Source organism: Clarias gariepinus, chromosome 12 (assembly GCF_024256425.1).
Source record: "Clarias gariepinus isolate MV-2021 ecotype Netherlands chromosome 12, CGAR_prim_01v2, whole genome shotgun sequence".
NCBI lineage: Eukaryota > Metazoa > Chordata > Actinopteri > Siluriformes > Clariidae > Clarias > Clarias gariepinus.
The window spans coordinates 27,205,514-27,277,602 of record NC_071111.1 but is presented as its reverse complement, the minus strand read 5'-3'; the positions used below and the strand labels follow the sequence as shown (position 1 = coordinate 27,277,602).

At 40.3% G+C, this 72,089-nt stretch overlaps 1 protein-coding gene and 1 long non-coding RNA gene across 2 annotated transcripts; both read right to left on the bottom strand.

Moving 5' to 3' along the window:
* Window positions 1-13,393: 13,393 nt before the first annotated feature.
* On the bottom strand, window positions 13,394-46,442 carry LOC128534123 (NLR family CARD domain-containing protein 3-like). The gene is made up of 5 exons (XM_053508423.1): window positions 46,348-46,442; window positions 40,155-41,930; window positions 39,028-39,222; window positions 26,911-27,080; window positions 13,394-13,422 (listed from the first exon to the last, which is right to left on the bottom strand). Exons 1-5 carry the CDS (start codon window positions 46,440-46,442, stop codon window positions 13,394-13,396), a joined length of 2,265 nt encoding a protein of 754 aa, XP_053364398.1.
* Window positions 46,443-58,902: 12,460 nt separating this feature from the next.
* On the bottom strand, window positions 58,903-62,844 carry LOC128533867 (uncharacterized). Its single transcript, XR_008361418.1, has 3 exons — window positions 62,759-62,844; window positions 60,000-60,095; window positions 58,903-58,965 (listed from the first exon to the last, which is right to left on the bottom strand). It is a non-coding gene; the product is annotated as an uncharacterized LOC128533867 (long non-coding RNA).
* Between the last annotated feature and the right edge of the window lie 9,245 nt (window positions 62,845-72,089).

Below are 72,089 nucleotides of genomic sequence, written 5' to 3'. Positions count from 1 at the left end.
AGTGCTCCCAGCAGTCTCCAGGTGAGAGAGGGAACGATGCAGTAAGTGAATTATGGCATCCTCTACTCCAGTGCTAGGCTGGTAAGCAAACTAAAGTGGGTCCAGTGATGAGCTCACCAGGGGCCCAAGCTGAGCCAGGGCCAGTCGTTTTAGTGTCTTCATCAAGTGGGATGTCAGAGCCACCGGCCTGTAGCTGTTTAGGTCCTTGGGATGTGGAGTCTTTGGCACTGCTACCACACAAGAGGTTTTCCAGAGCTTTGGAACTCTTCCCAGATTTAGGCTTATGTTAAAAATGAGCTCAATCACCCCACAAAGTTGATCTGTGCAGGACCTGACAACTCTTGAGCTGATGCCGTCTGGACCTGCAGCCTTCTTGGCTTTGATCCTCCTAAGTTCCCTCCTGACCTGAATGGTTAAGAGAGACAGACTGGAGCTGTGTGTTGGATGTGTACTGGATGCTGTGGTTGGGGGTGGGGAAAAGTGAGCAGGATGTGTAGAGGAGGTGTAAAGTGATCCTTGGGTCAAAGGTGGAATAGCAGCAGTGGGGGTGGGAGTGTCTGCAGCCAATGTTAAAGACCTCCTAGAAAAATCAAGCCTGTTAAAGAGTTGATTCAATTCACTTGCCCACCCCACATCCCCCATGGGCAGAGAGTTTTGTGGCCTGAGATGGTTCTGAGGCCTCTCCAGACTTCGCCAATATTGTTCCTCTAAAGCTGGTTTTCCATCTTCTGCCTATAGCTGTCTTTTCCATCCCTGATCAGTCCTTTCAGCTCTCTCTGCACCCTTTTCAGCTCCTCCTTGTCTCCAGATTTGAAGGCCCTCTTCTTATGCTTAAAGACAGCTTTTATTTCTGGTGTAATCCATGGTTTGTTGTTTAAGAAGCACCGCACAGTCCTGGTGGGTACGGTGTTATCCACACAGGAGTTAATGTAGTCCGTCACGCAGGTGACAAGGTTATCCATGTCCTCCCCATGGTCATCACAAAGCACCTCCCACACAGTAGACTCAAAACAGTCCTTTAGAGCCTTCTCACTCTGCTCCGACCATCTTTGCACTGTGCAAGTGACTGGTGGCTCCCGGCGTACTAGGGGTTCGTACAAAGGAGCAAGGTGCACCAGGTTGTGATCAGATCTTCCCAGGATTCCTTTGTATTAGCATACAGTAAGTCCAATGTTTTACTGTCTCTGGTGGTGCATGTCACATGCTAGGTGAAGGTGGGCAGTGTAGAGTCCAGTGATACATATTTAAAGTCCCCAGATATTAAAAAAAGGGCTCCTGGCGATTGCGTTTGCAGTCTGCTGGCTACAGAGTGGAGAAAGTCACAGGCTGCCTCTGCGTTGGCCGAGGGTGGAACATTCGCTGTTATAGCAAGTACATGCGAGAATTCCCGTAGAAGATAGTAAGGACGCATGCTAATGGCTAATAGCTCAATGTCTCTGCTGCAGTGTTGTTCTTTCACAGTGATGTGCCCCGGGATCTGTCGTTCACAAACACTGCCAGCCCCCCTCCTTTCCTCTTACCGCTCTCCCTTGTCCTGTCCGTTCACAGCAGCTGAAAACCGGGCAGCGCCACGTTCATGTCCAGTGTTAGTGGTGTTAGCCAGGACTCCACTGGCATCATGATGCTACACTGCCAGTACTCCCTCTGAAATCAGGTAAGCGCTGTTAGCTCATTCATCTCATTTCCGAGAGACCTCACATTTCCCATGATAACAGAAGGGATAGATGGTCTATGACGCTCCTCCCCGTCTTTTCCTCGTATGTGATATCGGGTCACATACATTTGACAAATAAAATTTAAATTTGAATTGTATATTCGCTGGCAGCACCGTTGCTGGGCGCAGAGCTAAAAGCTGTTCCCGAGTGTAAACAAAGGAAACACGCGCTGGATCTCCAAACACAGGTGGAAAAAGTAGTAAAGACCACAGAAAAATGCCCAGAACATTCAAACATTGTTATGAGGAGGTACCACTGAATATGTTGTTAAGAGTGGAAGCCCCAACACAGGAATTAGAGGGGATCTTTATTCTTTTCTCCCTATCTTCTTTTGTATCAATAATGATTCTTCTGTGCTTTCTCCATTCATTATCATTATAATTATTATTATTATTAGTAGTAGTAGTGCTTATTATAGTGTGTTTAGTCTCCCCGTATGTATAGCATATTTAATTTTTATTTAAATTTTATTTTCATTTTAATTTAGTCTTCTTGTTTATATTGTATCCGAGTATGCTTAGTTTCATGGTTTGTTCAGTCCCCTGTCTGTTTGGATATTATTTTGTAAGTTTTGTGTGTAATATGCTTCAAGGTAAAGCCAACGTCCTTTGTTCATGTTTTTGTTTAGTTTTGTTATCATTAAAAATACTTTCACCTGCTCTCGCTACCCTCTGCAATTATGCCTCACCTTTAAGCCCACAGTCCAATACCAACAAATCACGACAGCTCCCAGTGTTTTTTTTTTCTGTGGGAAACAGGTTCAAATGGCTTTTTGAGTGTTTAAGGTTGCCGTCCCCTGGGTTAGATTGATTTAAAAAAGGAACAAATGTGCAGTAGTATTTATGCCCTGTGTCATTTACAATTTACCAGGTTAAAATCTAAACTTGAGCTGTACACCTGATTTTTTATATATGTAACACATAACCTCTAATTATGATGTGAACCTCCTTGCTTAACTGAACACTACTTTGGACAGGCTATTGTTTGAAAATGTCATTATAGGTCTGGCTGTATGATATAAACAGTGTTTACCGCCTCCTATGTTACACGTCATCCATCACTTGCTAATCTTTATTTTTTTGCTTCTGTTCTTCTGATGGTTTTCAGCTCTTTACTTCTGCACATTGTATTGTATGGTGTATCATGTAAGGTTTTAGCTCTTTGTCAGGGGTCAGTCAACGCTTTAACGATTTGGGTTGACTTGATCAACTGATTTACAATCTATAGCATAGACTTTATCTTTTATCCATCCACTGTATAGCACACTTTAGTGTATCTTAACAATTATGTTTATCTAGTGACAAACGATGATAATATAAAATCTTGGATTTATATTTGGTTGGCGCAGTTCCAGGCACAGCAGACTTCCTTTCCCATGCATGGTTATGTTTCTCACTCCGTCGTTTCACTGATGCTGCTTTGTGTTTACAGATGAGAAGGCTATTAAGATGGCGCCACTTGGGCTAGGAAAGGAGTTTTGGAAGGTTGATAGCTCACTTTGGGGTACGCTATTTATCCCTACAATAGCGATATGACGCAGCACCAAAAATGCTTTCAAAGCACTCCAAGGCAGCCTCCATTCTTCACAGACAATGGATAAAAAGGCGCACAGGAAACAAAATCCTTAAAAAATTCATACACAACTCCTCCAAATACTGGCCAAATCACAGACGTACTAATTTGCACAAAACTAATATTATCACAGAACCTCTATTTTTGGCAATTTATATCAAGTAATTTGCAGACATGGCCGATTCCCACAGCATTAAGATCATAGACAACATCCTCAATTAATACAAAATCACACAAGGTCCCGAGATAATACTAGTCCCGTGCAAATAAGATGTACAGTAAGTAAAGTTATTCTAAGTAAATTAAACATTCGTGCGTGTGGATGCGCGTGCACGTGTGTGTGTTTGTGTGTGTGTGTGTGAAAGTCATCCTACACACGAACTCTCCCCACCTTTCCTGCCTCTGAACACCTCTGAAACAAAATGGCGTCCAGGATTCGCCTCGTCAGGATTTAAAATTAAATTCTGTGAAATTAATTTCCTTAGACGTGGTTGTGTTTTGGCCACATGATGGCAGTGTTGGGAAAGAGAACAGATTTAGTCAAGTAGATTGGTATGCTTTATAGTGTATATTTGTGTCAAAAGTGTGTAACGCTCGTAAATCGGATTTGTTCGTAAGTCGGAAACCAGGTGAGTCTCGTACCTTGTTTCCGACTTACGAACAAATCCGACTTACGAGCGTGCTCCTGGAATGGAACGCATTTGTAAGTAGGGGATTACCTGTAGTAATACAATGTTTTGTGTATGACTAAACTCAATGCAGATGTTATAATATTCTCTGTTCTCCTAGAATATACAGAAGCTGAGCCATGAAGGGTGAGGTGTATGTTGTATGCACACAGGGAGTGTCAAAAAACATTGCCCTTATTTACAAAATCTCACTTCAAGCTTTTCTAAAAAGTTAAACTACACTTAGTAATCATATTTTATAAGTTATTAAACCACATATATTTTACATTAAAACATTTATGCATTAACATTTCCGCGGTGTTATTCTAACAACTAATTTGCAAATTATAAAAATACTAATGAGCAAATTGGACTCAGTGAAATGGGGGCCTAAAACTTAATTCAGACACTCTTAATTTAAACCCAACAATGTGCTTTCTTTAGTCTATGTATCTGTGGGACTCCATATGACTCACCACCTAATGACTTTTGTTCTTTCAAGATATGGGATGTAGGACATGGCACCTGGCCAAAATTTTAAATATACAGTTGACCTTTGACACATGAACTCCCTAGCTAGAAAATTTGATTTATGAAGCGAAACTTTGGCTGGATTTTGCTTCGGCATTCTAAGCAGTTAGTTAGAACTTTAGAATTGTTGAGTAGCTCCATTTTAGTAAACGACGTTGCTATGTCAGGATAAAACTGCGGCATCAGACATAGCCATTGTCACGGAAACACCAGGCTCCACCCCCCAACCTTCGTTCCCGATCACCTGAGTTCTGAGCACACACCTGACCCTCATTAGCACCACACTTTATATACACCTTACTTCCCCTCACTCAGCGTCTGACTTCCCATGAGGCTACAGACTCCGTCACACACCTGGTCATCCTTCCGTGCCGTGTCGTCCATTTCTCCTTGTCTCCTGGTTCCTGTTCCTGCCTCCCTTTCCATGCTCCAGATTCACTCGTCACTCCATCAGTTCGCCGACTCACGTCCACCAGCTCCACTCTCAATACAGCTAAGACTTTCCGGTTCATTCATTCTGTGTTTACTATACTTCACCCACTTTATATAAAACGCCCGGTTGGGTTCACTATTAAGATCGTTGTCTGTTGAGTCTGTGTTCCCGTAACAGAAAGTCAGACCGCAACAAAGAACCCAACGGCCCCGGACACGTTACGCGAGCTGGTGGAGCTACTCCGTCAAGCCGTCGTCTCCACAGCACCACTTTCGGCAAAAACCACTTCTTCGCCAACACCAACCGCGCACCCCAGTCCCATGGCCGCACCAGCGCCCTTCGGCAGCGAGGCGGAGAACTGCAACGGATTTCTTCTCCAATGCTCTCCCACATTAGAAATGCAGCCTCACAGGTTCCCAACTGATAGAGCAAAAATTGCATATATAATCTCCCTTCTTACCAATAAAGCTCTTCAGTGGGCTGAGGCTATCTGGCAGCAGGATGGCAGTGTAGTGCACGATTATGATTATTTTACAACATATTTCCGTGAAGTGTTCACTCAATCAGCCGACTCAACCACCACTGGCGAAAAAGCTGTTCCACCTCCAACAAGGTAACAGTTCCATAAATGACTATGTGTTAACTTTCAGGACATTAGCTGCCGCCAGTGGGTGGAATGAAGCTGCTCTCCTAACAAAGTTTCGGCAAGGGCTGGACCCTCACCTGAGACTGCAACTCGATGCGCAAGACAACTCGATGGGATTGGAGAAGTTCACCCGAACCACCATCCAAGTGGCAAACAGGCTCCAGGAATGCACCACCGAAGCCACCACGCCTTGCGAACCTGCTGCAGTTCTCCGCCCAGCAGGAGTGCAATCTGTTCCAGAACCAATGCAAGTGGACCCACAGTCAATCTCCAGGCTCACACCCGCCGAGAGACAGCGCCGGCTGACCCAAGGTCTCTGCCTTTACTGTGCAGAAAAGGGACATGTCCGCCTGACATGTCCCCGACGACCCCCACGTCCCTTGGTAAGCAAAATATCCTATCTAAGCAAACATATGGCTCCATTAACCACTGATGTAGTCCTTGATACTGCCTCTCGTTCTGTTACAGTAAAGGCACTCCTAGATTCGAGGTCAGCTGGCAACTTCATTTCTGCCGCTCTGTGTCACCAACTCCAGATCCCCATGATCCTCCATCCAACCCAGTTTAAAATCTGCTGCGTTACCGGCACTCCCCCTAGGGAAGGATGGGTTCGTTACACCATTTCTCCGATTGACATGAAAGTAGGCTGGCTCCATCGGGAGCACATTGAATTTCTGGTTCTGGAACGATCCACTTCTGACGTCATCCTAGGACGGCCATGGCTCACCGAGCACCAACCTATCATCTCCTGGGAAAATGGAGAGATACTGAAATGGGGGTCGGAATGCAGCAAGCGATGTTTACAGGCTGCACCAATCCTCCTCGTCCATACGACATCAGTGGAAAGTCCCAACGATCAGCTATGTCTGACTCTCCCCGAGTGCTACTCCAACTTTAGGGACGTGTTCTGCCCTCGGCGAGCTATGCAGCTGCCACCCCATCGGCCATGGGACTGCGCCATTGACCTCCGTCCAGGTGAACCAGTGCCCAAGAACAAAATCTACTCTCTCTCCGTCCCAGAGCAAAAAGCCATGGAGAGCTACATTGAGGAAGCCCTCCAAGAAGGGTACATCCGGCCATCCACATCCCCTGCTGCTTCAAGCTTTTTCTTCGTGGCTAAAAAGGACAGAGGCCTTCGTCCATGTATTGATTACTGCGCCCTCAACCAGATCACGGTAAAGTTCAGCTACCCGCTCCCTCTCATCCCGGCGGCTTTGAAACAACTCCGAGGGGCGCGTATCTTTACCCCTACTGGCCATTATGAGTACCTGGTCATGCCCTATGGTCTAGTCAATGCCCCCTCCGTCTTCCAGGGCTACATGAATAAGGTGTTTCGATCGTTGTTGAACCGGTTTGTCATAGTTTACATTGATGACATACTAATTTACTCCAGGGATGAATTGGACACCGCATTCATGTAGCCGAGGTCCTCCGGAGACTCAGACAACATCATCTGTTCCTAAAAGCCGAAAAGTGTGTATTCCATCAATATTCTGTGCAGTTTCTGGGCTACCATATTAGCCAGCACGGTATCAAAATGGACGAAGGTAAAGTGGAAGCCATTTGCAACTGGCCGACTCCCACTAACATCAAACAGCTCCAACGCTTTTTAGGTTTCGCTAACTTCTACCGGAGATTCATCCGGGATTACAGTTCCCTAGTTTCCCCCCTTACCGATCTCCTAAAGGGCAAGCCTAAAGCCCTCATCTGGAATATGGGAGCTACCACGGCCATGACAACTCTCCAGAAGGCATTTACTTCAGCACCTGTCCTTGTTCTCCCGGATCCTGAGAAGTCCTGGTAGAAGTCGACGCATCCCGGTCAGGAGTTGGAGCAATTCTTTCTCAGCAGCAGGGGAATCCTCCTCAGTATCATCCCTGTGCCTTTTTCTCCCGCAAACTGTCGTCCACCGAACGAAATTATGACATAGGGAATCGAGAGCTACTTGCGATCAAACTGGCTTTAGAAGAGTGGAGACACTGGTTGGAGGGGGCGGTCCACCCTTTCCTGGTCTTAACCAACCACCGGAATCTAGAATCACCATCACCATCACCATCAGTTTCACCATCAGCTACCGACCTGGAACAAAAAATGGCAAGGCTGACGCTCTCTCTCGCTACTATGACTCGGAAGAAACTCCAGACGCCCCAGAAAACATTCTTCCCTCCACCCTGTTTGTTTCTCCGATTCAGTGGGAGATCGAAGAAGAAATTCGTTAGTCTACAATTAATGAACCCTCTCCACCAGACTGTCCAACGGACCGCCTTTATGTCCCAACCACTCTGAGGGATATCCTCCTCCATCAGGCACACGCTTCAATGGGCACTGGTCACCCTGGAATGCATCAAACCCTCTCACTACTAAAAAAAACATTTTTGGTGGCCCCACATGGCAGAACAAGTCAGAAGGTACATAAGGGGGTGTCGGGACTGTGCTACCACCAAGTCGTCCAGACACCTGCCAGCGGGGAAATTGTTACCTCTTCCCGTTCCCCGGTGTCCCTGGTCACACCTAGGAGTGGATTTTGTCACAGATCTCCCTTGCTCAGAAGGTAATACATGCATTATAGTAATTATGGATAGATTCTCTAAATCCTGCCGTCTTATCCCAATGCAGAAACTCCCTTCAGCCAAGAAGACGTCCGAAACACTGTTCAATCAGGTCTTCAGAATTTATGGAATCCCTGAGGACCTCGTATCCGACAGAGGACCCCAGTTCATCTCCAGATTCTGGAAGGCATTCTTCAATCTCCTGGGTGTGACCGTAAGCCTGTCTTCTGGATACCATCCTCAGAGTAACGGTCAGACCGAGCGTAAGATCCAGGAGATAGGTAGATACCTCCGTACCTTCTGCCATGACCGCCAACACTACTGGAGCCAGTTCATCGCCGTAGAAGGGATCCGAAAGTCCTGCCGTCGAGGGGGTCGCCTCGAAAAATCTCGTCGACTGGGAGGGCTACGGCCTGGTTTCACCAACAACACCCGCTCATGCCAGCTCCCAGGGGAAGAGGACGTCCGCCCCGACGACGGTTCCTGCGGCCCTCAGGAGCGGTCCGTGGAGGGGGGGGTTCTGTCACGGAAACACCAGGCTCCGCCCTCAACCTTCGTTCCCGATCACCTGAGTGTGAGCACACACCTGACCCTCATTAGCACCACACTTTATATACACCTCACTTCCCCTCACTCAGTGTCTGACTTCCCATGAGGCTACAGACTCCGTCACGCACCTGGTCATCCTTCCGTGCCGTGTCGTCCATTTTTCCTCGTCTTCTGGTTCCTGTTTCTGCCTCCCTTTTTGTGCTCCAGATTCACTCGTCACTCCACCAGTTCGCCGACTCACGTCCACCAGCTCCACTCTCAATACAGCTAAGACTTTCCGGTTCATTCATTCTGTGTTTACTATACTTCACCCACTTTCAATAAAACGCCCAGTTGGGTTCACTACTAAGATCGTTGTCTGTTGAGTCTGTGTTCCCGTAACAGCCATAGTAGATCACATGATCATTTAAACAAACTATTCGTTTAAATACAAACTATTGCATTTCTGTTTGGTTTAATAGCTTATAGCCCAGTTCAAAAGGGTAGTGTCACCTTACCTTACCTTAGCAATTACAGTACGACTGTGCTCTCACATATCGCTGGTTTGTGGATGAGTAGATTTTACACCAAGCCACTGCAGAATTGTTTATAAGCTTCCAGTGACTTTTTTAAACTCTAATAAAGTGTAAGCAATTATTTAAAAAAAAAAAGTACAGGGGTCTTTCAAGAAAGACGTGTCACCTGCCCACTCAACCTGCTACATCTAAAAATAAATTGGCAATGGCACATCTCTGCTTCCTAATAAAGGATCTGTAAAGGTTTGGTCAAATTCCTATGCATGCTTTAGAATGAGTTGTGAATAGAAGAAATATGTAATGATGATGCTGATGTGAGACGATGGATAGTGAACCCTATGTGTCTCCTATGCTTCTCAGGCAGGTCACAGAACCAGGTATTTTAAATGTTAAGGTACAGTACTGTACTGGGGCTGTGTGTCTGGGTCTTTAGGTTTACTCTTCTTCATCTCGAAAGAAAATGAAATGTCACAAATCAAAGAACAATAACAAGCCACTCTCAACTCTGTCACTCTTAACACATGTGCCAGAAATCACTGATCAACATTAAAACCTAAAGGTAGCGGTGTGACTATTTAAGAGCTCAGTGAAAGAACTATTAAGTATGGAGTTATATCCCGGACAATATTCAAAAGGAATTGCAAATTGCATTTGCAATTGTGTTTCCATATGTGGACGCACAAAGTGTGCCATAATTCAAATGCAGTTGCAAACTTTGCATTACCGTTTGCCCTTTCGCCTTCGCGAGCGCACACTGCCAAATTTCAAATGAAAAAGAAAAGTCCATTTGCATTTGTATTTCCCATGTCTTACAAGTCATGAGCCTGTCATATTTAAATAGCAAAATCAATGACCACATTTGCTTTTTCACTTTCTCTGCGTTGTGCGTCAATACGGCCAAAATTCAAACGCAATCGCTAATCCATTTGCAATTGCATTTTCAACGCGTTATAGGGAAACCTGTCAATCAGCCTCAGGGGCGGGTCTATACTTTTGGGAGTGATTGTATGGGGAGTGACGTTACTCGCAGTCGCCGACCTAGAAGGGGTAATTTGAGCAATGGAGGTGAACCGCAGTAAAGTTGTGTTATGCACTAAAATACCCCCTGTCACGGATTGCACCCCCCACAAAATCTCTATCAAATATATTAGGACATCACAATCAAAATTTCATATTATTATTATTATTATTATTATCAAATATATTACTATTATAATCAACCCTAGGCACGTGACAAATTAATAGACGAAAATTAAGACACGTAATACAAATTCTCATATAATGTTTATTTTGTGGCACATTTATTGCAGAGGTTTGTCATGTAATACAAAAATGTTTACACTAAATAAAGTGAAAACTTATACTACGTGGAAACTTACACTTAGGGATTTTTATTATAAATAAGCAATATAAAAATATACATGTATATGAAAAAAATATATAATTTATATTTTTTTTCCCTATACAACATGTCTTTTTTATATTGCTTATTTTATAATCAAATTCGTTTGGTGCAATTTGTAAATAATAAACCTATCAATTTATGTTCTAATATACTATTTGATAAAGGTTTTGAAAGGGGGGGGGGGGGGCATGGCAGGGAGGTATTTTAGCGCATAATTTACTGAATTAATATCAAACTAAATATTGCAAAGGTAAGGGTTGTAGTTATTAGCAAGGATAAAGTGCATTATGGTACAATTGGTTTTACCCTAACAATGTAATATGTTTGATGTCCTGTGAGGTATTTCTCTGTAATCTTGTGTATTCTGTAAACAAATGATTGGATCTTGGTCATGCACTTTTTAGACGGTCCCTTAGTAACTTCATCGCTATAAAGCGCTGGTGTTTCGGGAATTTCAGCATCCCTATGTTTCCCCGGTCGCCGATTTAACGCGACGTCACTTGCTATCTAATGCTGAGAAGGCGAACGAGGATTTTAACAGTTTATGTCTCGTTTTAAAGTGTTTTTACGAGCTTTGTGAATTAAACAGATAACCTATGCAAAATAATTGAGTGTCTTTTCGCTTTTTTGTATATTTGAAGATAATTCAGACCTTTTAAGCTGCTGCAAAAGACTGGGCAAGTACTGACATCGCGACTACTTTTATTTCACAGACATTAGCTGTATGACGATGGATGTGATACTGATTTATTCTAAATATATTTAAGGTTATACTTTGTAATTTATTATAGCATGTAACTTAAGGGTAGAGTGCCTACTCGTAATAACCACAATACTTTTTTTTTTTTTTTTTACCCACTCAAACATCCAGTTTTATTAAACCTCCTGGTTACATGTCAAACACACAGGTACAGGGATTATAGGACACCAAACTCATAGTTATTCATCTAATTCATATCTGTCTATCTGTTCTAGCACCCGCATATGATGATAAAACAGACACACATAATTGGCACAGCACTTATTATAATAGCATTTTTACATTAAATAATGTATCTTAATTGGTTCTTTTTTCTTTAATTTCACAAAATTTTACAAATATGAAAACTTGAAGTTTATTACAAATGTTAACTAGATGAAAAATACAGTGTTTTTAAAAAGCATCATATATCACTGTATTACCTTTGCACACATGTATCTGTGGCAGTTTCAGACATCCCTGATACTTCGAGGAGGGAAACTGATTTTCCTGATGATTAGGAAGATATGTTTCCCATACTTCAATTTAAAAGACAGTGTTTTTTTAAAAAAACATTCTGTGCATTGTGTTACCTTTGCCCCATGTATACATGTCTCTGACGCAATTTCAGACATCCCTGATACTTCCACAGCCAGTGGGAAGAGGGAAACTGATTTTCCTGATGCCGGGGAAATACGTTTCCCATACCTAAATTGAAAGTCAGTGTTTTTTAAACATTTTGTGCATATTGTGTTAGCTGTGCCCCATCAAAGTCAAAGTCAACTTTATTGTTAATTCTGCTACATGTGCAGTGCATACATATAGAGAATCGGAATTATGTTTCTCTCTTCCTCCTTACAATAACACAAAAAAAAAAAAAAAAAAAATGTAGATGTCTCTGAAGCATCCCTGATACGTCCACAGCCAGTACGGAGGGGGAAACGGATTTTCCTGATGCCCAGGAAAATACATTTCCCATACTTTAATTAAAAGACCGCATTTTTTAAAAACATTCTGATCACTATTTTATCTTTGCTACAGGCACACATGTCTTTGAGTCAGTTTCAGACATTCCTAATACTTCCACAGCCAGTAAGGAGGGGGAAACGAATTTTCCTGATGCCCAGGAAAATAAGTTCCCCATACTTCAATTTTAAAGACAGTGGTTTTAAAACATTCTGTGCATTGTTACCTTTGCCCCATGTACACATGTTGTCATCAAAAGGCTTAGGTACAGTGTTACAGTATCTGTTATACAAATGTTATATAGTGGGGCAAAAAAGTATTTAGTCAGCCACCAATTGTGCACATTCTCCCACTTAAAAAGATGAGAGAGGCCTATAATTTTCATCATAGGTATATCTCAACAATGAGACAAAATCTGGAAAAAAATCCATAAAATCAACATTGTAGGATTTTTTTATAATTTATTTGCAAATTATGGTGGAAAATAAGTATTTAGTCAAAAACAAAATTTTATCTCAATACGTTGTTCTATACCCTTTGTTGGCAATGACAGAGGTCAAATATTTTCTGTAAAGGTTTTCATACACTGTTGCTGGTATTTTGGCCCATTCCTCCAGCAGATCTCCTGTAAAGCAGTGATGTTTTGGGGCTATCGCTGGGCAACATGGATTTTTAACTCCCTCCAAAGATTTTCTATGGGGTTGATATCTGGAGACTGGCTAGGCCACTCCAGGACCTAGAAATGCTTCTTACGAAGCCTCACGATACATGGCCCCATTCATTCTTTCCTTTACATGGATTAGTCGTCTCATTCGCTTCGCAGAAAAACAGCCCCAAAGCATGTTTCACAGTAGGTATGGTGTTCTTTGGATGCAACTTAGCATTCTTTTTCCTCCAAATACAACAAGTTGAGTTTTTACTAAAAAGTTCTATTTTAGTTTTTATCTGGTAGCGACACACAGCTCCAATCATATCATCAAGTTTGCTGATGACATGACCGTGGTGGGTCTCATCAGCAAGAACGACGAGTCAGCGTACAGAGAGGAAGTGCAGAGGCTGCACGTCGATAAGACAAAAGAGATGGTTGTTGACTTTAGGAGGACGATCACTCCCCGCTCAGCATTGACGGCTCTTCTGTGGAGATCGTCAAGAGCACAAAATTTCTGGGTGTCCACCTTGAGCAGAACCTCACCTAGTCCCTTAACACCAGCTCTCTGCACAAAAAAGGCCCAGCTTCCACCACCAATCCTCACCACCTTTACAAGAACTATCGAGAGCATCCTGAGCGGCTGCATCACTGTCTGGTTTGGGAATTGTGCCATATCAGCCCGCTATTCCCTACAGCGGATAGTGAGGACAGCTCTTTTGCACAATATTTGTTATTTGCACAAAAAACTGTTTTCTGCTGCTATCTACAGGTAAATGTTTACTATTTCTCATTGCACTACCTCAAATTACTACCACAGAGCATTGTGGTACAAAACATATTACAGTATGTTGTGTCGTTACTTTTGTCTGCACATTTGCATGTGCATTTTGTTGTCTTTGTCTGTATAGGACTTTAGATAGGATAGTTTCTGTGATTTATAAGGTTAATCTGGTTTGTCTCTTCCTAGTTAGTTTAGCCAGTCAGATTTGTTAATTGATGTTGTAACTTTATGTCGTATGTACTGTAGCACCTTGGTCCTGGAGGAATGTTGTTTTGTTTCATCGTGTACTAACTGTCCTCCCCAATCCTCTTCTGGATCGTCCAAATGCTCTCTAGTAAACTCCGTGTGGTTCTGGGATTTTTGCTCACAGTTTGTGTAATTTTTTTGACCCCGCGGGGTGAAATCTTGCGTAGAGGCCCGGACCGAGGGAGATTATCAGTGGTCTTGTGTGTCTTCCATTTTCTAATAATTGCTCCCACAGTTGATTTCGTCACAACAAGCTGCTTACCTATTGCAAATTCAGTCTTCCCAGCCTGATGCAGGTGTACAATTTTGTTTCTGTTGTCCTTTGACAGCTCTTTGGTCTTGGCCATAGTGGAGTTGGAAGTGTGACTGTTTGGGGTTGTGAACAGGTATCTTTTATACTGATAACGAGTTCAAACGAATGGCATTAATACAGGTAACGAGTGGAGGACAGAGGAGCCTCTTAAAGAAGAAGTTACAGGTCGATAGATGGATAGATAGATAGATAGATAGATAGATAGATAGATAGATAGATAGATAGATAGATAGATAGATAGATGTGAATAACATGAATAACGATGAGTATGGTGTCCTATAATTGTTGTACCTGTGTGTTTGACATATAACCAGGTTATTTAATAGAACTGGATGTTTGAGTGGGTAAAAAATAAATAAATAAAAAAAACTATTGTGATTATTTTGAGTAGGCACTCTACCCTTGAGTTACATGCTATAATAAATTGCAAAGTATGACCTGAAATATATTTAGAATAAATCAGTATCACATCCATCATCACACAGCTAATGTACTGTATATGTGAAATAAAAGTAGTCGTGATGTCAGTACTTGCCCAGCAAACTAGCGTTTTTTAGCGGTTTAAAACGTCTGAATTATCTTCAAATATACAAAAAAAAAAGCGAAAAGACACTCAATTATTTTGCATAAGTTATTTGTTTAATTCACAAAGTTCGTTAAAACACTTTAAAACGAGAGAAAAACTGTTAAAATTCTTGTTCATGATTTGAATTGGCGCGCGCACTGTGCGCGACCGGGGAAACATAGGGACACTGAATTTCCCGGAACACCTGTAAGCAGCGTTTATGACAGATTTAGCTCCAGCAGGCTGTAACAGGAGAAGATCTAAAAATATTTTTATTTGTAATAGCTTCTCTGTCCACTCCAGAGTAGGAAAATATGCAATTTGTAACGAGTGAAGGACAAATGAGCCTCTTAAAGAAGAGGTTACAGGTCTGTGAGAGCCAGAAATCTTGCTTGTTTATACTTATTTTACCGAGGAATTTACCAATTAATTAATTAAAAATCCTACAATGTGTTTTTCTGGATTTCTATGGTCTCTCATAGTTGAGGTATACCTAATGTTATGATGAACATTATAGTGGGAGAACTTGCACAATTGGTGGCTGACTAAATACTTTTTTGCCCCACTGTAACTAAGCCTTTTGAACAGATACCCCAACACACAACCATACAATATATACATGTGTGTGTGTGCATATACAGTATACACATATACATACTGTACACACACAGTAAAATAATGTTTCAAAAGCACTGTCTTTTAAATTAAAACCTCAGAGACATGTATACATGGGGCACGGATAACACAATATGCACAAAATGTTTTTTTTAAAAAACACTGTCTTTTAAATTAAAGTATGGGAAACGTATTTTCCTGGGCATCAGCAAAATCGGTTTTCTCTCTTTCTACTGGCTGTGGAAGTATCATGGATGTCTGAAACTGACTCAGAGATATGTGTGCCCATAGCAAGGATAAAATAGTGATCATAATGGTTTAAAAACACTGTCTTTTAAATTAAAGTATGGGAAACGTATTTTCCTGGGCATCAGCAAAATCGGTTTTCTCTCTTCCTACTGGCTGTGGAAGTATTGGGGATGTCTGAAATTGCCTTAGAGACATGTGTATATGGGGCACAGGTAACACAATGCACAAAATGTTTTAAAAAACACTGTCTTTTAAACTATAGTATGGGTAACGTCTCGGGTTACTTGCTGTAACCCTGTTCCCTGAAAAGGCGGGAACGAGATGCTGCGTGAAAACGCTATGGGAACATCTTTTTGTGTTGCCGGTTGTGAAGCATGTGTGTGCCAAACACGCCAAATTTTTGGCATATATAACCTCGGTCAGGTGAGGTCATCTGATGAAGTGCACCTGCAGGTTATAAATAGGAGTGAACCGGAAACATTCCTCAGATCAATTTTGTCTGAAAAGGACGTCCAGTCACGCAGGCAGTGCGGTATTGGAGCGCAGCATCCCGTTCCCGCCTTTTCACGGAACAGGGTTACAGCAAAGTAACCCGAGACGTTCCCTTTCAAAGGCTACACTCAATGCTGCGTGAAAACGCTATGGGAACGAGAATACCAACGCCGCCGCACTGCAAGTGTCTGGACCCCAAGGTTGTGAAGCGTGTGCGCAAAAAGGCCGAGGAGGTCTCAGAACGATCTCTGGGAGGCTGACTCAAGGACCTGTGGGCCCGGAGTAGCATGAACATCCAGACCATAGGATCTCACAAATGTGTGCGGAAAGGAGCAACCTGCCGCATGACACACTTGCTGCAGGGGAAACCCTCTTGCCAGCGCAATAGATGAGGCAATCCCCCTGATTGAATGAGCCCTGATTCCTCGAGGCGAAGTGAGACCACGCGCCTCGTAGGCTAGGGCAATAGCATCTTTCCCTGATGTGATGAAAAAAGGCTGCTCTGACTTACACCATTAGATAGTGCGGTGGACGTAAAATCTGAAGAGTGCATACTGAAGATAGTAGGTGAAACCTATCCTGCTCCGGAGCTGTAAAGGCGGAGGACAGAAGGCTTCGAGGAAACTGGGTGCATTTGTCAAGAATAGAAATAGTTCGGGTGAGGATGCTGAATAGTTCTGACTAGCCCAGGGGCAAAGTCTAGGCAGGAAGGAAAGCCTGCAGATCTCCCAAAGTGATTATAAGAAAAACCATCTTGAGGGTCAGAAGCCAGACAGGCGCTGACTCTAGTGGTTTGGGAGGGGTGTCAGCCAGTCCCCATCCGTCAGAACATAACAAGCCGAAATAGCGGCTACGTACATTCCGAGGGTACTAGGGCATAAGCCTGAGTAACTTCTTGCAGAACTCCAGCACTGAAACAATTCGGCAGTGGACTGGGTCTACATGTTACGCCATGCACCACTTTCCAATACCCTCTCCTTGAGGGCATACGTTCTTCTAGTGCGTTGAAGGTACCAGGGCTCCCAACTCCATATGCCCTGAAGCCCAAACCGCCTTGAGGGCCAGAAACTCATCCTGTGCCCAAGCAGAAACTGGTGCGCTAGCTTATTGAAGCGGCGCAGCACAGTGCGCTTTGGCGATCATGGGCCAAAATGTACATCGCCTTGAGGGCCAGAAACTCATCCTGTGCCCAAAGCAGAACTGGTGCGCTAGCTTATTCAAGCGGCGCGAGCACAGTTTGCCCCGGCGATTATATATGAGACTACCCTAGTGTCGTCCACTCGCACTAGGGCATAATAGCCTCTTAACTGCTGGAGGAGGTGTTTCAGGGCCAAAATAAAGCCATCAGTTCGGGGCAATCGATGTGCCACGCGAGAAGATGGCCTCTCCAGCTCCCTTTGGCTGGACGGCCATCCAGGACCACACCCCAGCCCGTGAGGGAAGCGTCTGACGTTAGCATCTGCGACGACAAAAGGACGCACGTAGAGTGGGACCCAAAGTCAGAAACCGGGGTCTGAACCACATAGAAAGGGTATGAAGCCACCTGGCGCTTAACCCATATTTGCCTCCGGGGATTGGCCCTTGAGTAATCCCCTGGCTTTTAGCTATAATGTACATCGCCCTGCGGGACAGGAACTTGTCCTGTGCCCCAAAGGGGAACCTGGTGCGCTAGCTTATTCAAGCGGCGCGAGCACAGTTTGCCCTGGCGATTATGTACGATACTACCCTAGTGTCGTCCACTCGCACTAGGGCATGATAGCCTCTTAACTGCTGGAGGAGGTGTTTCAGGGCAAAATAAAGCCATCAGTCGGAGCAATTAATGTGCCACGCGAGAAGATGGCCTCTCCAGCTCCCTTCGGGCTGGACGGTCATTCAAGACCGCAACCCAGCCCGTGAGGGAAACATCTGTCGTTAGCATCTGCGACGACAAAAAGACGCACGTAGAGTGGGACCCAAAGTCAAAAACCGGGGTCTGAACCACATAGAAAGGGTACGAAGCCCTTGGCGCGTAACCCTTATTTGCCTCGGGGGTATGGCCCTGAGTATAATCCCCTTGCTTTTAGCCACAACTGAAACAATCTCATGTGCAGAGGCCCAAAGGTTTCACCGTGGACACAGCTGCCATGAGACCTACAAATATCTGAAAGTGATGAACAGTCACTTTCTGGCCTAGCTTGGTTTCCTTCAGGGTGTTGGAATGGATTTGACACGCGCAGGAGACCCCTGTGCCCGCATTGCGATCGCATCCTAGGTGACACCCAAAATGTTGTGTTCTGAGCAGGAAAGAGAACGCTTTTATGGCGTTGAGTCTCAATCCAGGAACAGAGATGAGCTAGAACGACATCCCGATGTCGAAGCGCTAGCTCCTGAGACTGAGCCAGCATAGCTAGTCGTCTAATGTGCGGGTTAGCTAGACCAAATGGAAGGACCACGATACTGGTAAGCTTTGTCCCCGAAAGCGAACCTCAGGAACTTCCTGTGTTGTGGCAATATTTCCGTGTGAAATATATGCGTCCTTCAGATCGATTGTCACAACCAATCCCTTGGTTGGATTAAGAGCAATCACTTTGACAGGCAACATTTTGAACCTGTCTTATTTTGGATAGCGGTTCAGCCCGCAAAGATCCAAAATCGGACGCATTGGGATAGAAGTTCTATGGCCCCTATTCCCAGGAACGTCTTGTAACTCCAGAGTCAGCAGATGCGCCCTTTCCGGTTTGACAGAAGTGGAGACCACGCCGTTGAAACGCGGAAGGTGATGTGAGAACTGGATCCTGTAGTTCTCACTACAATGCTCAGTACCCAAAGAGATATACTTGGCAGTAGCTTTCACGCTGCCAGTTTCTCCGAAAGGGGCAGAGTCTTTGCGGTTAGACGGGGGGGGTTTATTAGCTGTTCGGCATCCTGAACATGGCAAGGAAAAACCGAAAAACTAACATTTCTTGGAGACCGGTGTTGTCCGAAACACCAGTGGTGGGGGAGCAGGAACACCGACCTCCTGGAGGTGCCAGGGAGAACACTTCATCCCTGAGAGGAATTCTACGTGCCCCGCCCCGGGGGGAGCCACCCCCACGGTCCTGGACGACCTCAGTACTTCTTTTTTGTGATGGAGACAGTACGTAGGTCCGACTTCTTCAAAGCTGATTGCAAAGCATGGCGCGCCGCACCCCAGTCTAATGAGGGGGTGCCCGGCTCATAACGCTCTATTCCTGCGTTTAGCACCTCGCGAGAGTCAGACCCGGTCGGGGCTGGGTGGCCGACAGTCCCGACCCTTGAGCATGGCGGGAAAGGACTTTCTCGAAGGCTTGTTCATATGATTTCGCCTCCCGAACCTAGTGGCGACGTTAACAGCGTCGCCAAACCGACCAGAGGGCGAAATGAGGCATCAAGGAGGAATGCACGATCCTTATCCTTGATTCTCCAGTAAGATTTAGCCACAGGTAACTCTGTGGAACACCATAGCAGCCATAAAAACAGCCGATAGGTCGGACTGTCTGCTTTGTTGCACGAAGAGACAGGTCTGTGGCTCAACGTAATTCCAGGAACGATGATTCCAGCCTGATCAGCTGCCTGAAGCTCTTCCCCACCAGGAAAGATGTCAGTCTACACGGCTTGGTGAGGAGTGTATGCTTCTTTTCAGGAAGGATGATGTCCCAGGAGAGATAGCCCCAGCGTCTCTTCTAACTGGGACATCATCCTATAACCACGCCTTCGCATCAACATCATTAGAATAATTTGAAGATGATGGCATGAAAACATGGGATAAATAAGGCTATTCCATGAAAGGGTTAACTCGTCATGAAGGTTGCCAAGAAAGAAGGGAGAGAGAGAGAGCGCCGTTTATCTGAGGCTCTTTCCCCCCGGCCACCCGACAGCAATTTGTCGTTTTTTTTTTTTTTTTTTTTTGAGCGCTTAGGGAAATCCTGCTTCCGCGGCGAAATACGAAACGCGATCGCTTGATCGCATGCGTTACTTACCTGCGGAAGCGAGAGTAAGTCTTTCCTATCCATTCACAAGAAGCGCCGGAGCGCGCTTGAGAAGTGGACGGAAAACTTCCTGATCCGGCGAGGACGCGAGAGAAAGGGGGATTCCCGTCTCGTGCACGTCTGCCAGATTGCACTGTTTAACCCAGGAATGCGCCGAAACAACGGTGTGGAGATCGCGATCCGAAAGAGCGGAGGCATGGATCTCCTAACAAACTTTACCATATCGGTGAGTTAATATTTTTAAATTTGCTTGCACACATCACACGCAAACACAATATTCGGTCCTTTGAAGACAAAAAGATCTGAGGAATGTTTCCGGTTCACTCCTATTTATAACCTGCAGGTGCACTTCATCAGATGACGTCACCTGACCAAGGTTATATATGCCAAAAATTTGGCGTGTTTGGCACACACATGCTTCACAACCGGCAACACAAAAAGATGTCCCCATAGCGTTTTCACGCAGCATCGAGTGTAGCCTTTGAAAGGGAACATATTTTCCTGGGCATCAGGAAAATCGTTTTCCCTCCTCCTACTGGCTGTGGAAGTATCAGGGATGTCTGAAACTGACTCAGAGACATGTGTGCAAAGGTAATACAGTGATATATGATGCTTTTTTAAAACACTATTTTTAACAGGAGACTCCTGGAAATCAATTCATCTAGTTAACATTTGTAATAAACTTCAAGTTTTCATATTTGTGAAACTTTGTGAAATTTAAGAAAAAAGAACCAATTCAGATACACTATTTTATGTAAAAATGCTATTATAATATGTGCTGTGCCAATTATGTATGTCTGTTTTATCATGGATATCGAAAAGGTATATCATGGATTTCAGGATATCATGTTTCCCCATCATATGCGAGTGCTAAGACAGACAGACAGAGATAGATAGATAGATAGATAGATAGATAGATAGATAGATAGATAGATGTGAATAACATGAATAACGATGAGTTTGGTGTTTTATAATTCCTGTATCTGTGTTTGACATGTAACCAGGTGATTTAATTGAACTGGATGTTTGAGTGGGTAAAAAAAAAACTATCGTGATTATCACGAGTAGGCACTCTACCCTTGAGTTACATGCTATAATAAATTACAAAGTATAACCTTAAATATATTTAGAATAAATCAGTATCACATCCATCATCACACAGCTAATGTACTGTATATGTGAAATAAAAGTAGTCGCGATGTCAGTACTTGCCCAGCAAACTAGCCTTTTTTGTTTAAAACGTCTGAATTATCTTCAAATATACAAAAAAAGCGAAAAGACACTTAATTATTTTGCATAGGTTATCTGTTTAATTCACAAAGTTCGTGAAAACACTTTAAAACGAGAGAAAAACTGTTAAAATCCTAGTTCGCCTTCTCAGCGTTAGGTAGCGAGTGACGTCATGATTTGAATCGGTGTGCGTACTGTGTGTGACCGGGGAAACATAGGGACACTGAATTTCCCGGAATACCTGTAAGCAGCGTTTATGACAGATTTAGCTCCAGCAGGCTGTAACAGGAGAAGATCTAAAAATATATTTATTTGTAACAGCTTCTCTGTCCACTCCAGAGTAAGAAAATTTGTCATTTTTGTGTGTTTATTTCTTAATAAACAAATGAGATAATCTCGGATCACCTCCATTGCTCAAATTTCCCCCCTCTTGGTCGGCGACTGCGAGTGACGTCACTCCCCACACAATCCCACCCCACAGTATAGACTTGCCCCTGTTGCTGATTGACAGGTTTCCGTGTAACGTGTTGGAAAAGCGATTGCAAATGGATTAGCGATTGCGTTTAAACTTTGGCCGAATTGACGTGAAAAAGCAAACGTGGTAATTGATTTTGCTATTTAAATATGACAGGCTCATGCCTTGTAAGACATAGGAAATACAAATGTAAATGGACTTTTCTTTTTTATTTTAAATTTGGCAGTGTGCGCTCGCGAAGGTGAAAAAGCAAACGGTAATGTAAAGTTTGCAATTGCATTCGAATTATGGCACACTTTGTGTGTCCACATATGGAAAACGCAATTGCAAATGTAATTTGCAATTCCTTATGAATTTTGACCGGGATATCACACCATAAGTCTTTAAGAAAGACTGCATGGTTTAAAACTGCTTCTATGACGCAGATCTGGCAACCCTGTTTATAGCAGTTTATAGAGACGAATGTTAACTGACAAAATAAACATTCTCATTTGCATTTCCCTGCTGCTTTTAAACCCTACAGCTCACACACAGTGCATTTAGTTTGTGTCCCAGGTGCAGTTTGTGTGATTAGTTACAGTGTTTTAGTAAATTTCACAGTCATTTCAGACACACTGCAGTCACATCAAGTCATGTTTTGCTCTGCAGCTTCTCACATACAGTAGTTGATCAATCGGAATGGTTATTACCGTCGCGCTCACCGCCGCGTAAAAACGTCAGCGGCCAAAATAAATTAGTTGCATTTCAAAGTCATTCGTAAAATGGCCGCCAGGTGGCGCAAAGTGACATTTTCGCTTGTTGCCGTAAATACAACAGTGACCGTTATACAGCGTATATCTGTATCTGTTTATTGTTATTTAAGTTCTGGATTATTTCAGGTACTTTAAACACATTGTTGGGTTGTTCATGTTGGCTCATATGAGATGTAGTTTACAAATGAACACCTGGTTGGGTTATTTTGACCCAACAACTGGTTTATTCATTATTCTTTCCTTTCTCCAAATATCAGCCTGCAGAATGTTTGAAATATTACTGTTATTGTGTCACAGGTGTAGTTTTAAGAGTTGTTTAGGCAGGAATGCATGTGTATACAGCTCAAAACCTCCATCAGTTATTAAAGATAGCGGCTATTTAGAAAAAATGCCCAGTGATTTCTGAGCTTCAGGAAATCTCCCGGCGCTCTGCGCATAACACCGGGCCAACTCATGTCGGAAAGAATTTATAAACGGTTTCTAAACGTGGGCTATTGTTTTTTTTTTACTTATAGTATTTGTTAATTTAATTTAAATGAGGTTTGGGCTCAGGACTTCAGAATCGTGATTCTACTCTTTAATTTACTCCATAGTTTTAATCAGCGCTCAGCCGCATGCATTAAGTTTTCCAGAGTGCACCGGCAGAAGTAGAATAATGATTATGAACGCGTCGGGAAAACAGCAAGCAGACTTTAAATAAACGTTTGCGTTCATTTTCTGACGCGCTCAAGGTTACCAAAAACAATACAGAGCAGCACAGCTTACAACACTTACAAAATCACAACGTTTTTTCGTTATTGTGAGTGCGCTTAAATAAAAGTTAAGTCTTATAAAGGCATGTAGTCTTATATAGTTTTATTATATAGTTTTTGCACATTAATCTGACACAGTTTTTTCAGCCTGTCACGGCGTGCGCCCAAATCAATATCGCTCCTCGCTCACTAGTTAGGCGGCCTCCCCTTCAGACATGCGAAGCAGCGGGACCGCAGAATTACACATGACTGGTGAGCTATCGTTACTATCGTTGCCCGGGCTTGCACTCCGCGCTAGAAAATACTCGGGGTTTGTTGGGCTACAGTGGATTTTACTACGCGCTGTGTATGCAGCGCGCGTGCAACAACGCGGAAGTGCGGCATGCAAGCAAGGCAAATGGAACGCGCCCCAGTAACTTCAAAGGAGCGAGAGGTGGGAGGGGGGAGCAGAGTCAGTGCGAGCAGACGGATGGCCATTGCACTCACACCGTGTAGTAAAATCCACTGTAACCCAACAAACCCCAATCATCACCAGCCGTGCCTTATTCCGTCATGTCATGTGGGCATTATAAGCTTTGTATTGAAAACTTCTAACTAAAAAGTGGCAGCTGGCACGCCTTATTTTGTTAATAGTCTAAATAAAAACCCTCCGATTTAATTTCCTATAGTCTAACCAGCGCTCAACCGCACGCATAGTTTTCCCAAACGCGAGGAAGTTTTTGGTGCTAAATAATGTTTATGCAGTATAAGAATTCCCATTAATCCTGGGTTGTTCTTTTGGTGTCACTATAGTGCTTTACAATGCCAGACAACATTCAAATACAAATGATTCACCCTCCCCAGGTGTGAATTGGCTGTTCTCACCTATACATTCAGAGGAACTGAAATGCATTTCTCCCCACTTTAAAAACCTCTTGAATCTGAGGCTCTTCTGGAGACTTTCAGTGATTTCAATTTGTGTAATTTTAATCTCCTGGATTCTAGATTCTAAAGTTGACATTGTTACCTTTTTTAATCATTGGAATGGAAGAACTTATTTTCCTTATGATAGCATAAATTGCATTGTTTTTAATCAGTCTATACACAATAATATTATTTGTTTTTTTTTGTTTTTTTTTAACGGGTATGGGGGCTATCTTGGTTCATTAATCTCCGTGCCTGGTTTAGGTTTAGTATTCAGTGCGCATCTGTTATATTACAACTATCATAACACTCAAATACCTTTTATTGGGGGTTAAGTGACTGATGTGCCTAACATTTTTCAGCTGAGCCTTTGTTTCACTGAATAATCAACCACCGCGACACCCCCCTCTCTCTCTCACACACACACACACACAGAGCCGAACAAATCATTAGCACGTCCCTCCCCCAAACAGCACAGACATTTACTTTATATCCATTTACTTACACCTGAACTGAGTTGTTTGAGTAACATGGGTCGAACCCGTTACAAATCATAACAGTCTACTGCATTTCATTCTTATAATAACGCAAAAACACAAGCGGGGCTGAAAGACCGACATCTGCTGACGGAGTAGAACGTCCTAACACTGTTTTAATTTTATGGTCATTTATTTCAGTTAATAAATTTACTATAAATTTAAAGAACACAAGAAATAAGATGACACAAATCCATACACGCTTTTTTTCTAATTACAAGTGATAAAATCAAAAGGCTCACTGCCTCACTGGCTCACACATTTATTGTGCTTAAATTTGATCCTAATAAGATTTGATTTAATTTGAATTTTAGAACAGTGGCAGCTGGAACACCTAAAACAGATGCAGGATTATTTTTTTATAATCTAAATAAAAATGCTTTTTTAAACGTGGGCTATTGTTATTTACATGCAATATTTGTTAATTTAATTTAAATGGGGTTTGGTCTCCGGAATGTTGAGCATCAGGATCCTCTTCTTTACTTTCCTATGTAGAATCAGCGCTTAATCGCACGTATAAAGTTTTGTAAATTCGTTTAATGTTTAATAGTAAATAATGACCCCCGTTGCGCTGTACCACCGCTCGGAAAACCTTATGAAATACAAGTTTAGGACAATTATGATGATCTGCCACGGCGTGCGCGTGCGATGGGTGTACGCCCAAATCTACTATAACTACTCCCTCACTCCGTAGGCTCCCTGAATAGGCAGCAAAGGGACGGGAGCCGCCTATTTGTGCCGGCTGGCGATAATTAACGTTAATATGATCTCGGGCTTGCTCCGCATTATAAAAGCAAGGCGCGGAGGTTTGTCTGAGGTCTGGGAAGTACGTGATGTAATGGAGAATATGAAAGAAGCATGTCAGTGGGGCGATGTGACGCGCCCCAGGGACTTTAAACAAGGACACTAGAATTCCGCCCTTTGATCTCCGCGCTGAGGACAGCGCGAGAAAGAGCTGCGCGAGCTCCCGCGGCATCTTCACTCCCGCACCGTGCCTGCCCTCGCAGCCCCGCTGCCGAAGAGGAAAAGGCTGCGAGGACGTTTGTGTTAAGTTTTTTTTTTACGTCAGCGAGGACTCGCGCCGGCCATCGACAGCGGGAGAAGCGCTGCCTCCGCGTGCTCAGTTCTGCCACTCCGCGCACCAACACTTATTGTCAGCTGTGTGCCTGCATGCCAGTGTGGCACAGCCTCCGGAACTGCACATGCACAATCTTTATCCCTTTCTTTCCTTTCTCCCTCCTTCAACACTTTCCTTCCCCATTTTACCTAAATAAATGACCCTTTTCCCGTAAGACCTCGCCTCGTGTCCGTGCTTTATGGTGCCGCCCGTGCAACATGGGTCGAATCTGTTACAGATCATATCAGTCTACTGCATTTCATTCTTATAATAAACGCAAAAACACAAGCGGGGCTGAATGACCAACATTAGCTGACGCAGTAGAACGTCCTGACAATGTTATAATTTTTATGGTCATTTATTTTAGTTAATAAATCTACTATAAATTTAAAGAACACAAGATATAAGACGACACAAAACCCTACACGCGTCTTTTCTAATTACACGTGATAAAATTTAAAGGCTCACTGTGTTAACATTTATTTTGTTTAAATTTGATCCTAATAAGATTTAATTTAATTTGAATTTTACATTTGTACTGTGATTTTAGTTCTGTGATTATGAATTTGTTTAACTACAATGTTTTACTTGATTTTATCCGCTACTACGTGCAGTTCTAAAACTCCGTGTCTCATTAATCCAGCAGAGAATGAACTAAGGCACGAGGCGTCAGCCTGTAGTTATATAGCGCCACTCAACGGTAAAAGCCAGCAAACGCACAAAGCCAAACGGTACCGCCGAGCGCGGCGACGGTAGGACCTACAGTCCGATTGATTAACCACTGTACGTACATCTGACCCAAAGACTCTGTGACAAATCATCAGTGTGCAGTGAAAAGAAACAATCTTCCTCCTCAGGACATTGATGATCAACCTAAAACTTCTGCTTCAGTCTCACTATAAGGGAATGTGTCTTACTGAGGAGCAGGTCATGTGACTCTCAGAGAGATGATCTTACCTCAGTGTCTCCAGTTTACAGTGAGGATTCTCCAGTACAGCACACAGACACTTCACTCCTGAGTCTCCTACTTTATTATCAGACAGATCCAGTTCTCTCAGGTGTGAGGGGTTTGATCTCAGAGCTGAAGTCAGAGCAGCACAGCCTTCATCTGAGACACCACAACCACACAACCTGTAGAGGCAAGGCAAGGCAAGTTTATTTGTATAGCACGTTTCATACACAGTGGTAATTCAAAGTGCTTTACATAGAAGAAAAGAAAATAAACATGAAATGAAATAAAAGATAATAGCAATAAGACATTTTAACAAAAACTTTTAAATTTTATTTAAAATAAAAATAAATGCAGTTTGCAACAAAACTTTTAAACTAATTAAAATTTAATAAAAAAAAATAAAAGACTAATTAAAACTAATAAAAACATAATTTAAAATAAAAATAAAACAGTTTAAGAAATTAGATAAACATAAAATAGTACAAAATAGTACAGTCAGTTCGGACTTAGCACAGTGCTCATTGAATAAATGCACAGCATTTTGAGTCTAGATTTAAATGTGACTAATGTTTTAACATCATCTTAAATAACATAACACATAACATCTGATCTCTTCTGGAAGCTGGTTCCAACTGCGGGCAGCATAAGGGCTAAAGGCGAACTCCCCTTGTTTTGTGTGAACCCTTGGTATTTCTAACTGACTCGATCCTAACGATCTGAGTGGTCTGTTAGGGTTATATTCAGTGAGCATATCTGTAATGTATTTAGGTCCTAGGCCATTAAGTGATATATAAACAAGTAAAAGTACTTTAAAATCTATCCTAAATGATACAGGAAGCCAGTGTAAGGACCTGAGGACTGGTGTGATGTGCTCAGATTTTCTGGTTCTAGTCAGAATCCTGGCAGCAGCATTCTGGATGAGCTGCAGCTTTCTAATGGTCTTCTTGGGAAGGCCGGTGAGGAGACCATTACAATAATCCACCCTGCTGGTGATAAAGGCATGGACTAGTTTCTCCAAGTCTTGATTTGAGACAAAACATCTAATTCTTGCAATGTTTTTGAGATGATAGTATGCTGATTTAGTTACTGCTTTGACATGACTACTGAAACTAAGGTCTGTCTCCAGAATAACCCCAAGATTCTTGACTTGATTTTTAGTTATCTGACCCCTAGAGTGAAGGTATCCATTTACCTTCAGAGCTTCATCTTTGTTTCCAAATGCAATGACTTCAGTTTTCTTCTTGTTTAATTAAAGATAATTCTGGCACATCCAACTGTTAATTTCATCAATGCATTTGCAGAGGGAGTCTATGGGGCTAAAATCATTTGGAGATAAGGCTAGGTAAAGCTGGGTATCATCAGCTTAGCTGTGATAGGCAATTTGGTTCTTTCTCATTATCTGATTTAGAGGGAGCATATACAGGCTAAACAGGAGCGGTGCAAGAATTGAGCCTTGTGGGACTCCGCATGTCATGGACGTCCACTTGGACTTGTGCTCTCCTATACTCACATAATAACGTCTCCCTTCTACAGTAAGTATGACCTGAACCATTTGAGTACCATCCCAGAAAGCCCGACCCAGTATTCCAGTCTTTCTATTAGTATGTTATGATCGACAGTGTCAAACGCAGCGCTAAGATCTAGCAGTACCAACACTAATATTTTGCCGGAGTCAGAATTTAAACGAATGTCATTTATTATCTTTATCTTTATCTTTAGATTAAAAACTGTCTAGGTATTCATTTGAGTTTAAATGGTTGTTCACCAGATAAAAGACAACCTTTTCAATAATCGTACCTGTAAAAGGAAGATTTGATATTGGTCTGTAGTTATTTAATACGGAGTTATCAAGATTATTCTTTTTTAAAAGTGGCTTAACAACTGCAGTTTTCAGAGAGTTTGGAAAAGTCCCAGAAAGAAGTGAGGCATTCATCACTTCTAATAAATCTGTTTCCAAACAGTTTAACACACTTTTGAGAAAAGATGTAGGAAGTGTGTCAAGGTCGCAGGTTGACGATTTGAGGGACACAATGACACACTCTTCATCACCAGATTTTTATTTTCATTTAATACTAACTTTAAAGCTGATGTGTTTGTGATCACAATGAGTCTTATATTTTGTTTCTCTCAGCAGATGTGTGTACATTTACAGTAAATTGCTGCACGAACAAAACAAGAAGTCTTAAAAATGTCGAAAAACAAAAACTCATCAGTTTTACACATTATTTTGTCCTCTTCTTAAAATCAGAAGTAAATTAGCCCAGTGTTATTGAAGCGGTTGCCAGATCAACAGAATTTATAAGGAATTGTTCTAGTTTTGGATTAATATCTTGGGCTGTGGATTGGAGTCTGAAATTTTTTTTACAAACATTATCTTAATCATATTTCTACAAAGCTTGTGGAGTTAACATGTAAGGTTTTCTCATATGTCTGTCTATAACATGCTAATGTCTTTTGTTCTTTTGATGTACGGGATGTTTGGCAGACGCTCTTACTAAACTTTAAGCAGCTGCAAGCTTCATCATTGTGTGTGTTAATTCATATTATTAATATTTTTATCTGCAGGAAGTGAATTTTATTGTTTTGTTAAGTAACTCTAAATTAAGTACATAGTTTAAACTATATAATGTATTGTCCAATCTGTTAGTGCTAAATCTTATGCACTTTACTTCTAGTATAAAGCTCTGTAGCTCTCACCCTGTTTGTGAGACAACAAATGAACAATAGTACTGTTTTATTATTATTATTATTATTATTATTTGTTTGTAACCTCATGCAAATCTGCTGGACTCATTAATAAAATCTACTACATTGTTGCTAGTGTAACGTGTTTCAAAAACATGTTATAGTGTAAAAAATGCATGTACCATTCATAAAAGCTTCTAATCTCCTTTAGTGTTCTGGTAACACATTTGAAATACAATAGTATAGACAATTGTGTGTACCATGTAATATAACAAAATATATTTTTATTACCCACAAAGTGTACATTTTTAGCATTTGAAATTGTCATAAGGTTTAACAGCATCCCACTGCTGCAGTAAGAATATATTCATAGTATATTACTCATGTATGTAGGTTAGTGAAGATAGCATGTCAACCATTACTAGGCTGGAAACAGGAAATTCATGCAGACAAAACCATCTAGCTAACATCTTACAAATAGTGTCAGAATTATACGGGAAGGGTGTAAGGAGCTCTTTCTTATGGATACCAGCACATATAGGAGTAAAAGGAAATGAATAAATAAATAATAGCACAGTTAACACAGAATTAATCCACACAGTCTTAGTGAAATAGACAAACACACTGGGGAATGTAAATATTATGGGCAAATAGAGACACAAATACTGATAGACTACCAAAAAAACTCTAAGAAGAAGAAGCCGTGGTGTTTTATAACAAATCAGTCAGAGAGCTAAAGCACTAACTGGTGGTCAAAATGTTAAAGAGGTCAAAGTTGCATCCAAATGTCCAGCTGTGATTTTCTACCAGATGTTCAATGTGCACCCTACAGTTTGTTCTGCATCTAAAGGTAGGATCCCACTATGTGTAATATGAAACATGTTAAGTATTACTGCATATTATCTTTGTGTGTGTATTCTATCAATTCCCTGTGATTCTATGCATGTGTGAACTGATTATATTTTCCTGTTTTAAGCTGCTTTGTCATTTGTCAGTGGTTGTGTGTAATTGTCTTTTTTGTGTGAGCCAAATTACTGCTTTTTTGAAGCATACAGAGAAAAGGACCATTGAATAAATATATGTTCCCTTTCAAAGGCTACACTCGATGCTGTGTGAAAACGCTATGGGAATATCTTTTTTCTGTGAAAGTATCATGGATGGATATCTTTTCTCTTTTTATTATTTTTCCATCGGTTGTGAAGCATGTGTGTATCAAATTTCCTTTAGGAGGGCGATATGCATACGTTCTGCTTCAAATGTTTGGGTGAGAAGCATGCTTTCGAAGGGCTTAATGGAGAGTGTGAGCACTATGATCTTCTCCCCATGAAGCTGCTTCGCGCACGCCTCGCGTTCTTTAGGAAACCACGAGCCGCGCTGCACTCATGGGGTTTACAAGCAGATCTGGCCAAGGCATGAGAGACGGAGTCCCTCCTTTCTCTCGCCCTCTCGATCCCGAAGTCTCTCCTTCCACTTCACGAACGCACTCCGGTGCTTCTCGTGGGTGTGTTGAAGAGACTCGTTCTCCTGCTTCTGTGGAAATGGAAGTAGCTTCCTCAGAACGCTCATCTAAAGATGATAGAGAATATGAGGAATTGCTCGAAGTCATAACGCGTGCAGCCGAACGACTGCATATCGACTGGCCACAGGAGCAAGCTCACCCAAAACAATCTAAATTAGATGACAGATTTCTACCAGGTGGCCAGGAGATGGAGCCACAACACCGCTTTCTCCCATTTTTTGATGACCTCCACAACGAATTATCTCGTTCTTTTTCTTCCTGTATTTTTGTACCATCAACTTTGTTTTATTCGAACATCGTTGATGCAAAAGCACGAGGCTATAGCGTGATGCCCCAGATAGAAGAGATGCTTGCGGGCTATTTCTCTCCTGGGAATTCATCCTCATTAAAGAAACCAACACCTCCCTCCAAGCCGTGTAGAACTTCTTCTACCCTGGTAGGGAAAGCGTTCCAAGCAGCAGGTTAGGCCGGCACTTCCTTGCACACCATGGCAGTTTTGCAGGTGTATCAGGCTGATCTGCTGAAAGATTTGAGCACGAGCGGCACACTGAATCACGAAGCACTTAATAAATTACGCCGGGCTACTGATTTATCCCTGCGTGCAGCTAAACAGACAGCCCGTGCTATCGGCCATTCTATGGTCTCCTTGGTGACCGCTGAAAGACACTTGTGGTTGAATCTGACAAGCATCAAGGACAAGGATCAAACATTCCTCCTTAATGCCCCTGTCTAACCTTCCGGCCTATTTGGCGACGCTGTGAATTCTGTCGCCACTAGGTTCAGAGAAGCTAAGCTGTATGAACAGACTTTTGGAAAATTTTTGAAAAAGTTGAAGACGCTATCTCAAAAAGTACAGTTTCAAAATGTTAACTATCAAAATGATTGTTTCGCAAATCCAACTGGAAGATTGGTTTGTGACGAAAGACCTAAAGGATGCATACTTTTACATAAAAGTTTTGACACAACACAGGAAGTTCATGAGGTTCACTTTCGGGGAAGAAGCTTACCAGTATCGGGTCCTTCCATTCGGTCTAGCTCTGTCACCCCGCACATATACAAAATGTATAGATGCAGTCCTGGCTCCCTTGCGACTCCAGGGCAACCGTATTCTCAATTACATAGACAACTGGCTAATCATGGCCCAGTCTCAGCAGCTAGCGCTCCGACATTGCGATGTCATCCTAGCTCGTCTCCATTCGCTGGGTTTGAGACTCAATGCTAACAAAAGCATTCTCTTTCCGGCTCAGAGGACAACATACTTGGGTGTCAGATGGGATTCGATCACTATGCGGGCACAATTGTCTCCCGCTCGATCCCTTCATGGGATTTATCTATCGTGCTCGACAGTCTAATTGACACTCCTTTCGAACCACTAGAGTCAGCGCCTGACAGGTCTCTGACTCTTAAGATGTTTTTTTCTTATGGCCATTACCTCTCTTAAGAGGATTGGAGATTTACGCGCCTTGTCAGTCTCCCAATCCTGCCTGGACTTTGCCCCTGGGCTAGTCAAGGCCATTTTGCATCCTCACCCGAACTATTTTCCGAAAGTTTCATTCTCTACCATGCACCCTGTTGTTTTTGAAGCCTACTGTCCTCCGCCTTTTACAGCTTCGGAGCAGGAGAAACTTCACCTACTGTGTCCAGTATGTGCTGTTCAGATCTACGTCCACCGCACCAGTCAGTGGCGTAAATTAGAGCAGCTCTTTATATGTTATGGAGGCCGCAACCGGGGTCCACTACACAGACCTTATCACACTGGGTGAGAGATGCTATTGCTCTCTCCTATGAGGCGCGTGGGTTCACTTCGCCTCTAGGAATCAGGGCTCATTAAACCAGGGGGATTGCTTCATCTATTGCACTAGCAAGAGGTATTCCCCGGCAGCAAGTGTGTGATGCGGCGGGCTGGTCCTCTCCGCACACATTAGTTAGATTTTATAGTCTGGATGTTCATGCCACTCCGGGCTCACGAGTCCTCGAGTCAGCTTCCCAGACATAGTTCTGAGACCTCTCGGCCTTGTGCCCACACGCTACACAACTCGGGGTCCAGACACTTGCAGTGCGGCGACGTTGGTACTCTCGTTCACATAGCGTTTTCCCGCAGCATCGACTGTAGCCTTTGAAAGGGAACGTTTTGGGTTACTTTGCTGTAACCCTGTTCCCTGAAAAGGCGGGAATGAGATGCTGTGTCCCAATGCCGCACTGCCCACGTGACCAGACGTCTGTTCAGACAAATCAATCTGAGGAATGTTTCCTGTCCACTTCTATTTATAACCTGCGGGTGCGTCTAATCAGATGACGTCACCTGACAGAGGTTATATAAGCCAAAATTTGACGTGTTTGATACACATATGCTTCACAACCGGCAACATGAAAAGATATTCCCATAGCGTTTTAATGCAGCTGGGTGTGTTTTTCCTGTTTTCAGGGAACAGGGTCACAGCAAAGTAACCCAAGACAATTCTTTGCCTTTAGTTAGCTTTAGTCTCAGCTAAAGTCAGTAAGGTTTTTCCTCCAGGGACTTGGGACAGGTTTAGCTTTATTTTAGAGTACTGACAGTATTGCTTTTATTGTTTTGCAATGTCTGCCTGTTATCATTATATTATATAAGTTAAATGTCCAAAATAAAAGTAAAACTTATCAAAGAATTGATCAAAATGCAAGTTTGAAAATGACATGTCATTGGCATAGAAAATAAACATATAAATGAGTGTGTGGATGATATTTTGCTCATTTTGCTAGAGGTTTGGCCAGTTGTAACTGGAGACCCCCCAGGCTGAGCCAGATTATTGAGGATCGTGTCCAATAGTGGGTGGTACTGCATTGTTCTGCTGCGTGGCTGGTATTGACTTGAACTGCTGACGTTGTGCAATGTTCTTACATGTGGTGGGAGTGTTACAAACCAAAAGTCTATAGTGACAGAATGCTGAACTGAAAATTGACAGAATATTTTGGGCAGTTTTGTGTGCATCTAGAGAAACTGCAGTATTTGTAGATTCTGTCAAAATTCAGGGAGCACTTTAAGGGCTCTGACATTGCGTGGATCTAAGGGACATTAAAGTTTCCATATGATAAAGAATTTAATAAAGTTTTTTCTTTTGAAGTATAGGATATATGGGACACAGAACACCTGGCCAAAAGCTTAAAATGTTTTCTTGTTTGGGCTCACCCACCCAGAAGCTCCCATCACCAAATAAAAAATAAAAAAAACACTTCCTAGGCAGTGACAATATACTACTATATACAATATACTACTAACAATATAAACAATTTAATGCAATTATTTCACTACATATTTCACATTTTCATTTTCACCATGTCACAAATCTAAGAACAATAACAAGCCGCTGTTAACTCTGTGTCACTCTCAACACATCTGTGTCAGAAATCACCATGGCAACTGATCAGCATTAAAACCAAACTAGGTGGCGCCTTCCCAAAAAGCAACGCGGTATAAAAACATGAAGTAACTCCACATTCTCTATATTAAACATACTGTACAGTAGTGATCATGCACTGTGATCTCCTCTCATACACACACCTATTGATCCTGTTCTCAATTTCAGCCTTGTCTTACTGTTTGAGTGCATTTGAGAATGACTTTTATAGATATTCTTTATTCATAACAAAATGTGAAATAATTCAAGGTTATTTACTGCTTCTATGATACAGACCCTGTATATAGCAGCAAGATGAAGACAAATCTTCACTGACAAAAATGTGACCCAAGACTGGAAAGAAAGAATCTTCCTCCTCAGGACATTGATGATGGGCCTAAAACTTCTGCACTCTCAGAGAGGTGATCTTACCTCAGTGTCTCCAGTTTACAGTGAGGATTCTCCAGGACATCACAGAGACCCCTCACTCCTGAGTCTCCTACTTTATTATTAGTCAGATACAGTTCTCTCAGGTGTGAGGGGTTTGATCTCAGAGCTGAAGTCAGAGCAGCACAGCCTTCATCTGAGACACCACAATCCCACAACCTGTAGAGACACAATGACACACTCTTCATCACCAGATCTTTATTTTGGTTTACTTTTTATAAATATGATGTGTCTGTCATGTTGGACTATCTCTTCTCTCTTGACCAGTCACAAGGTATACACTGTAAAAAATGTCCGTAAATTTTACGGTAAAATATAGGATAAAACTATATTCCACAAAACATGCGATAACCGTAAAATTTACAATGAAAAACCATAAATTAGTTTAAGACCTTAGAGTAAGACCTTACATTTAACAGTTAAAAACATATGAAAATACAGTTTATTGCAGTAAAATTAACAATATACTGTATTATCACTTACAGAAAAGACATGAATTTCACATGTTTTTACATATGCAAAAATGTTTGTGTAACATTTTTGTGTAAAACCCATGGGATCACGTGAAAACCCATGAGATAAACATGATATTATTTTGTTAAAAATGAAACCTGCTTGTGTTTATTTCAGTCAATGCTCTCTAAAAAACGTCCTGGAAAAAAGCGTTTTAACATATTTATGCTTTGAATTTTTTGTAATCTGTACAAATTAGAAAAATATACTTATTTGTTATCATAAAATATTTTATTATAGTGTTTTAAAGAACCATAACCACACAAAACAAATTAACAAGGCAGGTTGTGCACTTTAAATAATATAATTACTTTCAGTGTACCAAAAATAATGGTATTTGTTAAAGTATTTTTTTAAATTATGGTTAACATAATTTTGTCTCAACTTGACTGTACAAATTCCTAATATGTTGTGTAAACACAAACCATTTATGTTAAGTCAACATTTTATTCACAGTACAGCAGGGGGCAGTAGCGAGACCCCAGCTGTCATGAACCGCTAATGAAACAGAAGAGCAAGACAATTCAAACTACACCTGCGCAAAGTTAATTAACTCTCTGCCCGCGTGCGGTTCTGTCCGTTTAGACAGAGGCAAGTAGGGATAACTGCAGGCTGGAGCAATAGGCGTGCCAAAAGGTTGGGGCGTGCCGAAAGGTTTGGGGGCGTGTCAAAAGGTTTCTCATTGGTGAAAGGAGCTTCTGTGTTGGCCAATCAGCGTGCCGAAAGGTAGGGGGTGTCTCGAAAGGAAGTGGGCATGTCGAAAGTTTTTTCATTGGTGAAAGGAGCTTCTGCGTTGGCCAATCAGAGGTGATCCTATTTATATGTAAGTACCTTTAGTTTAGTGTGGGGGAACATGGCGGCGGTAAGGACTGGTGTGGTTAGTCAATATAAATCATTTTTTTCTTTATTTTCATTATTTAATTGTTGTCGACAGCATGAATGAATGAGCATTGGGTGGAGGGGTTATCAATTTCTTTTTTTAATTGTGAAGACAAGCTCTTAAATGGAGCAGTTCTGGCTCTAAATTAAATGTTTTACTGGCTAAAATTGTGTCTGTTAACTAAATTAGTGCCACTTCAAAGGTAACTAAAGTGTACTGTGGTGTTCTATGAACCATATTTGTAATTATCAGGCAATGTCAAAGTCAACTTTATTGTCAGCTCTGATACATGTACAGTGCATACATATAGAGAAACGAAACTATGTTTCTCTCAACCCTCTTTACAAATAACACTGAAAACTTAAACCTGTAAGGTTGTATAATATTGTAAGACATTGTAATCTAATAAGAAGATTCCTGTGCTCTGAGAACAGACCCCTCACTGTGCTTCCTCATGCCTTATGTGGTAACACCTTCTATATCCTGTATTCAATTCAATTTTATTTGTATAGCGCTTTTAACAATTGTCATTGTCGCAAAGCAGCTTTACACAATCAAAAGAATTATTTAAGTTTGTATGGAATGGGAATGTGTATGAATCAAAATGGTGAGATAGTTCCTGGTGAGCAAGCCGAGGGCGACAGTGGCAAGGAAAAACTCCCTGAGATGGTAGTAGGAAGAAACCTTAAGAGGAACCAGACTCAACAGGGAACCCATTCTCATTTGGGTAAAACAGAAAGCAGGAATTGATGCATTTACACTGTGTGTTGGGTGGCAGGCAGTTCAACTATAATAGTTGATGTTAACTGATGTTATTATGGAGTCCAGTTAGTTATTCAGACGAGGATACATCTAAATGTCTCTTGTCTGCTAGAACCCTTTTGTTTATTCAGGAGAAAAGTGCAAGTGTACTTGTTAAGAAGAACGAAGAATTGCTTGTTTTTCAAGTCAAAATTTATTTAAAATATTTGCTCGTCATGCGGAACACTCGCAAATCGCATTACTCGATGCTTTTAACTTGGTGTACATACATGCCTGAATTTATTCTCGTCAGAGCCAGGCCAACATCAACAAACATGGCAGGAAATGATTACAACTCCCAACAGCCTAGCAGCATCACTAGAATGCTATTGGCACATAAGTGCAATGAATCTCACCACAAACCAGGTCGATGATGACCATTCGTATTCTTTCATTTACATTTCATACAAACTTAAATAATTCTCTTGATTGTGTAAAGCTGCTTTGTGACAATGGCAATTGTTAAAAGAGCTATTCAAATAAAATTTAATTGAATTTAATTGAATATCCTCTGCGTCCAACCAGAGGATTCCAGTAGGATTTAATCTTAGTTCACGAGTAGTACTTATCTCCTACCAATTGTTACAGTATGAAATGCATACTTCTCACTGTGCATTGGTAAAGGTACATCATAAAGATGGGGGTAACTACAGACCTTTTTGAAACTATCTGCCTTTTTAAGCATGCCTTCTAAATACACTGTCCCTGCCATTTACATGCATATTACATCTTGTGAGAGCATGAGGATATGAGCAAGTACTGTATGTGAACAAATACAGTTATGACTTTCCTGGTTGACTATAGCATCATTATATGGGTCGTGCTATTTTAGGCAAATAACAAGACTGTTTACACCTGCTTTTAATGTGTACGTGTCAGGGTTGGTGCAAGAGGGGTGGGTGCATTTTCTTTTTGATCTAAGGTAGGCCCTATTTAATTGTTTTTGTTTGGGTGGGTGAATATTTAAAATGTCAGTTATACTAACTGCAACATTAAACTGAAACATTAAAATATACAGAACTTGCAATGCAGATTAAGATGTATAATTAGAGTTAGCCAAAATGGCGCTGTGGGGATGTTGTGTGCGTGAACCACTGCCCATGTTTCCAGAATCTCATTCCAAGCCTTTCTCTAAAGTTGGCAGCTGTAGTTACATGCCAGGTACTGTGTTAATGTGTTCTGTGTTAAATACCAGGTAACATATTAAGCTCATAAGAAACAGTCCCACAGGCGTAATTGTATGTAAATGAGCATCACATACTGTAGAGACAGCGATGAGGAGACACAGTTGCTTTTCTAACCACCAATGAATGAAATACAACAGGCAACAGAGAAGAAAAATCTGGCATTTACCAGTACATCCATTATATTATCACCAATGCATAATTTATGCTAATTTACAAAAATTGTGCACTGGCTAACAGGGCATTAGAGAAAGGTCAAAAGATCAACCGACTGGCTTCCAATAAACCCATTAGAATCAGATCATAAATGTTGTTTTTTTGTTTTTAATTATGTATTTTTTGGTTTAAAATAATTTTATTAATAATTTTAGTTTCACTTATTTAATTTAAATTTTCTTAACAAACCATTGCAATACGGTGGCGTAGTGGTTAGCACTGCTGTTAACACCTTGGCCTCAAGGGTCCGGGTTCGATTTCTGCCTCGGGTCTGTGTGCATGAAGTTTGCATGTTCTCCTCGTGCTTTGTGGATTTCCACTGGGTACTCCCACAGTCAAAATACTAAGATTAGGCTAATAAATACAAGTCACCACTGGCCTTTACAGTCCCTAGTTGGAGTACAGAGTACAGAGGGATGCTATGATTATCCTAGTAGTAGCTACAGCATCCAAAATCCTTATGAGACAACACCGATAGTTTATGTGACTTTAAAGGAATTATCTTACCTCAGACTTTCCACTTTACTGTGAGGATTCTCCAGTACAGCAGAGAGAGTCTTTACTCCTGAGTCTCCCAGTGTAGTGAAGAACAGATTCAGTGTTTTTACAGTCAGATGCAGTTCTCTCAGATTGGAGGTTTCTGAGTTGAGTTTTGAGCCCAGAGCTGAACAAATTTTTACTCCAATTTTATCACACCTGATACTGAATAAAATAAAATAATACATAATAAAAATAGAGTTAGAGCAAATAATCAAACAAATGAGCAAATCTTTCACTGAACCTTCTTATATAATAAATTTTTAAAAGTACAAACACCAGTTAGACAATAAGCTCAAAGAGACAATACAGCTAAAATGTCATTTTAACAATCATTACATTTTCTGTGAACATCTCCAGGGTGGTTTATTTCTATACAGTATGTGTAATGCCTCTAAGTTTAAACAGATATACAAAAGATAAGCACACACACACACACACACACACACACACACACACACACACACACACACACAACTAAAGCTATCACTTTGTGTTTCACCCAAATGAGTGTCAAACACTAAACAGGAAGTGTACTGTATATCTCCATGATCACCTGGCCCTGAAGGTACACAAAAGATTTTGTACAATTTTGGCACTTGGTGATACTATGTCAAATTCCAATTTGCATTTGTAAGTGCACATTAAAAGAGCGCCACATGATGGTGCCATTGCAACTTTGTAATTGCTTAACCAATGCACCAAATTTACCCCATCTGCCTCCTTGAAAATACTTTAAAGCATTTTAATGCAGCCTCCATTATTATGCACACTAAATAAAAACCTTGAAAATGTCCTCAGTGTTCAGGGAAATATGGTACTGTAGGTCATTTGTGAGGGGATTTTTACTTTACAAGTTACAGACATGCCCAATTCACACAGAATTAGGATCACAGGCAAGCTCATTTGTTTGTCTATTTGCTTTAAAAGTAATATAAATTAAATATATATTTTATTCTTTATTTACTATTTACTACAAGTATACCCTGAATCATGTTAAGGTCAAAGCATCCCACACCAAAAAATAGTGGAAATGTTTTCAGTTTCTCTCTTTCTTACACTGTAACAGTAGAACAGTTATATTCAGCTTTACTTACATTGCTTTTCTGGATGCTGCAATCACAGGCATCAGCTTCAGGAGAACATCATCTGTTATCTTATCTTCACTGATATATTTACTCAGGTCAAATTCCTCCAGATCCTGTGCTGATGTCAGTAACACAAACACCAGAGCAGGCAACTGTGATGAAGAGAGTTTATTTTGTCTTCCAGATTTCAGGTAGCGTTGGATTTCCTCCTCTAGAGAATTATCACCCAGTTTATTCAGACAGTGGAACAGATTAATGGATTTCTCTGTAGAATGCTCTTCACTGATCTTCTTCTTAATGTACTGAACTGTTTCCTTTGTGCTCTGGGAGCCACTTCCTGTCTGATTTACTAAGACCTGTAAGAGTTTCTGATTAGACTCCAGTGAGAGACCCAGAAGAAAGCGAAGAAAAAGATCCAGATGTCCAGTCTGACTTTTTAAAGCTTCATCTACAGCACACTTGTGTAAAACTGTAATTTCTTCCTTCTTCTGTTTTGAAGCTTGACTCTTTTTAAGAACATTTTTATTGTCTATCCTGAACATCAGGTGCACATACAGAGCTGCGAGGTGTTCCTGAATGCTCAGATGAACAAAGGAGTACACTTTACTCTGGTGAAGCCCAAGCTCCTCTCTGAAGATCTGTGTACACACACCTGAGTACACTGCTGCTTCTCTCACATCAATGCCACACTCTCTCAGGTCTTCCTCATAGAAGATCAGGTTCCCTTTTTGCAGCTGCTTAAAAGCCAGTTGTCCCAGTTTAAGAAATATTTCATTAGTCTCCTGCTTCTTTAAGTACTTTTCTCTTATGATGTTTATCTGAATGATGAGGAAGTGTGTGTACATTTGAGTCAGAGTCTTGGGGATCTCTCCACTCTCTGCTTCACCCAACATTCTCTCTAGAACAGTGGCTGAAATCCAGCAGAAGACTGGGATGTGACACATGATGTAGAGGCTTCTTAATGACTTCAGGTGTGTGATGATGTTATCGGCCAGGCTCTGATCACTGATCCTCTTCCTGAAGTACTCCTCCTTTTGTGGGTCATTGAACCCTCGTACCTCTGTGAGTCGATAGACACACTCAGAGGGGATTTGATCAGCTGCTGCAGGTCGGGAGGTGATCCAGATGAGAGCAGAGGGAAGCAGATTCCCTTTGATCAGGTTTATCAGCAACACAGGCACTGATGCTGATTCAGTTACATCACACACTCTCATGGTGTTCTGGAAATCTAGAGGAAAACAACACTCATCCAATCCATCAAAAATGAACAAACCCTTTTCCCAAATGGACATTTCGGTTTCTTTTATTTCTTTAAAAAAGACATGAAGGAGCTCCATCAGACTCAGTTTCTGGTCCTTCATCAAATTCAGCTCTCTGAAAGGAAGTGGAATTATGAGGTGGATGTCCTGATTTGCTGTCCCTTCAGCCCAGTCCAGAATGAACTTCTGCACAGAGACAGTTTTTCCGATGCCAGCGACTCCCTTTGTCAGCACAGATCTGATGGGTTTGTCTTGTTTGGATAAGGGCTTAAAGATGTCATTGCATTTGATTGGTGTTTCCTCTTTTGTTATTCTCCTGGACGCTGCTTCGATCTGTCTCACCTCATGTTCCTTATTGACGTCTCCACTGTCTCCCTCTGTGATGCAGAGCTTTGTGTAGATCTCATTCAGGAGTGTTTGGGTTCCCAGGTTTATTATCACTTCATTCAAGAATTTAAACTTATTCATTAGATTTAATTTGAACTTTTTCTGGAATTCATTTACAGCATCAGATTTTGGGTCGTGCCTGTGAGATGGTGAAGTAGAATGTGGTGAGACATGGGGTTCAATAATTAATCTTTAAGGTCTTATTTTTCTGACTGTTTATCACTGCTAAAATATATTCTACTGTATGTTTCTATTATCTAATCATACTTACCCTGTATTTGTGATGGTGTTCTTTGCTGTTGTATCTCTTGCCTTCTGTTGAACACTGTGAACAAAAGTGTTAGTTAATCATTTCCACGATATTCTAAATATCGGGTTTAAAGGCATAGTTTGGGTGTTTTCAAAGCAGTAATAAATCAGAATTGAGATGCATGAGGTGCATAAGTGCATATAAGTAGATCAAAATATGACTTTATAAACATTGTAGATTTTCCTGCTCTGCATGGTCCCAATGAATTTTGTCAACCAGAGAGTAAGTTTAATGTAACTAACCAGGCATACACTCCTGTTAAACCCTCACTCTGTGCAAAAATACATTCCAAAGCTCAGCCCATATGAAACTTCTGCAGTCCCAATTTTCAAGTAAAACTTTATTTCTGCAGGGGCAGATGAATTCACTAGTCCTAGTTCAAACTAATGAAATATTTGTCCTGGAGTTTTTTTTTTTCTTAAACATTTTTTGTCAAAGAAGGACCTTGACCACTGTCTCCTCCCTCTGTACTTTCCTGGTCCATATCACAATGTCAATATCATCGTGGTTCTAATTCTTGCAGTGATGTGGAATGCCACTATAAGATAAAACACTGATCCTTAGAGCAAACAGATACGCAGAACTCCAAGGTGAGAGCGTATAAATTCCGCAAACTGAGAGTGTTATGTGCTGAAATAAAAATGTTGAGTATAAGTGATGTTATGAACAGTCATGTGTCAGATTTTATAATCTACTTTAAACAGGGAGTGTATTTGGCTGACGATGAAAGAAGTACAACTTGGCGTAAACAAGTCGTAAGATACTCAACCTTACAAAATTTTATTTCCTTGTATTAATAAGTTAGACAAAGAGCTCTGCTGTACAGACAGAGAGACATGTACTTGGGCTTGAACCTGAAATAATAATATTACTGATGACATTAAAAGTATCAATGATCGGTACTAACTCTAGTGATATAATATTTAGATTTTTTTTTTTTTTTTTGTAGTTCCACAGTGGGTGCTTCGTAGTATTATCTGTCTAGATCCGAAATGCTTTGTGATAAAATTTAAATTTGACTTTTTACACTCTTTATTGGTATTTAAGTCACAAGATTATATTTAACCTCTCAGAAAAACAATTTGTAAAGTATATCCATATTAGTTGATAGAAAACTGCAAAATTTCTCATTGTAAAGCAAAATGGGTTGTCATTTTTTAATGTCTCAAAAAAAAAACATCACAAGTAAGTGATATACAGTAACACAGCTCATGTAAGGGCCATATTTCATTCTTGTGATTTGTTATGTTTACCTTATTTCAGTTTATTAGTTAAGCATTAAGCATTAAGTATCATACTTATAATTTGTATTGTGACATCATTTCATGAGTTGTTCTGTGACATCATCCCACAGTTATGCAGTTTCATGTCTATCACGCACGTTAGTTGTTAGTTGTTGTTAAGACACGGAAGGATACAGAAAGGTGTGGAGCACACAAGCTTTTGACCGTGAGACAGTAAGCTAAAAGGAATACAGTAAAATAAGTTGTTGTAACTGTAATCTATCGAAGCTACAGAACACAGCAAGCGACTTGTCGTGACTACAGTGGATTTAACTGTAACAACCATTGTTTTTGATGTTGAAAATAAACAAGAGACAAAGAGATCAACGAAACGTCTGATGTCGTCAGTGACACTGTGTAACTAAAGACACGCGTCAGAACTTGTGAATAACATGCACCTACAGCTCAGATCTTCTGAAAAGGTTACTGGTATGTTCAGAAAACATTTCTTGCAAAGTGGAAACCATTATAATTAAGAGCTTAAAAATTTGATAAGACACAATTTTCTTAAAAAATACAGAGATCCAGAAAATATGATTAAATGTCCATTATATTCACTACATCAGATGGCATAAGCTATATTCTTTATTGCAACAGCTCTGGACCCACAATTAAATCTCAAGTGAAAAATCAGACTAAGCCCTGTGTGTGTGTGTGTGTGTGTGTGTATATGTGTATATATATATATATATATATATATATATATATACACACTGTGTATACAATGTATACAGTATAAACTGTTAAAGTTAAAAAAACTTTAACTTTTTTGATAGGACCATTATTTTTTTTCTTACATTTCAAAGTTTAGTTAAATCTTGGATTGCAAACACTATTTGTGCTGTAAGCATGCTTGTATATCAAAATACTCACATATTTAAGTGAATTTTTTCATAAGAAATAATGGAAACTCATTTAACAACTTAAAATTATTTTTTTTAATTTTGTCTTGCAAAATGCTCGCAGACCTAGTTACATACAATCCAGGGTTCCACTGTTTGAGACTAACAAGATAATTTTCATTAATGCAATTTGTATTAGCCATACTGAAAGATACATAGGGCCTGCAATTTAACACAATAAAAGAAGACACGCTAAACATGTGAGGAACATGTATGGAAAATTTGTTTGGTCCATTTGTAAGACTGAAAAGAATAAGCTGCTATGATAATTCCCAAAATCTTACGCTTCCCTTTGTAGGAATGAACAGGGTTACCCCAAAAGCAGCGGGAAGCTTAACCCAGGCAAAAAGGGGAAGAGACAGTTTTACAACTTCACTCCAAGAGTGTAAGTCAGCAAGCAAGCTGTTGAATAAGGACGAGACAGTTTCACAACCCTTTCCGACTCACGTGCAGATCTCCAGAGCACATGTCTTTGCTCAAGAGCCAAGATAATCAGTAAGGTGTTCCAGTAAGGTGAATATTAAATTATACACAGTATATATACCTATTTAGGATGTTCAATGTCTTTATGTTGCGTTCAACGTGTTTATCCAAAACTTAGAAAGTGTAATCAACATGTATAACCCTTCTCTGTAGATGAAGGTATTTATGAGTATACAAGGTATGTCATGTTTGGAGTTTAATAAATGCTTGTTTTAATTCAAAGAACATTGATGTGTATGAAACATTGAAATTATGAACAGGGCTCATGTTGTGGAGCAGGAAGTAGCAAATATTAGTAAAAGTGAGGTGAGAAGGGCGTTGAAGAGGATGAAGGATGGACAGGCTGTTGGTCCTGATGACATACCTGTGGAGGTATGGAAGTGCTTAGGAGAGGTGGCAGTAGAGTTTCTAACTAGTTTGTTTAACAAGATCTTGGAGAGTGAGAGGATTCCAGAAGAATGGAGAAGTGTATTGGTGTTGATTTTTAAGAACAAGGGAGATGTACAAAGCTGTGGCAATTACAGAAGCATAAAGCTAATAAGCCATAAAATGAAGCTGTGGGAAAGAGTAGTGGAAGCTAGGTTAAGGGCAGAGGTGAGGATTTGTGAGCAGCAATATGGTTTCATGCCTAGAAAGAGTACATCAGATGCAATATTTGCTTTGAGGATGCTGGTGGAGAAGGTAATAAAGAGTTGCATTGGGTCTTCGTAGATTTAGAGAAGGTGTACGACAGGGTGCCGACAGAGCAGCTGTGGTGGTGTATGAGGAAGTCTGGAGTGGCGAGAGTCTGGAGAGAAGTATGTTAGAGTGGTGCAGGACATGTATGAGAGCTGTAAGACAGTGGTGAGATGTGCTGTAGGTGTGACAGAAGAGTTCAAGGTGGAGGTGGGTCTGCATCAAGGATTGGCTCTAAGCCCTCTTTTTGTTTGCTCTGGTAATGGACAGGATGACAGATGAGGAGTCTCCATCGACTATGATGTTTGCAGATGACATTGTGCTTTGTAGCAAGAGCAGGGAACAGGTGGAAAAAAAATTGGAGAGGTGGAGGTATGCTCTGGAAAGCAGAGAAATGAAGGTTAGCTGCAGTAAGACAGAATACATGTGTGTAAATGAGAGGAACCCAAGAGGAACGGTGAGGATACAGGGAGCAAAGGTAAAGAAGGTGCAGGACTTTAAGTACTTAGGGTCAACAGTCCAGAGTAACGGACTGGAACTTGGAATGGGTGGAGAAAAGTTTCAGGTGTCTAGAGGAAGACCAAAGAGGAGATTTATGGATGCAGTGAGGGAGGACATAAAGTTAGTTGGTGTGAGAGAAGAGGATGCAGAGGATAGGGTTAGATGGAGGCAGATGATTCGTTGTGGCGACCCCTGAAAGGGAACAGCCGAAAGACAAAGAAGAAGATGAACAGGGCTCATGTTAATACACTTTATCAAAAGTACTAAAACTCCAACAGGATGTTCCACATGACAGACCAAACGTTGGGTTATTGTGTGCATGAAAAACAGGTAATCATGTAGGGTATGGCTAAGCCCCGCAACCACATCTGATTGGGACAAACACCCATGGGACGTACTGACTGAACGGAGTCAAAACCAAGCTCTTTGGACTCTTTCGCCCCTCGTACTTCTCGCTGAGACTCTTCGGGCTCTTCTGAACCAATCGCCTGAGTCATCTGCTCTCCAAGAACTCTCAACAAAACTTCAGGCCAAAATTCCAACATCTTGCAGCAAAGAAATCCTCAGAAAAACATTCCAGAGCACCGCAAATATTACATTACCATGCTCATAATTGATAAATATCAGATTTTGTATTATCATTGTTGGCCATGGGATAAAAAGAATTGGTAAAATACACTGATTCGAGCTAGACGCTGGACGGATAGAAGATGAAGTGCAGGTTATAAGTTTAATCAGTTTAATAAAATCAACCCGTATCCTTAAAGATTTGATTCACCTCTGACAAAAAAAAGCTGAAACCCTACACCTTATAGGAACAAAAAAAACACATAACCCCAACAATGTATATTTGCTTTACCAAATAAAGCTAATGTAGAAAGCATGGAGCTCCAGGGTGCAGATTCTAGACATTTTGATAACTGGGAGTTATTGTTAATCTAATTTAGAAGGATGAAATGAACAAATTAACAAAGATGTAAGCTACAGAAGTTATCAATTTAGTTAGCAGCTTTCTTGTTCGAAACTTATCAGCAGTTTTTAAAAGCATTTAAGTCATGTCCTGTGGACGTCAGAGCTTTGATAATGGAAGTTTTTTATTTATTTTCATCAGCACAGGAGATTTATTGGCTAAGTTCTCTAGGTGCCTGCATTAACTTGTAGGTGACATCATTATTAAAATGACATGGAAATTATTTAGCAGCCGTTGACAGGCTCATTGTCCAGCTGGTAAGTTATGTAAATCATTTTGTGCAGACATTGAGGATTTGTTTTGTGAAAGTTTGTTCTTCCATTCATCAGGATCAGTAGTGTTTATTTCCCGTGTTCTGTACATGGATTACTCTACCTGTATTAAATTCTAGGTGTCGTTGCTATTTGCAATTTAGCCAAGATTATGGAAAGTTCTCTTTGTTCAGGCTTTATGAGTGGAGTTTAACAATTATCTGTCAAGCTGTTGAATGACTTCTGATGGCTGCTGTTTTGCTACCAGTATTTTTAACGTTTACCATGATGATCCTCATGCCTACTTGAATGACATGCCAACCCTTGCAAAAGTTTATACTAGCACATTGCTGAGAAGTAGTCGGTGTGCTGCTTTAGTTAATTATTTGCACTTGAGGGTTGTTTTTGTTGTCAGTTTGGTTGTCTTCTTTTTTGTCTAAGTATGAGGGTAAGTTAAAATTATCTGCAGTATGGTTATATTAAAACTTGTGTTGGTTGCACTGTCTAATCAGTGCTTTCCGTTCAAGGCTACTGTCTCACCAGTCACTGCTGTGCAGGTGTGAATGGGTTACATGAGTTTATTTGTAACTGTGGTGCGAGCAAAAGTGGACGTAAATTGCACAAAAGAAAAGCAGCCTGCACTGAACAATGCTTTGTGTAAAATGGGTACAGAAACAACGCACAGAAAAGCATAAACTGAAGCATTTGGATACAGTGGTTACTCAATCGGAATGTAGGTTCTACCGTCGCGGCGCTCGGCGGTACCGTTTGGCTTTGTGCGTTTGCTGGCTTTTACCGCTGAGTGGCGCTATATAACTACAGACTGACGCCTCATGCCTTAGTTCATTCTCTGCTGGATTAATGAGACATGGAGTTTTAGAACTGCGCGTAGTAGCGGATAAAATCAAGTAAAACATTGTAGTTAAACTATTTCATAATCACAGAACTAAAATGACAGTACAAATGTAGAATTCAAATTAAATTAAATCTTATTAGGATCAAATTTAAACAAAATAAATGTTAATACAGTGAGCCTTTGGATTTTATCACGTGTAATTAGAAAAGACGCGTGTAGGGTTTTGCGTCGTCTTATATCTTGTGTTCTTTAAACTTGAAGTAGATTTATTAACTGAAATAAATGACCATAAAATTATAACATTGTCAGGACGTTCTACTGCGTCAGCTGATGTTGGTCAGCCCCGCTTGTGTTTTTGCGTTATTATAAGAATGAAATGCAGTAGACTGTTATGATCTGTAACGGGTTCGACCCATGTTGCACGGGCGGCACCATAAAGCACGGACACGAGGCGAGGTCTTACGGGAAAAGGGCAATTTATTTAGGTAAAATGGGGAAGGAAAGTGTTGAAGGAGGAAGAATGGAAAGAATGGGATAAAGGTTGTGCATGTGCAGTTCCGGGGGCTGTGCCACACTGGCATGCGGGCACACAGCTGACAATAAGTGTTGGCGCATGGAGTGGCAGAACTGAGCACGCGGAGGCAGCGCTCCTGCACACTCCCTCGTGACGGCGCTTCTCCCGCTGTCGATGGCCGGCGCGAGTCCTCGCTGACGTAAAAACTTAACACAAACGTCCTCTCAGCCTGTTCCTCTTCGGCAGCGGGGCTGCGAGGGCGGGCACGGTGTAGGAGTGAAGATGCCCCGGGAGCTCGTGCAGCTCTTTCTCGCGCTGTCCTCAGCGTGGAGAGCAAAGGGCGGAATTCTAGTGTCCTTGTTTAAAGTCCCTGGGGCGCGTCACATCGCCCCACTGACATGCTTCTTTCATATTCTCCATCACATCACGTACTTCCCAGGCCTCGGACAAAACTCCGCGCCTTGCTTTTATAATGCAGAGCAAGCCCGAGATCATATTAACGTTAATTATCGCCAGCCAGCACGAATAGGCGGCTCCGTCCCTTTGCTGCCTATTCAGGGAGCCTACGGAGTGAGCGAGTAGCGATAGTAGATTTGGGCGCAAGCCTATCACAGACGCAAGCCGTGGCAGATCATCATAATTGTCTTTAACTTGTATTTCATAAGGTTTTCCGAGCGGTGGTACAGCGTAACGGGGGTCATTATTTACTATTAAACATTTAACGAATTTACAAAACTTTATGCGTGCGATTAAGCGCTGATTTTACGTAGGAAAGTAAAGAAGAGGCTCCTGATGCTCAACATTCCGGAGCCCAAACCCCATTTAAATTAAATTAACAAATATTGCAAGTAAATAACAATAGCCCACGTTTAAAAAAGCATTTTTATTTAGATTATAAAAAATAATCCTGCATCTATTTTAGGTGTTCCAGCTGCCACTGTTCTAGAATTCAAATTAAATAAAATCTTATTAGGATCAAATTTTAGCACAATAAATGTTAACACAGTGAGCCTTTAGATTTTATCACTTGTAATTAGAAAAGAAGCATGTAGGGTTTTGTGTCATCTTATTTTTTGTGTTCTTTAAATTTATAGTAGATTTATTAACTGAAATAAATGACCATAAAATTAAAACAGTGTTAGGACGTTCTACTGTGTCAGCAGATGTCGGTCTTTCAGCCCCGCTTGTGTTTTTGCGTTATTATAAGAATGAAATGCAGTAGACTGTTATGATTTGTAAGGGGTTCAACCCATGTTACCCAAACGACTCAGTTCAGATGGAAGTAAATGGATAGAAAGTAAATGGCTGTGCTGGGGGAGGAAGGTGCTAATGATTTGGTCGGCTCTGTGTGTGTGTGTGTGTGAGAGAGAGAGAGAGGGGTGTCGCGGTGGTTGATTATTCAGTGAAACAAAGGCTCAGCTGAAAAATGTTAGGCACATCAGTCACTTAACCCCCAATAAAAGGTATTTAGTTGTAATATAACAGATGCGCACTAAATACCAAACCTAAACCAGGCACAAGGATTAATAAAACAAGATAGCCCCCATACCCGTTTTTTTTTAAAATAAAAATACCAAAGAAGATTATTGTGTATAGACTGATTAAAAACAATGCAATTTACGCTATTATAAGGAAAATCTCAAGTTCTTCCATTCCAAGGATTAAAAAGGCAACAATGTTAACTTTAGAATCTAGAATCCAGAAGATTAAAATTACACAAATTTAAATCACTGAAAGTCAGCCTCAGATTCAAGAGGTTTTTAAAGTGGGGAGAAGTGCATTTCAGTTCCTCTGAATGTAGAGGTGAGAACAGCCGATTCACACCTGGGGAGGGTGAATAATTTGTATTTGAATGTTGTCTGGCATTGTAAAGCACTATAGTGAACACTAAAAGAACAACCCAGGATTAATAGGAATTATTATACTGCATAATTATTATTTAGCACAAAAAAAATTCCTCGCGCTCGGGAAAACTATGCGTGCGGTTGAGCGCCGATTAGACTTTAGGAAATTAAAGCGAAGGGTTTTTATTTAGACTATAAAAAAAAAATAACCTGTGTCTATTTTTAGGCGTGCCAGCTGCCACTTTTTAGTTAGAAGTTTTCAATACAAATCTTATAATGCCCACATGACATGACAGAATAAAGGCACGGCTTATTATGATCCCGGGCTTGCACCCCGCGCTATAAAATACTTAGGGTTTGTTGGGTTACAGTGGATTTTACTACGCGGTGTAAGTGCAATGGCCATTCGTCCGCTCGCGCTGACTCTGCTCTCCGCGGATGGCCGGACCGGCCCCTCCCACCTCTCGCTCCTTTGAAGTCCCCGGGGCGCGTTCCATTTGCCCCACTTGCATGCCGCACTTCCGCGTTGTTGCACGCGTGTTGCATACACAGAGCGTAGTAAAATCCACTTTAACCCAACAAACCCCGAGTATTTTATAGCGCGGGGTGCAAGCCCGGGACCATTAGCAACGATAGCTCACCAGTCGTGTGTAATTCTGCGGTCCCGCTGCTTCGCATGTCTGAAGGGAAGGACGCCTAACTAGTGAGCGAGGAGCGATATTGATTTGGGCGCACGCCGTGACAGGCTGAAAAAACTGTTGTCAGATTAATGTGCAAAAACTATATAATAAAACTATATAAGACTACATAGCCTTTATAAGACTCAACTTTTATTTAAGCGCACTCACAATAACGAAAAAACTTAATGATTTTGTAAATGTTTGAAAGCAAATAAGGTGCGCTGTTTTGTATTGTTTTTGGTGAACTTAAGCGCGTCAGAAAATAAACGCAAACGTTTTTTTAAATGGTCAGAGTCAGTCTGCTTGCTGTTTTCCCGACGCATCCATAATTAAACTTCATGGAAAACTTCATGAGTGCTGATTTAGACTATGGAGTAAATTAAAGAGGAGAATCACGATGCCGAATTGAAGTCCTGAGCCCAAACCTCATTTAAATTAAATTAACAAATATTATAAGTAAAAAAACAATAGCCCATGTTTAGAAACCGTTTATAAATTCTTTTCGACATGAGTTGGCCCGGTGTTATGCGCAGAGCGCCGGGAAATTTCCTGAAGTTTCGAAATCGCGGGCATTTTTTCTAAATAGATGCTATCTTTAATAAGTGATGGAGGTTTTGAGCTGTATACACACGCATTCCTGCCTAAACAACTCTTAAAACTACACCTGTGACACAATAACAGTAATATTTCGAACATTCTGCAGGCTGATATTTGGAGAAACGAAAGAATAATGAATAAACCAGTTGTTGGGTCAAAATAACCCAACCAGGTGTTCATTTGTAAACTACATCTCATATGAGCCAACATGAGCAACCCAACAATGTGTTTAAAGTACCTGAAATAATCCAGAACTTAAATAACAATAAACAGATACAGAGATACGCTGTATAACAGTCACTATTGTATTTACTGCAACGAGCGAAAATGTCACTTTGCGCCACCTGGCGGCCATTTTACGAAAGACTTTAAAATGCAACTGATTTATTTTGGCCGCTGACGTTTTTACACGGCGGTGAGCGCGACGGTAATAACCATTCAAATTGATCAACTACTTTATCTTCAAACAAAATGTGGACTGATACTCTAAGAAAGGTGAAAGAAAGGTGAAAGTTTCTTAATAAGAATCATTACTGCTGATGAAACATGGATTCATTACTATGAGCCTGAGAGTAAATGGCAGGGTATGGAATGGAAAAAGTTTAAAAGTCAACTATCAGCTGTAAAATTGATGCTTACAGTTTTCTGTGTTTTTAAATTGGCATTCTTAAGTGCCAGTATTGGAACATTATAAGAAAAAAGGTTTAACAATCAACAGTGCTCATTCCATCAGAGATTCATCCATTTCATCCCCTGAAAGCAGCACTACAAGGACGAAGAGTCACTTCTGATAAATAAGTGAAGACAGATGTGCATCTGTGGCTCGCAGAACAGCCTAAGGCATTTTCAGTGAGGGACTGATGTAACTCTAGAAGATACTTTTGGCTTGGTGTCCTGTTAGTCTTTACAGTAAATTGTGCTAAGCAGTAATCTAAGCTACAGTATCATGACAGAACATACAACAAGAAAAATGTTTTTGGACAATTAAGCCATATTAAGAAACATAATAATTTACCAACATCACAAAACAGCATGTCCAACCAAGTGGCATTTATTTAAAGAAACCACAAACACATTTTTAACCAAAAACAATCTAAGTAAGACAAAAAAAATCTTTGGACACTCAATAGTGCCTTCATTAAAGATAACAGTTATGATGTTTTAGTATTTAGTTTGCCATCCTGTTTATTTAAAATCATCAACCTGTGAATTAGATCCTATACCGACACATTTTCTCAAGCAGATAGTTCCAGCAATAACAGAACCCCTGTCAAAAGTAATTAACTGTTCACTCAGCAGTGGGTATGTTCCTAAATCCCTTAAATTAGCAGTTATTAAACCACTAATCAAAAAACTGACCTTGACCCCTGTCAGCTTTCCAATTACAGGCCGATATTAACCTTCCGTTTATCTCAAAAATTCTGGAAAAGGTAGTATCACAACAGCTATGTTCATATCTACATAGGAATAGCATACATGAACTGTATCAGTCAGGATTTAGGCCTCATTACAGCACAGAGACAGCACTCGTTAAAGTAGTAAATGACCTCCTAGTGGCCTCTGATCAGGGTTGTGTCACTATACTTGTGTTACTCGACCTCAGTGCAGCTTTTGACACTATTGATCATGGTATTCTCCTTCACAGATTAGAAAATGTAGTAGGAATTAAGGGAACGGCCCTCTTATGGCTTAGATCCTATTTGACTGATCGTTATCAGTTTGTAGATTTAGATGGTGACCATTCCTCATGTTCTCAAGTTGAGTTTGGTGTTCCACAGGGTTCTGTTTTAGGCCCACTGCTTTTTTCCCTTTACATGCTTCCTCTAGGCAACATAATTCGTAAACATGGTATTAGTTTTCATTGTTATGCTGATGACACACAATTATATGTTTCAGCAAAACCAGATGAGAAAAACCAGCTTACTAAAGTTGAGCAATGTGTGCGGGACATAAGAGATTGGATGTTAATTAATTTCCTTCTGCTTAATACTGATAAGACAGAAGTTCTAGTCATAGGACCACAAGCAGCTAGAAGTAAGCTTTCTGATCACACTGTGATTTTAAATGGCCTTTCTGTTCCATCAAGTGCAACAGTAAAAGACCTCGGTGTGATTATAGATTCAAGCCTTTCATTTGAAGCACATGTAGATAATATTACCAGGATAGCATTCTTTCACCTCAGAAATATTGCCAAGATAAGAAATATATTGTCACTAAACGATGCAGAAAAACTAGTTCATGCTTTTATCACGTCTAGGTTGGATTATTGTAATGCCTTACGGTCTGGTTGTTCAACTAGGTGCTTAAACAAGCTTCAATTAGTCCAGAATGCAGCAGCGAGAGTCCTCACTCGAACCAGAAGATATGAGCACATCACCCCTATCTTATCCACATTGCATTGGCTTCCTATGAAAATTTAAAATACTACTCTTGACGTATAAAGCATTAAATGGTCTTGCGCCGCAGTATCTGAGTGAACTGCTAGTGTCTTACAATCCGCCACGCCTACTTCGATCAAAGGATGCAGGCTGCTTGTCAGTACCGCGTATTATTAAAACTACAGCAGGGGGCAGAGCTTTTTCTTACAAAGCCCCAAAGTTATGGAATAGTCTTCCAAATAGTGTTCGGGACTCAGACACAGTCTCAGTGTTTAAGTCCAGGCTAAAGACCTATTTATTTAGCCAAGCATTTTTATAAATAGATTTGCTATAGGTAAAGGAGCAGATCTGGGGGACTCATGGATGTAGAGTATTAGGTGAACTGGTATGTTTGGATGCTGTCTTCCCCACTCTCATTGATCACTCAGGTTTGTTGACGGTGAGGTGATTGGTTGCCTTACATCTCTAGAAGCCCTCATGTTTGTGTTTCCTTCTGGCTCTCCCTTTTTAGTTATGCTGTCATAGTTAGTTCTGCCGGAGTCTCTGCTTGCACTCTGCACTAAATATACATTCACTTTTTACATTGTTGGACTGTGACCATACCTAACTGTTATTTCTCCATCTCTTTGCTCTCTCCTTTTCTGCTCTCTCCTCTCTTTCTCTCTCTTTCCCTCTCTCCTTTTTCCTCTACCTATCTCTTTGTCGAGCTATACATGTGGCTTTTCTGAGCTGCCAGTGATCCAGACCCCCTCTGCCCGCTGGACCTCTCTAACTCATCCTGGAGTCCTGCTTCTGGTTGGAGATCTCATCACATGGATGCCCCCGTGTGGTCTGCCTGGAATGCGTGTGGTGACTGGGGTTGGTTCCACTTTTCCATTAAGGTGGTCCTGTCCTCGACTGATGCAGACAGCTGTTCTCTGAGGACCTGTGACTTCAGTCGCTCAATAGTTCAGGACTGGAATTTTTCACAGTCTACCTGAGCCTCCAGGAACAAACTGGACTTTAATCTTACACATCTCCTCTTATACTGAACTTCCAGTCTCGCATATAAATATTCCACATCAATCCCTGCTATCTGTTTTCACCCAGATGAGGATGGGTTTCCTGTTGAGTCTGGTTCCTCTCAAGGTTTCTTCCTATTACCATCTCAGGGAGTTTTTCATTGCCACTGTCGCCGTCGTCCTAGGCTTGCTCATCAGGGACAATCATATAATTCTGATTCATACACATTCACATTTCATACAAACTTGTCTTGACTTTCTTTTGATTGTGTAAAGCTGCTTTGTGATGATGTAAATCGTTAAAAGCGCTATACAAATAAAATTGAATTAAATTGAATTGAATTGAATTTAGATGAATTTCCCTTTAACTGTGACTTCAGCAGTGACATTAACAGTGAGAAGACGTTACCTGTGTAGAGTTGAGGAGTCTCCAGCATTAAACCCTGTAGGACGATCCATAGACCAATCACTCTTCATGGAGACACAGCTGGGTGCTGCTGATTCTGATCTCTCTCTCTGGAGTTTACTGCACAACATTACAGACAGTCCTTTAGTTATTTACTTACATAACTTACTGTTTTAAGCGCCTTTTCAATTTAATAAGGACATAATTGTTCATTCAGTGAATAAATTCTAACAATTTTATGATAAGTTGTAAGCATTAGCTTTTCATTAATATTAAAAACTTTTGTTAAATTATTAATTTTATGTGTTTATAATAAATACATATGGAAACTGTAAAATTCCTCTTCACCAGAACTAAGAGGTCAAAACCTGTTTCAGCATGATACTGCCTCTATGCAAAGTGAGCTTCATGAAAACACACAGCACCAAGGGTGCGTCCCGACCTCAATCGCATTGGACACCCTTGTGATGAACTTAGAATACTGACTGCACCCAGGCCTCCTCACCCAATATCAGTGCCTGACCTCACTACTGCTCTTGTAGATAAATTAGCACAAATTCCCTCAGCTACACACCAAACTCTAGTGAATACCTTTAATTGAAGTGTGGAGATTTAAGTTTTGAACAACGCATGGCCGAAATGCATGAATGTTAAGTATATGAGTAATGCATGGGCACTGAGACTAAGTATGCGAGATGATTACCCATGATCCTCTAGCGCGAGCGAAAGAATAATGATTGGTTCACCTGTAATTCTGTGACACTAGGCAAGGTATACATAGTACAGCACTTGCATATTAAGATCGTGTTTGTTTAACAAATTAAAATTTATTTTTAAATTTTGCTAGTTTTGCAAAACACTAACAGACCAAGTTGCACGCAATCCACGGTTCCACTGTATTTGCTAGGTTTAGAAATAATAATTATGGTGAATGACAGAGATACTTGGTGCTCAGTAAAATGTACCTTTGTTGTTTGTTAAATGGTAGATTAAAAAAAAACACCAAAATATACCCAGCAAAAAAGTCCTCTGACTTTCAACTGTTTTTACTTTCAGTAAACTTAATGTGTAAACATTTGTATGAACACTAAAAGAGTCAACACCATTAGACATAAACTAAAAATGTTTCAGGAGGTTTAAAATCAAAAGTACCAGTCAGTATCTGGTGTGGCCACCAGCTGCTTGAAGTACTGCAGTGCATCTCCTCCTCATGGACTGCCTATTGCGGACAGTCCACAGCACTGATGGAGGGATTGTGTGTTCCTGGTGTGACTCTGTGTGTTGTTACACGTGGTCTTCCACTGCGAGGATGATCAGCTGTCCTTTCCGTCTCCCTGTAGCGCTGTCTTAGGCGTCTCACAGTGCGGACATGGCGATTTATCGCCCTAGCCACATCAGCAGTCCTCATGCCTCCCTGCAGCATGCCTAATGCACGTTCACGCAGATGAGCAGGGACCCTGGGCATCTTTCTTTGGGTGTTTTTCACAGTCGGTAGACAAGTCTCTTTAGTGTCCTGCGTTTTTAGAACTGTGACCTTAAATGCCTACTTTCTGTAAGCTGTTAAGGTCTTAACGACCATTTCACAGGTGCATGTTAATTAATTGATTATGGTAAATTGAACATGCATGGAAAACATTGTTTAAACCCTTTACAATGAAGATCTGTAAAGTTATTTGGATTTTTACAACATTATTGTTGAAATACACAGTCCTGAAAAATGGACGTTTCTTTTTTTGCTGAGTATATTAAGTCCTGTGTATACATTACTTTTTTCAGATACTTCACTTTTTTAATGAATCCATGAATAAGAAGGAAAAATGATTAACCACCTCGGATCATTTGTTTTTTTTTCGGTTTCTGGAACTTCCTGGGCAATGAACTTAAGCATATATACAGTGATATCAGTGTAAGTAAAGTACTGACTGCACCTGCTGAAGTTTTTTGTTTTAAGAGGAAAACAAAAGTAGTGCAGAATTCATTTGCATGTTATTTTAATTATTTCAGTGTAAAGGTCAAAGAATTTTAAAGCAGTGCTGTTATTATGACATTGTAGCCTGAAAGTAGTTTGTACTGTAAAATATTTACTCAATGATAATTGTAATTCATGTGTGCTAGTGTGACGTATACCAAATTCAGTAGACAAGGTATTGATTTTAGGTAGTGTTTCAGCACAGAGATTCAAACCTTCCAAACAGTGTTTGACTGGTACTTGGTTAGAAACCAGTGTAAGGATATTTCCAATGATGGAAACTTAAAAGTACTAGTGTAAATCTATCCAGATAAGAGCATCTGTTAAATGCCTAAATGGGGCCTTATTAAAAGTGTGAATACACAAAATATTCTGGCATGTGCATATACAAACTTTCACACATAAACCAAGATTTATAAAGAAAGACTTTTTGGGATGGTGGTAAACTATGTTTATATTTATGAATATTCGCTCCTCATTCCTCAAACAAAGATAAAACAAGTGACCATCACCTGTCTGCGGCTCTCACACCTGTACTTGTCTGTGCTTGGATATGTACATCTCACACTATGGCACACAACCTCATATTCCCCTTTCTGAACTATCACAGTCTGTAAATAAAAGAGTACCAGTGTTCCTCCACTACTTTGTCTTTAATTCTGTGTTAATACCTGTCCCGTCAAGAACTCCTACATTCATGGTTGCAGACAGAGATTTTTAACCTTACACACGATTTGCTCAGCAAATTTATTACTTTGCTAAAACCTGACCAGTATCTCTTAACCAATTTATTGAGGAATCGGACTGACATTAGGTACCATGGGAACCATGTATTATTTATTGTTTTAAACAACACAAAAAGTGCAATTTGGAAACTTACACTTTCACATAGGGCAATTCTAAAAGATTCTCTTTCCATGGTATCTTATAAGGGCCTAAATTAGTTTAAGTGATGATCTAACCTACAGTGACTTAACATACAGCGATAAAAAAAAAGTACTTGGACACTTAAGAACAACATGACAAACATTTATTTTAAAGATACCACAAACATACTTTTAAGCAAATATTTCTAAAAATTACCTTTAAATAAGATAACATAATTATTGGACACCTAATAGTGGCTTCATTAAAGATAACAGATATTGTGTTTTGGTATTAAATTTCCCATCCTATTTATCTGGATGAATTTCCCTTTAACTGTGACTTTAGCAGTGACACTAACAGAGAGGAGACGTTACCTGTGTAGAGGTGAGGAGTCTCCAGCTTTAACCTTCTCAGGATGATCCATAGACTCATCACTCTTCATGGAGATACAGCTGGGTGCTGCTGATTCTGATCTCTTTCCCTGGAGTTTACTGCACAACATTATTTAAACTTGTTAATTTATTGAGAGATAAATTTTACTTGCAGTGAACAGAATCAATGTTATGGTGACCACTTTACTATTTACACTCTTACATTACTTCTACCTTTGTTTATCAGTGTCAAGATCAGCAGTCTCCATCTTTGAATATTTGTAAAGTACCCAGAGAGTCCTAAAATATCACAGTCCTGGAAATCACAAGCACAAATGTGTAGTTAAAGTTCCACACAATCATTTTCACATCTTTGCTCTAAAGAACATTTGGCAAATCTGTGTTACTAAACTGAATAATCACCTTGACAGACCTTTGAAATTCACCAACTATTAATTTTATTTACATTAAAATAGAAAAACACTTTTTTTTCTTTCTTTCTTTTGTTGGAAAAAAAAAACAAAGAGAGAATTGTATGAGAAAATCATGATGTCAATTCCCATTGAGAAAAATCGTGATTCACATTTTGTTAAGTATCATGAGGCCCTACATTCAGCTCTCTAGTGCTGTACTCACCAGCTGGTCCTGAGTGATGGCTAACAGAATCCAACTATAGCACCTACTGTACAGTAACTACCCCATGGATAATAGCACTGAATTTGGGAATTAATGGTAAATCTGTTAATCACTGTCCAACTGAATTACTGTATGATTTAGCTATTTTATAAAACCTATATTCTGAAATGCATGAAGAATGACATTGAAAAAAATCTAAATATTTAAAAATGTTACACTTGTTAGTCAGTTAAGTTACAACTTGGTACTGTTAGTGACAATTTAATTTATAGTGGTATATTCAATAAAAATGTAAGAAAATGTATAATGTTATTACAATATTTTTTAGGTCATGTGACCTCTCGCTCACTCACTTATTTCCTATACCGCTTATTCTTTACAGGGTCACGAGGCCTGGAGCCTATTCCAGGGCACTCCGGGCACAAGGCAGGGTACACCCTGGACAGGGAGCCAATCCATCAAAGGGCACACACACACTAACTCTCACACTACGGGCAATTTGGAAATTTCAATTACCCTTTTACACATGACTTTAGACTAAAATACTATATAAGCAAATTCCACTCACACAAGGCGCGGCCTGACCCATCTACCCCAGTGGTCTGAGACCACAGTGCTATTTGTTTAAAATCAGTTGAAAAATGTGTAGATAAATTAGTGAGTGATTGTGTACTCTACAGAGAACACAATCACTCACTAACTCATCTTCTATACCTCTTTATCCTGTATTCAGGGTCGCAGGAACTTGAAGCCTATCCCAGGAGGTCTAGGGCACAAGGCAGGGTACACCCTGGACAGGGTGCCAATATACTGCAGGGCACACATACATACACACTCATTCACACACTACGAGCAATTTGAAAACACCAATTGGCCTAACCTGCATATACTGTATTTGGCTTGTCGGAGGAAACCGGAGTAGCAGGAGGAAACCCACCAAGCATGGGGAGAACACGCAAACTCCATGCACACAGAGACGGGACTCGAATCGAACCCGGACCCTGGAGGTGCAAGGCGATGGTGCTATATCAATAATATATAAAACTATAATTTGTATATTAATACTTTTTTTTTTTTAATTGTGACTACATGCCCTGCAAATGTGAATAAAATTAGGTTATTGAATAATATTATTTAGCATTCCAGGCCATGTGATCTTTTGTTTTAAAAGTAATTTTAAAATGTAATACATTGGATATTATGACTTTGCGCATTTTCATTATTAGTTTGTGATAGAAGTAAAAGATTTTACAGTCATGTCACCTACTGGTATAAAATATATTTTAAAATGTGTAAGTATTTGTCCTGCGTAAGGCGCACTGCTTTAATAATATAATAATATTAAAATAAATAATTTGCAAATACTTTGTACATTCATGCAAATAATATACACATTTGTTTTCTACATTATTAACTGCTTATTTCATGCTGTATATTCATTGTATAAGTCATTACACACAAAATGGTTGAACCAGTTGTCACAACCTGTCACACATATTTTCCAGAGTTCTAATTTCTATTAGACATTTTTTGTTCTGTAAATGTGTCCTGAATTCATGAAACCCTGCCAGGGAAATCTTGACTTCACCAACAGAGAGGAACGTTTAAACCAATCAACCCTCATAAACCAGTTTTCTAAAATACCTGGTTGCCATGGATGTGTTATGTGAGGACGTCACTGCAGACACTTGCAGAGGGCGGGTACGACACACCTAAAGATTATGTCAAGTGCTGCATTGTGATTTGTGACCTGACAGACAGGAAATTCAGGAAGTCTAGAATAACAGCATTGTACTGTAATTACCCATAATCCACTTCATGTATAGTTCTGCCTAAAAATATTTCACATATTTACACTTCTATTTTTTATTTTATTTTTAAAGTACAAAAAAACTTTTTGTTTTGTCATTTGTATAGTACTTTGATAATTTATGTTAATTTATGGTTGTTCATTTATGGTATAAATCTGTTTTGTCTCAGCTAGGCGGCTAATTAGGTGCCTTAGGTAGATAGTTAGTTTTGTTAATTTATGTTGTTAAATTTTCTTGTATGTATGTAGCACCTTGGTCCAGGAGGAACATTGTTTCGTTTTGCTGTATACTGAACTGTATATGGTTGAAATGACAATAAAAGCTTACTTGACTTGACTTGACTATACGGTGAAAAAAAAAAACTAAACAGTCTTGTCTTTTTCTTTTCTGTATAACAAAGACATCATCTGTCAGTAAATTACTTTACAATTGTGTAAAAATGAATCCTTTCCAATATCAGCCTTCCAGAAACAGTAATGCGTAACTTTGTACTTTGTCTTGATAAACGTGTGCATTTTCAATCACTTTCATCAAATATTATCCATAGATTTCCTTAGGAAATCCATTCTATTGTGTTGCGTTGTTTGAACTAATTGTTTTAAGAAGCTCAGTTACAGGTTAATGTTAATGTTCAGGATGTTAATGTTAATGTTCAAGAAATGTTTAAACCAAGCGACTTAAAAACTGTATAATGGATATTACTGAATATTTTGACTTATGCATTTCTCATTTAGTGGGGGCCCTCTGATCATCATTGAGTAATTATTTATTCAACCTCTAACCCCTGTGCCCTACTTTTATAGTCTCAGGGTAACATTGTGTTATTAACATAGAAAATGCGGGGGGTAAAAAATTATGTTTCTAAAATAATACTTTTATTATATTTCCACAAACATTTTTAAACAAAACCATAATGGTCAGATATTGGGTTTAGACATTAACACATTAACAAGGAACCACTTTATTAATTACTTATGATCTCTGAAATGAATCAGTGCACCTCAATACCCAAGCTGCAACTAAAAATAAATGATTAACCCGCTGATTATTTATTTAATAAATCATTATTTTGTACCAAATACTCTTAAAAATATTAAAATAGATCAATACATTTCATAAACAAGAAGCTTTTTTTAAGTTTATATATTTGCTGAAAAATTATGGCAAAACAGGAAACTAAGAAAACAGTTGCCAGTGAATCATTTCTAATATACAGAATATACTTTCATTTCAATAACATCCAGGTCATGCACTTTAAAATCTGCTCACTGTGATCACATGTCCTTTTACTTTTCAGATTTATTTAAAATTTTAATAGAAACATTACCATTTATTATTTTAAATTAGTTATTTGGGGCAATATTAAACATAAACATTGCTTCAGATGTACAGTATTGTCCCCGAGTTACATTACAGATCATTTTTATCATAATATGTTATTTTTAAAACTATTGTAAGAAGTGCAGCACATTACAGTATGTTGTCTGGTACAATATTGTTACTTTCACAGAAACAGCAAAAACCTGACAATACCTGTTTCAGGTTGTACCTATACACTGTACACACATTACACATTTCATCATCTGAGTTTTACACAAGTTTTATTTACAAATATCTGCAATGTTCATATATAAAGTCATTAGTAATACATAAATCTCTTACCTTTAGTCACCCGTCCCTTTTGGGTTACATAAATATCTCTCTTTCTGCTTTAAATATTGTATTTCACCTTTCCAACGCTTCCCGACATAGAGTCGAGGCTGAAACACTTTCACTTTAGAAAAAATGATACATTACAGGTGAGGAGTCATTCGTGTAAGGGACTGCCCCTAGAGGGCACTGTGGTGGTCATTGATTTTTGTTTGTAGTTTTGTTGGAAGACCCAGTTTCCCAGAAGGCACCTCGGTCAGGTGAGGAAGGAGCTCACCTGTGCAGAGGCAGCCAATAAGAGACATTATAAAAAGCTGTTAGTTCTAATACTGTCTAGAGGGCCTTTTGTTTTGTTTATTTATGTAGAGCTGGCTCTGAAGGCTTGTTTTCTGGGTTAAATGTACTTAAATCTATCTTTGGGTTTACCTGTGTTTATGTGAGTGTTGTTGAGAGTGAGTAGTGTCATATTATTTCCAGTTACTCCTGTTTGTTTCTCCCTCGTGTTTCTAGTGTCACTCCCTGTCGTCAGTCAAAGCTCTAAGCCTGTGTACGTTCTACGAGTGTGTTGTGTGTGTATCGCTCATAGGAGCGCGTGTGTGTTGAGCGCGTGTGTGTTGAGTGCGTGCGTATCGCTCATAGGAACGCGTGTGTGTTGAGTGCGTGCGTATCGCTCATAGGCGTATAGGTTTTATCCCATCTTAAAGAGCTTAAGTTTTATGTTAAACGTATGTGAGGTTGTATGTCTTTAAGCTAGGGTCACCACATAGAGCTTGTGTAAAACAAATGTCTCAGGGTATTAGAGCCCGTATGTGTTAAAGCCTGTGTCACTACATAGCACTTTTGTTAAGTGTCCCAGGTATTAGAGCCTGTCTGTGGTCAATCAAGCCTGTGTTACGAACTTGAGCTTCAGTCCTCCATGTGTTATGTTTCTAGAGCACCCTTTGTGTGTGTGTTTCTAGAGCTCTCGTACCATGTGTTGTACTTGAAGAACTCCTGGACATGTATGCTGGAAGAGCCAGTGTTTTGTTTATTATTTTGAGTATGGTTTGTTTAAATAAAATACTTTGTGTTAAACCCCCCTGCGTTTATGCCTGCCGTCCTTAAGCCCACGGCGATTACAACAGCCGTCGCACCTGCCACGTGACAATTCGGACAACTGGAGTCGATTCTTTTAATCGACTTATTTTCATTTCTGACTCCATTAGCTTTAGAATAGCAGGCTTTAAAAAGTAAATTATGTATAAAAAAAAAAATGCTACAACTTATTTAATGTTTATTTTTAAACTCTTAAATGGTTCCTGACTTTTAATTTATTACAATAAATATTTGTACGTGCATGTTATTTACAAGTTCTGACGCGTGTCTTTTGTTACAGTGTCACTGACGACTCCAGACGTTTCGTTGATTTCTTTGTCTCTTGTTTATTTTTAACATCAAAGTACAACGGTTGTCACAGTTTCTTGCATAAATCCACTGTAGTCACGACAAGTCGCTTGCTGTGTTCTGTAGCTTTGATAGATTACAGTTACAACAACTCATTTTACTGTATTCCTTTTAGCTTACTGTCTCACGATCAAAAGCTTGTGTGCTCCACACCTTTCTGTATCCTTCTGTGTCTTAACAACAACTAACGTGCGTGATATACATGCAGCTACATAACTGAGATGATGTCACAGAACAACTAATGAAATGATGTCACAATACAAATTATGAGTATGATGCTTAACTAATAGACTAAAATAAAATAAACACAACAACAAATTACAAGAATGAAATATGGCCCTTACATTTCCAGCCCCTAATTGACAGGCAGGAAGACTGACAATTACATACATCTTTTTTTTTTTTTTTTTTTTTTTTTACAACTGAGCCACAACATTTACTATTAGATTAAAATTTGAATTAACTTTCTTAACACTTTAAACATTTGTTAACGGTTTAACTTAAGGTATTCTTATCGTTGCGTACCAAATGAAAGGAACATGACTACTTTATAAGGTAATTAACAGTCCATTTCACATATGAGGCACAGCTTATCGATGGGTCTTTCCAGGGTACTGGTTTTAGTTTTGACCAGCACACATCTCACAAGTCCCTTTTTATCAGGGAACACTTTCGTTATCCGTCCGACGACCCATGAATTTCTTGGAGAAGACTCGTCAATTATTAGGACTACGTCTTTTTTTTGAGTCTTTTTTCTCACTTGAGACCATTTTTGGCGCTCCTGAATCAAGGGCAAGTATTCACGCACCCATCGCTTTCAAAATATGTCGGCAAGGTATTGAATTTGCTTCCACTTGCGACGTGCATAAATGTCCTCTTTTTTGAAAAGTCCAGGAGGCAAGTTTGGCTGTTTTTTCATCAGCAGCAGGTGGTTAGGTGTCAGGGGCTCCAGGTCTGTGGGATCGTCCGTAGCAGTGGTAAGGGGACGGTCATTCATTATAGCTTCCACCTCACACAGGAATGTATGCAAGCTCTCATCGTTTAGTGTTTGTTCTTTTAGTACGGACCTCAAGATTTTTTAACTGATCTTATCTGCCTTTCCCATATTCCACCGAAGTGAGACCCAGCAGGAGGATTAAATATCCATTGTATAAGGACGCCTTCAATTTTTGACTGATTCCACTGTTGGATAGCTTTATGCAATTCAGTCTCAGCACCTATAAAGTTTGTTCCATTAACACTTCTCATAACTGACACCTGGCTTCTTCTGCACATGAAGCGTCGAATAGCATTTAAGCAGGAGTCTGTATCTAATGACTGCACAACTTCAATGTGCACGGCTCTTGTTATCAGACAAGTAAACAATACGCCATATCTTTTAACATTACTTCTACCCCGTTTGACCTCGAAGGGTCCAAAATAGTCTACTCCTACATTAGTAAATGGTGGGTGATCTGGTGTTATTCTATCACGTGGCAGTTCTGACATTTTTTGTTCACTAGTCTTTGCTCTGATCTTTCTACATGTCACACAACTGGACAGAAACTTTCTCACAAGGGAATTTGCAGTCGGAATCCAGTATTTCCCGCCGCAATTTTGAAAGCATATAATTCCTTCCACAAAACCTGTTTGTGAATGTCTCTTAAGATTAAAGTTGTGATGTGTGAGTCTTTGGGTACAATGACTGGGTGTTTTACATGCTCAGGCATTGCAGACCTACCAAGGCGTCCTCCGACCCTTAGCACTCCATCCTGCAGTATTGGGTCTAGTTTGGAGAGACAACTGTTTCTTTTTACGGATGCATTACCCTTTTGTAACATGGAAATTTCATCTTTGAATTTTTGGTTTTGAATGAACTTAATGACTTGTTACTAAATACTCGTTTTCTGCCATTGTTAAGTCCTTAATTGTTAGAGACCCAGGGCTTTCTGTTATTGAGTTATTTGCCTGTCCCTTAATCCTTTTTGTTCTCTGTTTAAGCATATCCTTAACGCAAAGAATCCAGGCAACGGATCTTTTTAACTTATACCAGTCAGAGTGATAGTTAATCAATTTACTCACGGCATCTGTGCTCTCTGTAGTCTTTACGAAATTCACTGAGGCTGAGTGTTTAATCTCAATGTCATCCTCTTTCGTCGACAAATCATGACTGTTCTCAGGCCATTTACTCTCTGTTTTTTTAAGAAAGGAGGGACCATGGATCCAATTATTGTTTTTCATGAATTTTTCACAGGAAACTCCTCTGGAAGCAGCGTCGGCTGGGTTTTTTGAAGTGTTGACGTACCTCCACTGCTGTGGCTTTGTTGACTCTCGTATGATGGAAACTCTGTTGACTGCAACGCTCGCTTGCTCATTGTCGCACGTGCCTTCTTCGACCGACTCTCGAAGAGGTCCATTTATCGTCCATCCAAGAGCGGTCTTTACTGCATATGGCCCATTGTGCCTGCTGTTAATTACTCGCAATGGTTTTAGGAGCCTATGCTCTTTGTTATCTATAATAATTTCAACTTTAGCATTAATCTGAGGCAATTTTACTTTGCTGAGGTATGGCCACTTATCAATGTCGTGCTGTTGTGGAATGTTTTCCACTGAGACTGGGATACTCTTTTGTGTGAACACTTTGGGGAGTTCAACAAAGGTGTTTTCTTCCAGACCACTAACCTCTAAGTCAGTAAGCACGTAACTTTCTACTTGTTTCCTCGCATTCATGGTGCTTAACATGATGTCAATTTTTTTACCTTGTACGTTCAATCGCCTTGCTAATGACTTGGTACAAAAAGTAGCAGAACTACCTGGGTCCATAAAGGCGTACACTTCTACTGTCTTATTACCTTTCTTGGACTTTATTTTAACAGGTACAAAGAAGAGAACACAATCATCTCCAGCCCCGGTGCACGCGCTTGTCTCATGATTCACTGTAACAGGCGGTGTTCTAACTGGTTCAGTTTCGTCAGCCTTTACGATCGCTTGAGCTGTGTTTTGTGCTGCGATGTGTAGCATGCGAGGATGTTTCTTTAAGCACAACTGACATGTAATTTTTCTGTTGATTATGTAAAGCTGCTTTGTGATGATGTAAATCGTTAAAAGCGCTATACAAATAAAATTGAATTGAATTGAATTGAATTTTCTTTGTGCAGTCTTTGCTTAAGTGTCCTTTTACTAAACATCCAAACCAGAATTCATTCCTTTTCAAAAAGTCCAATTTGTCCTTATATGTCTTATCGTTAAACTGGTAGCATTCATCTAGGGCAGTGGTTCCCAAACTTTTTGCTGTGTGCACCCCTTTCTAATATTTGACACCGGTCAAGCACCTCTTCGACTAAACTCCACATTTTCTAACTACAATAACTATATACACATATTTTCTGTATATTAGAAAATGGGGAAGACCTCTTTTAGCTATGCTGTAACTCGCCAAATATGACGCTCTCAGAGCATTTTTGAAAGCCCTAAGCTAGAATGGAAGTGGATAATTTTTTTTTCTTCTGCAGTTCCTCCAAATTTCCTTGAAAAAAAAACTTGCAGGCATGTCTTTTGCTGTGTCTTGTTTGTAAGTGCAGAACCATCTACAGTATGAGGGCTTAAGACTGCTATTAGCTAAAACCTCACCGCAGACTACACATTGCGGATTTGGATTTTCTGCATCTCCAATCCATGTAAACCCGAAACCAATTTAACTGTGGTTCTATTTGCGTTTCTTACTTGGCTTTTTCTCACTTTCTAGCGTAGGCTTAATTTTCTTTATCAGTACATCTCTGCTGGATTTCTCTGTTCCTGCCTGTGCCTCTTCAGCTCATTTGTTATCCTCCGAGTCCATATATTCAAGGCCGCTGCACATCTCAATAGAAGAGGCTGATGGTTCATACCTACGGTTACTTGGCCTCCTTCAAGTGTCAGTTTTTAACCAGGTGTCCATTTTGATGAATTTGGTAAGTGAAAAAAATTACAAATGTACTATCACTTAGCGCCTAATGTGAACTGTGAAATTGTGACGCAGATGTGAAACCGCGAGATGAGTAATGCAAAGGTTGTAAATTACAATGTTTGTAATGTGATTTTTTTCTTTCTCTGAGAATTTCTTTTCTCTCAAAAATATGACATGTTAGGTTTGCCCAAGATAAATACATAAAAATAATAAAATATATTTTTTCCGCCATTACAAACATTCTATCACGCACCCCTGGTGGTCAGACTGTGCACCCCTAGGGGTGCGCGCACCCCAGTTTGGGAACCACTGATCTAGGGTATGATCTTTTACACAGAATGCACAAGGTTTAGTGAAGGCACTGATAATTGATGCACCACTACTCTTTACTGTAATTAAGTCTTTATGATTTTTACCAACCTGTTTTACACCGGTTGCAAAGCTGCTACCCCTTTTTCCTTCCATTTTTTGCTTGAGCCCTGGAGGAGGTTTTGTTGCAGTGTTTTTTATTGCTAGTTGAAACATTCAGGTCGCCGAAAAGTGGGTTGGACATGACCGTTGCTTCTTGCTCTACGAACTCCATCAACTGCACAAACTTGGCTTTTGTTTGAGTGCGCCATGCTTGTATGCGTGGTTCCTCCATCTTTCACGCAGTTTGTAGGGCAGTTTTGAGACGATGGTCAAGTTGGTGGCATTATCTAACTCATCCATGTAGTCGATGCTTGACATAGTATTGTGACAGTTTACCAGGAACAGGGAGAATGTGGTCAGCAACTTCCCGTCCTCTGACTTTATTTCCGGCCAGTTAAGTGCGTTTTGCATCAGCGTTGTAGCGATTATTTGTCTATTTCCAAACTTGTCATGTAACAGTCTCATAGCTTCTGCGTAATCGCGATGTTCTGGCATGAGCTGGCAGATTTTCACAAGGTCCCTAGGCTGTCCTCTAGTATACTGCTCAAGAAAGAACAGCCTGTCCAGATTGCTATCAGTTTTGGTTTCGATGACATGTTTAAAGGCTCTTACAAAGGACGTGAACTCAAGAGGGTCACCATCAAATGAAGAAACGTTGCGCGGAGGTAAGGAAAGTTGCCTTTGACTCTTCGCAAATATTTCTGTAAGATCTGCCTGAAGTGGCATCCTACCCTGAGGCTCCACTATGTCAGTGTTGTAAAGTGAGTGTTCGTTACCTTGGGTAGGCCGTTCCATTAGGGTGCTTGACATTATGGGTTTGGCACTGACGGGCATGCTTAAGTGGGTTGCTCAGAGGCGTGATGGCAGTTCGAGGTATTCCGTTGCCAAACTGTGGTCGTAGTGGTCGTTGTGCTCCGGTTCGGGGGCGGGGGGCATGCACCACTCGTTCCGTCTCGCAGGATGTTGTTTTTTACGGTCCTGGTAAGAATTTAGGTTAGCATCGGCTATTGCAAGCGCCGTTTCATTTCCAGCCTTTCTTTTCGTGCCTTTAATTGTGCTTCCTCCAGTTCCAGCGCCTGCCGATCTCAGCAAAGCTGCTCTGTTGGCTTCTGCCTTTTTTAGTCAAGCTTCAAATGCTGCTGACTTTAAGGACTTCTTGGATGCCGCTGATGTTACGCTTCCGTGCCTTTGGGGGGCAGGCGTCTTGCGCTCCAGCACTGACACACTGTCGTTTGGCGAAACTCGTCAACTGTTTGGGGCAACTTAAAGCGATTACTAGTTTCCGCAATCCACGACTTCACTCTTACCATGAATTCTGTGCAGCGCGTCAATCTAGGGTAATGCCAGTGGTGCTGATCGGTTTCACGCTCTTCATCCTTTGCGCACGATCGCGCTTTTACATTGCTTTCAATAAGGTCATTTAACAGCCCTTCGTATTGGCGGTGCTTGGCTTTGACGTCATGTAAATTACAAGGATTGTCCATAAGCGCCTCTAGATCGTCGTATAATACAGTCAACTGACTCCACTTTGCCTTTTCTGGCGTTCTTCAGTTTGTGAAGCTTTTCTGGAGAATCATTTTCGCCGCGCACCATCACCTGCTCAGATTCTACGATAGCGACGTTGTCCTCGCCGTGTGACATGGTGAAGTTTAAAGCAGGCAAGTCCTCTTGTCGCTTTCGGTTTCGGTTGCTCGTTGGCAGTCGATGCGCGTTTTGGAAATCGCACGCGCGCTCTTCACTTCACGTTCACACTTTTAAATCACTTATCTTCATTTTTGCAGCGGAGCAAGCTTTTGAGTTTACATGTACGTGCATGTTATTCACAAGTTCTGATGCATGTCTTTTGTTACACAGTGTCACTGACGACTCCAGACGTTTCGTTGATTTCTTTGTCTCTTGTTTATTTTTAACATCAAAGTACAATGGTTGTCATAGTTTCTTGCATAAATCCACTGTAGTCACGACAAGTCGCTTGCTGTGTTCTGTAGCTTCGATAGATTACAGTTATAACAACTCATTTTACTGTATTCCTTTTAGCTTACTGTCTCACGGTCAACTTTCTGTATCCTTCCGTGTCTTAACAACAACTAACAACTAACAACTAACGTGCGTGATAGACATGCAGCTACATAACTGTGAGATGATGTCACAGAACAACTCATGAAATGATGTCACAATACGAACCACATGAAACTTTTTCATGTGGTTTTCTCATTTACACACAGCTGTTTAATCCCAAACATTGTGTGCATGGCTTTTACTTCCACTATTAAACATAAAACTCATAGAAAAAATTAATAAATAAATAAACTTACGTTTATTTTCCCAAAGGGGCACCCTAAAAATCACAACAACACACCTTTATGATCTACTTATCAGCACAACACACATCACCTGCTTATCTTCAGTGACAGTCCATCAGTATCTGCCCAGTGACAGGCCTACAGTGGTTTTATTTCTTTGATGGAATGTGTAGGAGTTAGGACATGGTGCTTAGGCTTAGAGCATGGACATTGATCAAGATCATTTTGTGCCTCAGTGTGTACATGGTTCTTTATCCATTATAATGCTATGTGGCCTGGCTCTAATGAGCAGTGTAGCTCTGGGCCAATTAATGTCTTATGTGTGTATAGTGAAATTTACCTCTTCAGTACATGTTCAGATGTGGTCATTAAGACTGCGCGTGTTTTCCCGCGGGATGCCTCAATTTAGCGCGCGGCGCGCCGCAACTTGCCGTAAGCATCATTCGGGAATTTAAATAAATGTGTTGTGCTTCACTGAATATCCGCCAGATGGTGCATGGAAGGACTTTATTTAAACGCCGGACCAAGTACTGTACAACGAAGAACTGTGTATAATTACTTAGTCTAAAACAATATTGTTCCCAATGCTGAACCAAACATGAATTTTATTTTGCTTTACAATAGATCTTTCATGATAAATGTGTGTATATGTGCTTCATATTTTTTTCATAATGATGAAATGAGATGCCCAAATTCGTGCTTTAAAATTCCTAATAAGTTTCTTATATATTTTTTGTAATGTTTTAACAGAGACAAAACAGTGAAAGACATGGCAATGTCTCGGTTTACATGGTGTTGAAATTAATTTAATTTCCTGATAGTAGGCTATCTGATAGTCTTAACTATGCGAATGTCCTGATTCGTGAATATGCCAACATATCTTATTTAAAACGTAAAAAATGTGTCGACATCATCAGAAGACATTAATGAACTACACTGTAAAAAATGATTTTGGTGGGTGGTAAATACTACCCTTGCAAATAGTCTACCATTTACCTATTATTTTCGTCATCAAGTTTAATTATATAATAATGAGTAAAATTTACCCACGCTACCTAATTATTTATAGTAATAACTGCAACCTAAAAAAACATTGTAATATATACCCCAAAACATTGGATCTGTTGTAAGCATGAGCTATTTGAGGCACATGTTCATTTGTCAAGCTTCTGGGCTGAATGTAAGATATGTTTGTAACATGCTGTCTATTTATCATATCATGAAAGCAAAGGGTAACATTTATTCTTATCTCTCATAAGAT

Bases quoted from the DNA above. Each gene is read 5' to 3' on its own strand.
- LOC128534123 (XM_053508423.1), bottom strand. From the start codon at position 46,442: ATGACTCAGGCGATTGGTTCAGAAGAGCCCGAAGAGTCTCAGCGAGAA. The intron at 41,931-46,347 runs GTCAGTACGTCC...ACCATCTCACAG, and splicing joins CTTGGTTTTGACTCCGTTCA to GCACGACCCAAAATCTGATG. The intron at 39,223-40,154 runs GTAAGTAAAGCT...TATTTTATTCAG, and splicing joins GCAGCATCCAGAAAAGCAAT to TATCAGGTGTGATAAAATTG.